Source organism: Bufo gargarizans, chromosome 4 (genome assembly GCF_014858855.1).
Source record: "Bufo gargarizans isolate SCDJY-AF-19 chromosome 4, ASM1485885v1, whole genome shotgun sequence".
Taxonomy (NCBI): Eukaryota; Metazoa; Chordata; class Amphibia; order Anura; family Bufonidae; genus Bufo; species Bufo gargarizans.
Window position 1 is genome coordinate 152,997,526 of NC_058083.1, and position 72,089 is coordinate 153,069,614.

The 72,089-nt window shown below is 44.5% G+C and overlaps 1 protein-coding gene across 1 annotated transcript; it reads left to right on the forward strand.

Moving 5' to 3' along the window:
• The first annotated feature begins 6,432 nt into the window (after positions 1 to 6,432).
• On the forward strand, positions 6,433 to 42,575 carry LOC122935111 (TCDD inducible poly(ADP-ribose) polymerase). Its single transcript, XM_044290870.1, has 6 exons — positions 6,433 to 6,601; positions 12,316 to 13,266; positions 31,604 to 31,772; positions 31,881 to 32,062; positions 40,759 to 41,034; positions 41,922 to 42,575. Exons 2-6 carry the CDS (start codon positions 12,341 to 12,343, stop codon positions 42,367 to 42,369), a joined length of 2,001 nt encoding a protein of 666 aa, XP_044146805.1. The 5' UTR covers positions 6,433 to 6,601; positions 12,316 to 12,340; the 3' UTR covers positions 42,370 to 42,575.
• The last annotated feature ends 29,514 nt before the right edge of the window (positions 42,576 to 72,089 follow it).

Genomic DNA, 72,089 nt, shown 5'->3' on the forward strand with positions numbered 1-72,089 from the left:
TGCCGTATTGCGGACAGCATTTGTGGATCCGCAAAACATGGGTGCCATTCCGTGGGCATTCCGCATCACGGAAAGCGGACCCATTGACTTTAATGGGTCCGCAAATCCGGAGATGCGGAATGGTGCGGAACAAAAGCACAGAACGGAACCCTACGGAGTGCTTCCGTGGGGTTTCGTCCCGTACTTCCTTTCCGCAAAAAGATAGAACATGTCCTATCTTTTTGCGGAACGGCCGGATCGCGGACCCGTGATCCCCTGCGGCTGCCCCACGGACTGTGTTCGTGCATTGCGGCCCACATTTTTTGGGCCGCAGCAGGACCACGGGGTGCACACGTTAGTGTGCAGGGGGCCTAAAGCAGATAATTTAAGTTTCGGCACTAATGTCAATATTTTCTGGAAAAGTATAAATGGAATTTGCATAAAAAATATATTTAAGGAATGTATAGAGTTGTTAGAAACTTGTCCGACACCTGACATACTAATTATTCATGCAGGTTCGTTTGATATGGGCAGATTGCGTACACACAAGCTAATAACAATGTAAAATATCCACATTCATATCCCACTGTCTAAGATCATCTTTTCGGAAATACTGCCAAGATGGGCCTGGAATTCTGAGACGATGAAATTCATGGGAAAAAAAATCTGAATACGAATCTGATATACGAATACGAAAAAATATATGAATTCAATTTTTGGTTCGTCTTATAGACATAAAGAATTGGAGGGATATGTTAAAGGTCTATATGACAAATCATATTGTCAGATATTGGCCTAGACATATTTAATGTTGGACTACAAAATGTGATTGAAGAAGGCTTCAGTGCATGTTAGCCATACAGCTTTGCTTTATGACGGTATGGGTTAAGTCACATCCCTTGCTACCGGGAAATAAATCTTGTGGGGGTCTCAGCTCTCTAGGATGTACTGTTCCTGAGATATTCCCAAAAAATGACCTGCATTAGCCAATACAAGCCTGCAAGTCTTTCTCTTCATAAGTGATCAGTAGTGTTGGGCGCGAATATTCGAATAGCGAATATGAATTGCGAATATCGGCACTTCGAGAATTTGCGAATATTTAGAATACAGTGATATATATTCGTAATTTCGAATATTCTAGATTTTTTTTTTCATCAGTAACCTCCCTTCTTGCTTGTGGGCCAATGAGAAGGCTGCAATATCTTTGTCTGAGCTTAGCAACATCCCTAGCAACCAATAGTATAGTTGTCTACCCCTTACTATATAAGAACCTCCCCAGCAGCCATTTTTTGCAGTATTTTGCAGATCTGAGAGAGAGAGAGAGCAGTGTCATTGCTGTGCTCTGTGCTTTCCTGAGTCATTACATTAGTTAGTGGGAGACAGTCAGTGTAGGTTATATCCTGATATAGTGGAGCTGATAGGTTCTGCTGTCCATACAGACATGCTACAGACATAGTGCTGTGATGTCACAACAATACTTAGTGCACCAGTCAGTAATATGTACTCAGACCTGCTAAAATGTGAAGTTGCATGTATTGCACAAAAATATGCGCATCATTAACTTCCGATTTTGCAATGGCGAATACATTGGAGCATTCTATCTGCATATAAAGCTATTGTAATGTTCTGCCGTGCCAACCATTTTCTCCAGTCTCAGGAAACTTCTAGCAGCTTGAAAAATGTAGCAAAAGTGACCCGCGCTTATATTGCATGTGCATTACACGAATAATACATTGTCGCTTTTTCGCAATCAAGAAAATAATCTCGAATTCGCGAATATATGACGAATATTCTACCAAATATTCGCTGCAGGGGCAATATTTGAATTTGCGATATTTCGCGAATATTCGTCATATATTCGCGAATTTGAGAATTCATGATCTCCAGTCATTATTTTCTTGATTGTGAAAATCGGCAATCGGAAATTTTGCTATAAAAATTTGCGATACAAAAATTTGCGATCAACTCTACTCCTAAAGTCAAAGACATTGCAGCCTTCTCATTGGCCCACAAGCAAGAAGCAGTGATGGATCATGGGTACTGATGAAAAAAAATCTAGAATATTTGCGATTATGAAGATATAGCACTATATTCTAGATATTCGCGAATTCTCGAAGTGCCAATATTTGCAATAAAAATTCAGGATTAGAATATTTGCGATCAACACTACTCTTCATATCCCAACTGCCATACACACGGTCACATGTCCCTTATCAGCCAATAGAAGCTCGCAGGCCCTTAGTCTCCACATACACACAGTTTTACTCCAGGTTTCCATAACAACCCAGCCATTTTTCTTCACTGCTGTAGGTCAGCTTTAGGCTAGGGTTACATGACACATAGGGCACAACTACACTACTACATGCATCCATCTTGGATGGATTTTTTGCGACTGTCGTGTCGCAGTAGCAGCATGTCGCAGTGCGACACCATAGCCTATAATTATAAAAATTAAAGGGGCAGGGCGCTGTGGAAGTCACTGTTAAGGGGACAGGGGCCACTATTAAAGGGGAAGCTGCTGTGGAGGTTACTGTTAAAGGGGCGTGCACTGTCGAGGTCACTGTTAAGGGGGCAGGGGCCACTATTAAAGGGGCAGCTGCTGTGGAGGTTACTGTTTAGGGGGCAGGGGCCTCTATTTAAGGGGAAGCTGCTGTGGAGGTCACTGTTAAAGGGGCGGGCACTGTGGTTGCTACTGTTAAGAGGGCAGGCTGCTGTGGAGGTCACTGTTAAAGGGGCAGGCAGTGGGGAGCCTGGAGGTCACTGTTAAAGAAGGCAGGGGCCACTATTAAAGGGGCAGCCACTGTGGAGGTCATTGTTAAAGGGGCAAGCACTGCGGAGGTCACTGTTAAGGGGGCAGGGGCCACTAATAAAGGGGAAGCTGCTGTGGCGGTCACTGTTAAAGGGGCAGGGCCCTCTACTAAAGGGGAAGCTGCTGTGGAGGTCACTGTTAAAGGGGCGTGCACTGTAGAAATCACTGTTAAAGGGGCGTTCACTGTGGATGTTACTGTTAAGGGGCAGGCCGCTGTGGAGGTCACTGTTAAAGGGGCGAGCACTGCGGAGGTCACTGTTAAGGGGGCAGGGGCCACTAATAAAGGGGAAGCTGCTGTGGAGGTCACTGTTAAGTCAGCAGGGTACTGTGAGGTCACTGTTAAGGGAGCGGGGTACTGTGGAGGTCACTGTTTAGGGAACGGGGTACTGTGGCAGTCACTGTTAAAGGGACGGGTGCTGTGAAACTCACTGTTAAAGGGGTGGGCTGCTGTAAAGGTCAAAGTTAAGGGGGTGGGCTGCTGTAGAGGTCTCATTTGAAGGAGGCGGGGCACAGTGGGGGGTCAGGGTTAAGGGGTGAGGGCCTGTGGAGTTCACTGTTAAAGGGGCGGGGTGCTGTAGAGGTCACTGTTATGGGGGATACTGTCGATATCTTTTAACGACACACAAAAACATTAAATAAAATAGATTAAATATACCCGTGTGAAGCCGGGTCCTTCTGCTAGTATTAATATAATAGGTAACATTAAGCACCGTGGCCAATATGTTTCCACTAATAAAAGATTTGATTGGAGGAAGAGTCAATGGTTGCCACGAGGATCAATCTATAAAAGAAGGAGAAAGACCGTTAGCTGCGCACTTCTGTAAGCGGCAGTGAAGAAACCCCCTACCCCCTGTTTTAATACATTATGTCACGGTGCTGAGAATGGGGTTAAGTCACTCTTCGAGTGGACTAGGTTGTTGGTTAAGTTATTTATGTTTATTGGATATGTTAATTGGTTAGTTATATTAATATAATAGGTAACATTAAGCACCGTGGCCAATATCTTTCCACTAATAAAAGATTTAACAAATTCAACCCCTTAAGAACCAGCGCCGTACATGTAGGAGATGCGCCCACCCGATCCGAGGCAGGGGTTCAGCAGTCACTGATAGCCAGACCCCCCATGCCGGCGCATTAACCCTTGATGTGCAGCGGTCAGAGCTGACCGTGGCACGTTCGATGTGTGGAGGGAGAGAGCAGCCATCGGGTCCCCGCGCTGCTGTGACGGGGACCTGATGGCAGGGAAGGCAACTCGATGCCTTCCTTAGGCATCGTGGCTGCTTTCCGGGAGAGCCGGTGAGATCCAGCTCCCTGGATCTCACAGGCTGTAAGTGTATTACAGTGTGTGTATAGAAGTATTGTGATGCATTGTAAAGGGGATCGGACCCCCAAAAGTTGAAGTCCCAGAGTGGGACAAAAAAGAAAGTTTAAAAAAATAAAGTTTTACAAAAAAAAATTTAGTTTTAAGTAAAAAAAAAATGTCCTTTTCCCAAAATAAAGTAGAAATAAATAGGGAAAGAAAGAAAAGTTGAAATATTAGGTATCGCCGTGTCCGTATCAACCGGCTCTATAAAAATATCACATGACCTAACCCCCTCAGGTGAACACTGTAAAAAAAAAAAAAATGATAAAAAAAAAACAACCAATCAAAAAGGTGTATGCCCCCTAAAATAGTACCAATCTAACTGTCACCTCATCCCGCAAAAAATGATACCCTACCCTAAAAAAAGTATACATATTAGTTATCTCCACGTCCGTAACAATCTGCTCTATAAAAATAACACATGACCTAACCCCTCAGGTGAACACTGTAAAATAAAAAAAATTACAAGTGTGTCAAAAAAGCCATTTACTGTCACCTTACATCACAAAAAGTGTAATAGCAAGCGATCAAAAAGTCCGCACCCCAAAATAGTGTCAAGCTAACCATCACCTCATCCCGCAAAAAATTATACCCTACTTAAGACAATCGCCCAAATGATAAAAAAAACTATGGCTCTCAGAATAGGAAGACACTAAAACATGATTTATTTTTTTGTTAAAAAATTATATTACTGTGTAAAACTTAAATAAATAAAAAAAGTTGATATATTAGATACCGTCGCGTCCGTAAGAATCTGCTGTATAAAAAGATCACATGACCAAATTTTGCGGACCGCACACAGCCGCTACTTAATATAAAATGCAATTGCGGACAAGAATAGAACATGTTCTATTTTTTCGGGAACGGAATTGCAGACCCGGAAGTGCGGGTCCGCACTTCCGGATCTGGGTAGCGCATCGTGCGGCCGCATAGAAATGAATGTGGAACAGAATTGCGGACGTGTGAATAGACCATAAAACTGAAACAAACAACCAAAAAAGGTTGTTTGCACAGCAGGGAGCAGGTGAGAGCTGCTTTTTTCTAATTTTGAACCAATAAAGGTAGTCATATTTGGTATTGTCACGTCCGTGACAGCCTGCTCTATAAAAATACCACATGATCTAACCTGTTAGATGAATTTGTAAATAACAAAAAAACGCTGCCAAAACAGCTATTTTTTGTTACCTTGCTTCACAAAAAGTGTAATATAGAGCAACCAAAAATCATATGTACCCTAAACTAGTACCAACAAAACTGCCACCTTATCCCGTAGTTTCCAAAATGGGGTCACATTTTTTAAGTTTCTACTCTAGGGGTGCATCAGGGGGGCTTCAAATGGGACATGGTGTCAAAAAAACAGTCCAGCAATCTGCCTTCCAAAAACCATGTGGCATTCCTTTCCTTCTGCGCCCTGCCGTGTGCCCATACAGCAGTTTACGACCACATATGGGGTGCTTCTGTAAACTACACAATCAGGGCAATAAATATTGAGTTTTGTTTGGCTGGTAACCCTTGCTTTGTTACTGGAAAAATTGATTAAAATGGAAAATCTGCCAAAAAAGTGAAATTCTGAAATTTCATCTCCATTTTCCATTAATTGTTGTGGAACACCTAAAGGGTTAACAAAGTTTGTAAAATCTGTTTTGATTTGGTGGTTTCTATTATGTAAGCCTCACAAAGTGACTCCAGACCTGAACTGGTCCTTAAAAATTTTCAAGATTTGTTTCTAAACCCTTCTAATGTCCCCAAAAAATAAAATGTCATTCACAAAATGATCCAAACATGAAGTAGACATATGGGGAATGTAAAGTAATAACAATTTTTAGAGGTATTACTGTCTATTATAAAAGTAGATAAATAGAAATTTGGAAATCTGCAAATTTTTCTAAATGTTTGGTAAATTTGGTATTTTTTCAGAAATAAAAATGAAATTTTTTGACTCAATTTTACCACTGCCATGAAGTACAATATATGACGAGAAAACAATCTCAGAATGGCCTGGATAAGTAAAAGCGTTTTAAAGTCACCACATAAAGTGACACATGTCAGATTGGCAAAAAATGGCCTGGTCCTGAAGGGGTTAAGGTGGTTTACTAACAGCTAATCATTTATCATCACAATTGGGCTCTATGACACCATGAGAGGAGGCATTCCGCGACACGTCCACCAGGTGGCGCTGGAAGCCTCTACTGTACGTTATGATGAGCCCAGGCTCCGCCCCGAGTCGTGCACAGCAGCGGTGGGTGGCTCTAGGGCTGTATGACTTGTGAGGACGCGGGCGGCAGCGCACACTGTACACAGCGGGGATGGGGCGCCTGTCACGTACAGAGGAGAGAGCCGGGTAGGACCTGGAAACCCCCCCAGCTCCTCATAGACAGCTTCAGCCACCGGATAGCAGGCTGCTGCTGCTGCTGGTGCTTCTCTCCAGACCAGGGGCGATCCTCGGGGAGGTAAGTGATCCTGTTCTGCACTTCTCCCTGACAACTTTATGTGACTGCGGAGCTGGAAGTGCAGCCACTGCTGGGACAGAACAAAGGACTATCCTGGGAGCACGTAGTGTGGGGCCGGGGGGTTTCCTGCTGATAGGACTGGAATGTGTCTGTGCAGATAAGTGGCCGTGTCTACGGGTGTACGTGTGTGTCTAGGTGTATTGTATGTATGTGTGTGTACATGTATATGTGTCTGTAGTATATGTGTGTGTGTGTGTGTATGTGTACATGTATATGTGTCTGTAGTATATGTGTGTGTGTATGTGTCTACGTGTGTGTGTCTATGTGTATATATGTGTGTCTGTATGTATGTGTGTACATGTATGTATATATATGTGTGTGTGTATATGTATATATATATGTGTGTATGTGTAAATGTGTCTGTAGTATATACATGTATTTGTGTCTGTAGTGTATATGTGTGTGTCTATGTGTGTGTGTATGTGTCTACGTGTGTGTGTCTATGTGTATATATGTGTGTCTGTATGTATGTGTGTACATGTATGTATATATATGTGTGTGTGTGTATATGTATATATATATGTGTGTGTATGTGTAAATGTGTCTGTAGTATATACATGTATTTGTGTCTGTAGTGTATATGTGTGTGTCTATATACATGTATATGTGTCTGTAGTGTATATGTGTGTGTCTATATACATGTATATGTGTCTGTAGTATATATATGTATGTGTGTGTTTCATAGGTATATACTGTGTGTGATATATATAAGATAGAGAGTGCAGTCCCAGGCATCATTGTGTGACAGAAGTTGCATTTGTGAGGTGGGTGAGGGGCTGGGCAGCTTTTACTAATAAATCAGTCATGTATATGTAAAAGTTGGAAGCGGTCGCTCCTTCTCGCCAGATAACCTGCAGGCGTACTTTCACTGAAATTGGCGCTTTTAGGCAAATTTATAAAAACCATGCACCACGTTCATAAATTAGGTGCTAGTTAGCATCTGAACTCCATATGTGTATACTGGGTGTCGGTATATGTGTGGACATGTAGGGGACACGCTCCGGCTTCTGGACTTGTCACAGGATCCCTTAATAAAGTCTGCACCTCGGGGGGCACAGTGAGCCCCATAGTCTCTAGCCTGTCTCCTATGTTGGTCTGCACAGGCTCTTCTATAGGGGGATCCACAACTGGTATGATGGAGCCACATAGAGCTGTGTGCTGCTTCTCTGTGGGCACTGACTGGCACCAGGTGGTGAAGCCGTAGACATGAGTGCTGCAGGCATTGTCTGCTCCAGTCTGCAGTGCTGCTAACACCTTCATGGCATTCAGCCACCCACCTACCTGCAGTACACATCCCTTATAGGGACCATACATGCTACATACCTGCAGTACACATCCCTTATAGGGACCATACATCCTACATACCTGCAGTACACATCCCTTATAGGGACCATACATGCTACATACCTTCAGTACACATGCCTTATAGGGACCATACATGCTACATACCTGCATTACACATCCCTTATAGGGACCATACCTGCAGTACACATCCCTTATAGGGACCATACATGCTACATACCTGCATTACACATCCCTTATAGGGACCATACCTGCAGTACACATCCCTTATAGGGACCATACATGCTACATACCTGCAGTACACATCCCTTATAGGGACCATACATGCTACATACCTTCAGTACACATGCCTTATAGGGACCATACATGCTACATACCTTCAGTACACATGCCTTATAGGGACCATACATGCTACATACCTGCAGTACACATCCCTTATAGGGACCATACATGCCACATACAATACCTGCAGGACACATCCTTTATAGGGACCATACATCCTACATACCTGCAGTACACGTCCCGTACAGGGACCATACAACCACGTATGCTGGATCCATACCTGCAGTACCCGTCAGTGACAGTATCCTGTATGATACTGGATAGCAGCTGTGTTACCACAATGGTCAGAAGCTTGATTTGAAGAGATCAGGAAAGTTTTCACACATTGGTTGTCGCTCTTGATCATGAGTGATGTGGTCGGGGATGGCTCCCGGTGGGATTGTAGCCTGTGTCCCTCCAGTGACTGTATACAGTATATGCGCAGAGAGGAGGTGCACAGGATGCGATTGCGGTGTGCACTCTGCCGCACATGGAGGTAGCAGGACAGTGATTCTTTATGGTCACCTTAGTCCTGGATCCTCCATGAAATGCTTCATTATTCTCCAGGATTGGAACAGCCTTCCTGCTCTACATACGTGCCGTGCTGATTTTGTAGACCTAACAGGTGTCCATGCTGGCATTTTGGGGGTTAATTTCTATTGTCAGTGGAGCTACAGAACATACACAATGGGAGCACCTACTGTAGGGGACGTCAGTAATGCTCAGGGGACCTACCTGCCATGCTTTAATGAACTCATTATGGTTTTTTTTTTATTTTTTTTTCCCTCTTGATGCAATTCCCATAAGTTGCCATGAAAACATCCCGCTGAATTGCCTCATGCCTATTTTCCTAGAAGCCCCCTTCTGTCACCCGACGGGCTCTGCTATGTCATTCTGACAGGAGTATTGCCTCATTCACGGGACACACTGATCTCTGTTTTATAATGGCGTACGATTGCTCGTGAGCGGATGTAACCTGGTGGGGGAGGGGCAATCATTGTACACATTTCACTACTTTACATAATGTCAGGAAACGGGTGAAAGAGGCAGAAGTGGTGAACTTACTAAACCCTCAGCCTCGACCTTTTTAAAGGGGCACTCCTCAACCTTGTCGGTATTGCATTGCAGTTGTTCTCTGTAAGCAGCCATGGACTCGTTGTAATGTTCTCCTCACTGATGGGAAGTACTGATCACTACATGGCGTCACATCTCCCCGGGTCTGAGAACATCCAGAAAGCCCATATACATGGAGCTCCGTGACATCATTGACTTTGACTCCTTAAAGGGAATGTGTCACCTATCATTTTTTTTCTACCAGGTAGCGACACACATCTTTCTTTTTAATCCGTTTTATTGTCTGATTGTAGATTTTTTTTCCCCCCTGAATATGATTATGAGGGCGGCCATCTTGCCTAAGCTGTAGCATTTATAGATATGCATTACGGCAGCCACATGGCCATAGAGAGTTTTCTAGGCCTGCTCTGGGCAGAGGTCATTGTCACAGCCTTATCTGCTCCTTCCTGTTATGTACATATAGGTCATATCTGTCGCTGCAATCCTGCCTGTGATGATAATGAGATGACTGCCGATCTGTACACTGACAGCTAATATTAGGCCTAGCGGCCAGTGTAAAACTGAAGGAATTTAGGTGTTTGTATTTTTTTTTATATGGATAGCGACCTGGTAAAGTAAAAACAAGATCACCAAAAATTATTTTAAAAATGTTTAACATAAAAACTTGATTTAAACAGTAGGTCATTTACTGATGACACTTTCCCTTTAAGTAGATACAATGGGTCAGCTTTGCGAATAGAGTATATGTTATATGGGAATGTGGAGCATGGCGGTGATCAGTGCCTGACTGTATCTGCAGTTGTCATGACACTTTCCTGTAGGCACTGCACTTGGCGTACCTGAGAAGACATAGTCCTTTTACCATCAGTAATGATGGGATCGAGGCTCACCTCCAGTATATGTTGTGTATACGTTTTTTATGCTTCTATATAGGCCTTTTTCTTGCACTGGAATGTACTAAAACACTACCTGCTGTGTTCACGTCTGCATTGGAGGTGCCTATAGGAGCCTTCTTCTCAGTATCTGTAAAAAAAAAAAAAATGCAAGACCAAAAAGCCCAGTATGCAGCAATCTTTTATAGTCAGTGGGGTCAGGTGCCGGATCCAGCGCTGTGATCATGACAGAGCACCACAAAGGAAAAAAAGTAGATGTGAACAAGCCCTTATTTTATGGCCGAACTGTATAGACTTGCGTTGACATGTGTAATCTAATCCTTCAGTGAACCGCTCCTGTCCTGGACGGGTTCAAAGCAAATTTCAAAGAGCAAAGCAGTTAGCTGCGGAGGAAGGAGGTAAAAAGCTGATGACACGAGAACTGGACATTTCTCTCTGAGACATATTACAAAATTTCTTATGGTCGCTTGTACTATTGATTTATGTAAAGTTGTGTGAAAAGTTAAGGCCCTGTTACACTGCATGATTTCGAGGCCAATAATCGGGAATAGGAACACTCGTTCCCGATAATCGACTCGTATAATTGAGCAGCCAATGAACTAGCAAACTCTGGGGATAAAAGATGCCGGATTGTCGGCAGCACATCTTCCTGTATAGTCAGGGGTGCGCTGCTGATAAAGAATAGAACAGAATGGGGGAGGAGCGAGAGGCAACATCTATAATGTGTCAACCTCACGTCAGGCTTTAACGTCGTTTTCAGGAAGGTGAGGCGGACTTTACGTGTCTTGATGTTGGACCACTGAGGTCCAGAAGTGTCAGCAGCTTGTTAGGTGAGAATCAACAGGATCTTTATTTTGGCCGTTGACGGGTGTCCGGACAGTCATTTGTAACTTCGATACACGGCTTTATATGACATAGTGCTAGCAGGTGGAATAACATCCAGGGGTGAGGTATAGTATAGAGAACTGGACGCTGCTGACATCTTTGAAGAAATCATAGGTATAATTTACTGTCTGTGGCTGTATAATCAGCCTGTACTGGTTCCAGACCACTGCATGTGCGGGGTGGGACACTGCCGGCAACGCTGGCCATGTTTTGGGAATCAGTATGTCAGTGTGTATTATAGGTACTTGTGAAGGTTTGCCACCACTTCCTTGAGTTGACCCAATCCTACCGTGACAGTACTCCTTGCCATCAGATGTCTCACCCAGGGTGACATGTTCTCTGTGGTGTACACTTCATAGAAGTGTCTGTGAAGGTTCTCATTTATCCAGGTCATGGTATATCTGCAAAGAATAAATCAAGGCAACTGGACGTACTGTAGATTTCTTGAAAACGTTTCACTCGTTCTTCCAACAAGCTTTCTCAATTCTGAGTGACTGTACAAAAATTCTGGGAATAAATATGTAACTGATATTCTTTGCAGATACTTCATAGAAGTGGTTTAAAAACCTTTCCAAATGTCTCCAGAGCCCCAAATAAAAAGTAAAGAGGGCATTCCTGTGCGTTACCACATCTGAGCCGTCCGTCAGGATGAATAGACTAATGGCTTCCAATGTGGTTCCTGATAAGACTCCCAGAAATGAAGCCACGTTCTTCGAGCAGATGTGTGATGTTGGGTGTGTGTGCCACCAAGTCTTGCACTTGGGAATGAAAAACTGGCTGTGTGAATGTGTCAGACTGGGTGTGTGTCAGCGCGCGAGATAGTGAGTGAGACAGGGTGTGTACGTACGCATGTGATCTCAAGGCTGCCTTGTAGTCAGCCTGTGCCTGTGTGTTTTGCTAGGCCTGTTTGTGATACATTGTGTGCTTTGTGTGCCGTAGTGTCATTATAAGGTAAGACGTGTGCAAAAATCTCGTGGAGCCATGAGCTCAAGGTATTTGTGGCTTTAAATACCAAGAAGCAAAGCTCTTCAGTGTGCAGCATGCATACCTTTATGTCTGCTTCCATATGTACGGATGACAATGGATGGTGGCGCCTTCCCCCATTGTGTACTTTAAGGAGTCTTGGTTTTAAACATACGTCTTCCCGTGTAGTTATATATATTTTTTTTCTATATGTAGGTCGGACTGGAGACTGCTGGGCAATATGGAAGGCTCCTTGCAACTATTGGATGCGGAAATGAAAAAAGACTGTACCTTAAAGATTCCAGAAGTGTCAAGTGTGGATTGTTCCAGACATACTGACAAAATTCCTCCAGTGAAGCCATGTTTCAAAAAGAAACCGGCCCAAAAAATCTTAAACCCTGAAACCCTTCAAGCTTTGCGGCCAATCTTTACTAGTTTTTTAGGATCTGGGACTCTTAATGGAATATTTGTATCCAATGATCAGGCTGGGAACGCTAGTAACTTATGTGAACCCCTTGTCAAGAAGGCACTAGACCTTGACCAACATTGCCCTCAGAACAGTGCACTAATATCTGGGGATCCCAGTCTTAGGCCGGTGGCGGAGCACACGACATCCGTTCACACAAGCCAAGATCTTGATGAAGACCAGTCCGGTGCGATAGAGAGCCCAGAGCCGACATTTCCATCCGAAAGCACTAGTGGAACTGTTCCTACCACTGCCAACAGCTCCTTCCAGGATCCTCTTATACAGACAAATTCTAGTGATTCTACCAACGCCATCTCCTTGGACAAGATGTTAGAAAGTTACTCATCCGGGTTATTCCAGGACACCAGCTGTCTGGACCAATACAATGTGAGCCAAAACAATAACGCTGGGATATTTGAGGACAAAACCGACGAGGCGTCTCTACTTCTTGTGTTTGAACTTCTAAATCAGCTCCAATACCACGTCCATCAGAAAGACGGGGTGGACATTTGTGTTGAGTTTTTACAAGGTTTGTGTTTTTATGGTAAAGATTGCCAAAAACATCACACGGTGTTGCCCTATCATTGGCAAGTGAGAAGGAGAGCCACGGGTATATGGCAAAGTGTAATGGACGATTCGCAGGAACATATGGAAAGACTGTACTGTAGCCCTGATAGCGACCGGATTAAAATGCGATATCAGTAAGTATTTCATCCTTGGAAGTTGATTTCATCTACTGTATTGGATTTCTGTTGGTTATGGACTTTCTCAAAGAGGGCCTGTCACCTCTCCTGACATGTCTGTTTTAGTAACTTGCATTTCCCATGTATTAACAATTCTGGAGCATCTTTTTAGATAATTTTATGTTGTGCCATTCATCTATAATTCTGATAAACTTTGATTGGTGTTTCATGTGTCCCTGCATAGTTTGACACTATCCACTGACTGTACGGGGACTCCCCCCCCAACGGTTAACGCCCAGTTGGACCCCTTGCAGACTGCTGAGAATTCATTCATAATCTTCTCGTACAAGAAAGGTGCAACATAACAATTCTGTAACATCTTTTCCTGTAGGATTTATTACATAAAGGGTGCAAGTAGTTAATAAAACAGACACGTCAGGAGAGGTGACTGGTGCTTTTTCACTTTTTACCCCAAAATGTAATGTTACACGTGAGATATAGCGTTGTCCTCCTCCAGAAAATTCCTTTATGTTATTATTCTAATAACTCAAGCAGCAGCATTTAAGAAGGGATCTTGGGGCTTAGATACTTAGAATACTTCAAAACACTTTATTTGATGTGATTTGCTAAATCACCTAACCCTGCTTAATTCACAGAGCCGCTATTGTGGCTCAGCAGGCGTTCTGAAAATCAGCCTTATCGCACGTAAAACAACTGTACAAAGTGTTAATGTGACGTGGACTGGTGAGTAAAGTCTTACCTGGGCGGGCGTTTTTTTTGGGGGGGGGATAATTGGTAATGACGTATTATGGAACAGTAATAGAAGTGGGCAGTGCCAGTGATGCCATCCTATTGGTTAAGGTTTCATTGACTTGAATGTAGCGGTAAATTTACTTGGTTTGTGTCTGAAGATAAGTTAGGGCATGTTCACACATTTAGATTTGCAAGTGGATGGGTCATTTCATACCCCATTCACATGCAGCGAGGATAATGACCGCTGTGCGGCTTAGGTCCGGTGACTGACAATATAAATGCACATAGTCAAATACAACACATGTGTGCCCATACACATTAGACCGTCCTGCAACGCGACAGTTTCACAAAAATCCAACTTGGATGGATTTTTGCAGCTGTCGTGTCACTGTTGACTATCATTATAAAAAATGTTGCGCATCTTTTCTGCGACAAGATTTTGCGCCGCCCTAGCCTTAATTAGAACCTGTGACCTCTCCTGACATCTGCTTGGTAACTTGCATTCCCCGTATGATAATTCTGGAGCATCTTTTCATATAGCTCTATGTTGTGCCATTCCTCTATTATTCCCACTGGATAGATGTTTCTAAATAAATTGCCAGCAGTCTGCAATAAACATCCATCTGGGTGTTACCAGTTGGGGCTGTGTCCCTGCACAGTCTGACATTATCCAGTCAGTGTTGCCAGTGGCGGAATGTGCAGGGACTTTATTGCTTGCAATTCCTTAATACAATTATGGTAGCAGTAAGAGAGGAATATACAACATATACAACATAGACTGATATGAACCGAAACAACAGCTTACACTTCAAGTAAGTTTCCTTATTTGCCAGAACCCTTTTAAACACAAGACTGGTGATTGCCAGAATCTGGAAAACTCAGGCGTGCTTTTTGACCACTGAACTTTATTCTCAGATTGACTCCTCTTACCAACTGGAAAAAGCCTATAGATCGGGATCGATGGTGTATATGCACATTGTAAGGGTACGGCCACACGGTCAGGTTCCCTGATGCAGTTTTGGAAGCCAAAACCTGGGAGTGAATGAAAAAAAAAAAGAGGAGTTGTATCTGTCCTTTATACTTTTTCTTCTTTTATGATCCACCCCTGATATTGGCTTCCAAAACTGCCTCCAGAAACCTGGCCGTGTGGCTGTCCCCAAAGATCTTTCCATGTGGCTCCATAATGCCCGGAGCTTCACAGTATAGTCTTCAGTTCTTTATGTGCTTATTACATTTCATGAGGCTTCACCTATATGTCTTTATTGGATCTGGCTGTTATTATTGCAGTCTTGACACTTTTTCTTTTACTTACTTATATCAGTTACTTGTTTGGGCCATAGTATAAATCCCTCAAGAAAAATTGATCCCAGGTGCCATCTAGAAATTTGCTTACAAGTTTCAGGTCGCTATCAGTTGAAGCTCTATTCTTGAGAAAAGGTCTTTATCAGTGCGTTTCATGGCCACCTCAGCCTCTGTCTCCGGGGTAGGTCAGGGCTATGGAAAGTTGCTTAGTAACAGGACACAAATAATTTGAGTGTTGATCCTTTCTGAGAAGCTCCCTAACAAGCCAATGTGGCCTATGATTTGCATTGTTCCCACATTACTTGGCCAGAGCTATTAATCTCTTGTGGTCGGACAGGCTCAGCAAACCTTGCAGAACCAGGGCGAGCCGGCTCAGCACTTCTCCTGGTCATGAGAGGACAAGTATGAGGAGCTTCACTGGCAACGAATGGCTAGAAGCTGTTTGTGCCTCTTGGTTTTAAACACAGTTTCCTTGGCACTGGAAGAAGGTAGTGCCCCGTCATCCATAACATTACCCATTGTTCTACGTCGGTAACTTATAGAAACAGTTTTGTCACCACATTTTTTGGGGGTTTTCATTATTATTTTTTTTGTGGCACCTGGAACTTGACCTGAGATAAACTTCTCATAGTCTGAGTACACACGACTGTACATATTGAGTTACTCAGACTTTCAAGAGCGGGTACACGAATCATGTGTGGCTTTATGGGTTGTGGTACCCACATCAGTCTGATTTCCAGTGGGAGATGTTCAGCTTTTATTGCTTGGATGTAACCGTATGTGGATAAATAATCCTTAGGCTGGATTCACACGCCAGTGTGCCGGACGTGTTATACATGGATGAGTCACTGCCCACTGACCTGAAGGCATGGGCATCATCGGGATCAGTTGGGCAGTGACACATCCGAATATGAAGGTGGTGAATCCAGTCATATACACGTGTAATACACTTATTTACACTGCAGCTATCTCTTCATTAGAATAGTACTGGGGTTGTCTGGTTTAGAAAACCCATTTTCATATATTAGGAAATTGAGTGAGTTAGTGGAAGGGGGTCCTCACTCTGTTCAGGGTCCTCATCTCTTGGCCAGAATGGAGAGCTTCTCTTTGTAATCTGCGTAAAGAGGGTTCCCCTGGTTAGTACAGCATTGTTGCCATTCACTTCAGTGGGAACAATGCTGCGGTAACCAGCTCCACCGGGTACACAACAGACGGAGCTATGTCAAACCCCGCTGATCTGTTACTGATACCTTGTCCTAGGGATAGGTCGTCAGCTGTTTAATCCTGGGGAAACCCTTCAAGGTGCCCGTACACACTTGGTGAACGTCGGACGAACCTGCTGATTTTGGAAGGACCATCTGACCCTCTATAAAGTTTTATATATTTCAGCGCTCCACTCACAGCAGATGGCATTGAAAACGAGTGTCAGGTGTGTTGGAGAAAGGCCTTATCTACACGACCGTATCTGCAAACCGCAGATCCGCAAAATAAGGGTATTGTCCATGTGCATTTTCTCACTCCCATTTGTAGAAAAATGGACAAGAATTGGACATGTTCTGTAATTTCCAGAATGGACACATGGATGTGGACAACACACTGATGACTATTGTGTGCTGTTCGCATTTAGATGAACAAGTCCACGTGCAATCTGCAAAAAAGGTCACGCGAAACTACAGTCATGTGCGTAAGGTCTAACACTTAGCAGGAGCAATATTCAACCAACAGCTGTCTAAGGTGTATGACCAGTTTCATTGTCAAGGGACCCTTCTAACCAGTAGGAATTGTCTAAAGTTGAAAACCCCCTTTAAGACATGTCCAGTTCTGTAGAGCTGTTTACATGGGCTGAGAACCGTGTGGTACTTTGGCCTTTGAGCCTGGTATCCGCCAGCTTCCCGTGCACTGTTGCTTGCAGAGACACAAGTATCAGTGGTAATTTAATTATCATCTAACACTAATATTTTTGCTTGCTATGTGGACTGTTACTTTAAAGGGGCGGTATGACAGTAGAGACAAGGATGTGCAGTTTTTCCTACACCCCCACACTTGTCCATAGGCTGGTATTGTATTCACTTGCATAGGTCTAAGGCTTCATGCAAACGTCCGTGCCCGCATTTTGGTCCGTATACAACTGATCCACGAAATACGGATACCGTCTATGTCCACGCCGCATACCTTCTATGGTCCGTGGTAGCGTAATCCATAAGGGGATGATTCTTCGATAACCCGGACTTTGGACTCCGAACTTAAAACACAAGTTCGCTCAACACTAGTCACTAATAATTCATGCTTTGAGATTTCCAGTATTTGCTGTAATTTCTGTCCTTCCCGTACACTACTGCGGTGTATAACATTCCTCAGTATTTTTACATTTAATTACCTTTACGTTACAATGCGCTGACAACCTCCATGGGATCTTACAAAGCAAACCTGTTTTTTTCCCTTTCCATCCTACTTCCAACACTAATGCAGAGAGGAGAGATGTTTATTCGCTGTAATCACAAACTGCTACTTAATTGATTATTCCCACTGGAAGGAATGCACACATGTTCAGCGCGACCTTAGAACCCTTCCGTGTGCCAGAGATCTGCAGCACTGAGTTTCTTCTTCAGTCTTAAAGGAGCAGTAGACGCACAGATTATAGTAGAAAATCCTATAAAGAGACATTATTCACACCTATGTATAGAAGTGATTCTGTATTGGCCACGGGGGCTGATCACTAATCCTATGAAGAAGCCTACAATCAGTCTTGGTAACACTGGACTACGCTGCAGACGTGTCCTATGTCAGTGTCTCTTCAATGAACTACCGTCATGATACACGCGTTAGATGGACATACCACATATATATTCCAGTCAGCTATGGACGACTTGCCTCCTGTCATCACACCACTGTATGGAAAAGAAAGATCGTATTTGTTAGGATAGACTTCTATATATCCTTCCTCTTTTTTACATTTTTTCTTTCTCCTCAGACAACATCCAAAATGAATATTTTTGTCCTATCCTTTTGTTCTCCTATTGGTGTCCTTCAGATGGGCCTGGACGGGGTCGCTAGAGATAGCTGTTGGCGGAATGATCGTTCCTCCGACAGCTGTTGAATGTGTATGGCCAGTTTTAGTAAGAAAAAGTAAGCATAATGGTGGGCCGCTCCAGGCCATTCATGGAGATAAGCGCCTGGAGGACCGCTTGTACCCTACCTGCGATGGTGACGGTGTAGGTGGGCTCAGTCTTATATGTATGGGATGGATAGGTAAGAATTGTCTCGAAAGAGTAGGGTGAGAGCTGAAATGTTGCCCGTACGTAATAGGACAGTCATGAGCGCTGCAGACTACAATATGTCGGCATGGTATGTTTAATTAACGTGATGCTTTCCAGGACTTGGCACCACCAGTGACAAAGCTGCAGCGTACTGGGAACGTCAAAGAGGCTTTAAATACATGCTGTGGGCGGCCTGGGTACCATCAGCGGCATATTTTCCCATTTCCATATGAAATGAAACAAATTGGTTTCTACGCCGACGAGCCAAGAAGTCGGGGCTCTTTGAAGTGTCGTCCTGGAGATTCCTTGCTCACAAATGTATTCACTATTTGTCTCGCCAGATAAACAGTTTAGAGTTTTGGGAGCATCTGTCGCCTGTACGTCAGCCGGGCTCGCGCTTCATGCTGCTTTAACTCTTTGCTGACCACATGTGGCATAGCATTTGGTTGTTTTTTTTGACCGCACAGCAGCCTTTTCCTTTATCCCTTCATGAACAGGTGCTAATACTTCCTACACCCATGTTTAAGTGTGCCGTAATACAGTGTTAGGGCTTATGCACACAAACGTATGTTTTTTGTGCGCTTCCGATCCGCATTTTTTGCTGGTCACTTCCATGATGTGCTATCTGCATCTGTATGTTCGTTCCGTGGCATCTGCAAAAATGTGAAACATGTCCTATTCTTGTCTGCATTGGAGACAAGGATAGGACTGTTCTATTACGTTCTATTCGCAAAATGCGGAACACGCACGGTATCCGTGATTTGTGGACTGCAAAACGGGCTACAGTGGTGTGCATGAGCCCTTAACAAGCAGAGCTGACCACCCCATACCCCTCGCTGTCTGCCCGTCTGACATTTTCTGCGCTCTATGCCTTGCCTAGAAGCTGCATTTTTTTCGTGTGGCGTTTGCTGTGAACCATGTGTTACATATTTGAATGGGATTGTCACGTTTGACCCATGCCATATGTGTAATGGCGTATACAGCAAAATAAGGAGCGCTCTGAGGTGTTTACTGAGGGTGGTGCGAGATAACATTCCTGCATTCTGCTATCCGCACACTTTATGGGCTCGCATAAAGCGGCTTAATCATTCATTCCAGCAGATTACAGAAGATGAGAGTTATCAGGCCGGTGACACATTACCTTTAATCATCTTCCATGAGCAAAATGTGAGGAAATGATGACTAGGGGGAGGACAGAACGTCTTCTTCTAACACAGGACGTTACTGAGGTGTTTTTTGGTTGTATTCAATAGAAGGTGCCCCTGTTAGTTGGGAACGAGGTGCCCCTGCCTGTTATAAATTTTGAAGACCAGAAATGACTCCCACTGGTAGTACATGGGTTGACTGGGCACAGGATCAGATACTTTATGTTCACCTGAGCATGGTACTGGTTATCTTGGAGATATAGGCCATTGTCCCTATCTCCTTACCCTATTATATTGCTGTGGTATCTGTAGAGGCTGAAGATGTCTTCAAGGCCTGGTAGCTTAGTGCATTTCACTGCAAAACCTCTGTGGCAGTTCTGTGCTTCACTCCCACGCTCTTTACAATTGACTTTTCTTGGCTTCCTATTTAATTTGCCCTGTCCATAGCAAAACGTATTTTCGGCTTCCCTTCTCAGACACAAACTGCTGAAGATTTGGAAAGTCCAGCACTTTTTGTGTCTAAGATCTGTATTCTTAAATAAGAACAAACAAAATGCTTGCGTGTTTGAAGCCAGAATGCTTTTGCTGAGTGCAGCATCGGGCACTGCCCTCGGCTATGGTGGACCACCGGAGCTCATAGGAACCTGTAGAAACGTTTTGATTTCAATGGTGTCGATGCAATGCTACAGGATGGGGCCCCTCACACTGGCCCTTTCTCCGGGAGTATTTAAACCTGAACACATTTGGTGCAGTTTTCCATGTAAAATTTGCCCAATACAGGTTTGTAGATGGAGACGGCTGGCTTCTAGGAAGATAGGTCATGCAAAAGAAACCGAAAACTGATTATTCTAATGCGTTTAGGACTCATAACTAGAGGGCGCAGATGGCATGCACTGCGGCTGACCTGCATTTTACATAAGAGTCTTACTGTATGTAGGTTACCTCTCCAGTCAAGGGCTACGTGTTGATGCGCAGTGTTGTCTTAACAAGCCCCCATGGTTTCGTTTCACAGCACATAAGCCATTTGTCTGCAGTTCCTTTAATTGATGACTTTGCTCCTTGGTCCGTTTAGCCCTTACACAAAGGTTTTTTGCAAACAATCATCTTTACTAATGGCTTTTACTTATCAAAAAGTCCTTATCAGCAAAGCAGGATGTAACACAAAAGCAACTCCACTTCATCGGAATTGCTCATTTCCCACCAAATAAACAGTTAGTGTGGTGTGGCACCTACCTATGTGACCTTTACATATTGGTATGTTGCCTGGCAGGGCACATTTCTGTATAAATCCTGCTGGTTGTCACTGTACGGAGGCATGGACTAAGCGGTTCATTCGAGGGCTGTTTACCTTCGATCAAGTATATTACTCTAATTTCTTGATTGGATTGTCTCCTATGAGATCATGAAGCTCGCATAAGCCAGTTATACCGCAGGATATAGTTTGTAGACCACTCTGCCTTGCGAGCTCTTATGGTGAAAATCACATTCGAAATATGTCAAATTGCATATCCATATGCTGCTAATATACATGAAAAAATATATATATATTGCTGTGTTGGGGGGGGGGGGGTCTATGCTTGTCTACGTTTTTTAATGCAGAGTAAGCGGGGTAAGCTGTGGCCAATCATCTCAGGCAGAGGCCTATTTTTCTTCAGCACAAAGGCCCGACCCTTCTTTCTTAACGTATCTGCTGTTGAGAAAGACTTGGGACACCATCATACACATTAGATGGTTGACCGATCTTAGGGTACGACCACACAGTCAAGTTTCTTGGTGCTTCTTTGGAAGTAAATTAAAAAAAGAGGAGAAGTCGAATCTAGCCTTTATGCTTTCTCTCCTTTTATGATCCATTCCTGATTTTGGCTTCAAAAACTGCATAAAAAAACAAAGATCTTTCCATGTGTCTCTAAACGTTCCGGCTGTTAGTGGTATATCTACACATTCCTTACTGAAGTGCCAGAATACTTGATAAAATGGCAGCAACCAGCGCAGTAGTAAACAACGGAAGTGTTTATTGTCTTGGGCTCGGAGTCTGTGATGTGCACAGAGAACAACAACTGAAAAACAGAATTCAGGAACTGAAAACCGCCACTCTGTACAAACACCTATGCACCACAAGGTAGCACAAATGACTACATTGTTTTCACATGTGCCTCCGGTCTCTACTGCTTCTAGACACCTCTAAAATATTTCGATCTTGAGCAATCCCTTTAAATACCTGCTAACTTTCTGACATCAGGTCTAATTAGGAAGAAACTAGATTGTGTTTTTTTTCACTGTTAGGATCCTTTCACACTGGAGCAGATTTACTAAAGGTGTCGCACTTTACTCTAAGAATAAATAGTCACAGACAAATGTTTCTGGCACGTGGATCTTTATAAAGTATGGTAAATCCAGTGCCAGATTTATGCTAGAGTTTGGCCCCTGTGCCAAAAATTTGTCAATACTGAAAAGGAAAAAAAAAACGGTCTAGTCTAAGTTTATGCCACCTATATGTTGGGTTATTTTCGCTTCAAAATGCGCCAACATTTTGACGAATTTCTTAGGCATTCACATCATGCCATGTTTACAACAAAGCCAGGCCGCTTTATCAAGAAGTGGGACCAATGTTGAATGAGAGATATAATGCTTAGAAAGGTGTGTAAACCAGTAACCAGTGATGCAAAGCACCCAAAAAATAAATAAATAGGAAATCTGCCCCACTGTATTTTTTCGGTGGTCATTGGCATACATCAGGAGGATTCCACAATGTATACCTCTAATAGATGCCGCTATATATACAATGGCATACGTCGCCCATCGTTTTAATGGATGCGTCTGTATGGAATAGTGCAACCTAGCCTTCTGACGAAGCCAGTGGGTTGGCGAAACGCGCATTGAGGCATCAGTATACTGGGAGCCTCGGGTCACCTGTCTGCTATGGGTAATCTACTCATGCCGTTATAGCTACCATTTTGATACTATTTGCCATGCAGTCTGTGTATTTATGCCCTGCTGTGTAGATTTGCTATTATGCATCCTTGATATGGGGCACAGGTTTCTTTTCCCCCCCAATGGTCTCTACACAATGCAGGACTGGAGGGAACCGTTGCTTCCAATGTAAAGCATTCCTCCATTTGTGTTTATACTCTGTACTTTACCAGGCTGCATATATGTGTTATTATGTTTTTGGCACCATTATTTTATTTCCCAGGGATCTGTGACCTGTAGTTGCTCTCGGGTGGTCTCTATCACCAGGGGCTCTTTGGTGGAGGGGTCCTTAGGGCTTTTCCTCCCCCATGTTTTCACTTATGTGTATGTATTTCCATAACTAATAAACATTTTTGCTATATTTTATACAATATTATTTGTATATTTATTGGGGCTATTAGATGGTTCATGTTATTCTAGGCCCCCTTGACCTATGTTTAATGATATCTGAGGTATTGGTTGGTCCAAAAGGACCCTCTTTCCCAGCACATATGGCAAATATAGACTGCAATGTAGCCTAAGGTAAAAAGTTCCCTAAAGAGCTCATCATATTTTCCAGAGTAAGATTTATTTTCATTTTTTATAAATATATATTTGTATATTCTTGTGACCGGCTCTAGTTGCCATCCTTGTGGCACTTGCTGTAATAAAATGCTGCTGGTGGATTACATTCTCTAAACTCTCTGATCATATCCTGGTTCATTCTCCTACAAACCATGGAAAAAGCACATTGCGTGTGTGTCAGGCTCCTTACACGCTGTCCTGAATAATCCCTTAATCCAGGCTGCATCTTCTCGTATTAGTCTCGTATATTTTGTTTGCCTCCACGCTCATAGTCAGATTTTGTGTTACTTCTTTTTATTACATTTTATGAATTACTTAACCTTTAGAGTTTTGTAACACTGTTATTTTCCCCACTACATGAGACGTTAAAGGGGTTGACTGGCTAATACATTTTAAATAAAAAGGGTCAAAATGGCATAAAAAATTGATACCCAACGAATAGATCCACAAGTACCACCACTCATGTTCTAGCACTTGCTAGGTCCTCTCTGGTCCCTCTGGAAGGACAGGAAATGACCACTCAGTCAGCAGACTGTGATTGGCTGAGCAGTCATTTCCTGTGTGCCGAGAGGGACGAAGATGTAAACATCAGTGGGGGATCGGTTAGTATCTCCTCTTTATTAAATTACTGGTGGCCCTGCCAAGGTGATTGGGTCTGTGTCCAAATATTTCTTGTGTCTGAAGAAGGTCTTACACTTTAGATGAATTCCGGATGAGTTTGGTGGGACCAGTTGACCATCTTGTGTGTAAAGGGGTGTTCCCCCCAAGAACAGGATTCAGGAAAGTAGGGTTGGGCATGTTGGATTTCATCATGTCCAACACAAATATTTTTAAGGGAAATACGTTTCTGACAAAGGGGTCTGTCAGCGGCTCACTCCCTCTCAGCCAAATCGAGCATGCACGTGTATGGGGGTTTTGGGAGGAATAGCCAACAGCTATGTAAACTGTAAAGGCCAGCTAAACATCCAGGACTGTTATGGAGCACTAGAGGCAGATGACAAAATATATGTCCTTATTGGCCTCACCATATGCAGCATCTCCGCCTCATGTCTTGGAATAATGTAACCTAATTACACTAGGCTTTTCTTTCTGTGAAAATCTGTAGCGCAAGTTTGGAAGTGGTACAAGGAGCATGACAACCTATTAAACTTCAATCAGTGACCCCCACTTTTCCACACCCTCGCTGCCTTTCCTGCTGCGCCTGCTTAAAATTCATCTGTCCTTTTCTAATGTCACGCAGCAGCCTGGATAATTATGGGCTGGGGATGTGAATGTGATCTGTGGGTGTAAGTGCACTGTGCCGTGATTAAAATATGCACTATAATATCAGTTTTAATTAGCCAGTCAGCTTTCCCACAGGGTAGGAGGCATGGAGCACCTCGCTAAGAAGTACAAGCCTTGCAGTACGGATAGAGCTTGAGCCAAGTGAAGTGGAATGCTAAAAAGTACAAAGGAGGGGGAACCGGGGATTAACTCGGAAGCTATAGGGGGTCGCCTACATTAACTGGAATGTTTAAAAATCCTATACCGCTGTTTTCTAGTCACGTTCTTGCAGATAACCTCATATCAGCCAAACAATCAGCTAATTTGCATGCAATTTTCCCAGGGAGCACTGCTTAAATAATAAGTCTTTATACAGCACCGTTTCTCTTCAGTCAAAAACACTACCCCCCGTCCCCAGCTTGGTCCTTTTCTTCTTTTACAACCAGTACCCATATGAACCCAGTTCCCGCTCATGTTGAAGTTACACCCTGATGTCATGTTTAAATCCAGTGTGCCCGATCCTTCTCCCTGACATCTTCAGGGATCATCACAAAATGATCTGCAGCCGGCGAGGAAAGATGTGATCACCGTATGAATGTCTGCATCGGATGATCGGAAAGTGGTTCCCGATATTTGCCCCAATTGTCAGTATGTGTAAAGCGGTCTTTATTCCTCTCTCTCTTGGCCGCACATGCTTAGAGGAGTGTGTATGGGGGGAGAATAGGTGTGTAGTCTTGCATCTCTGTAACCACTCTACCCCTGTTCAGATACAATGTTACAGGACAGTCAGAGCCACCTAGCAGGTCCTGGTGGAAACACACTGTACCAGTGTACTGTTCACTTTATTAAAGGGGTTGTGCACCCTAGGAGATCTTTCAGGAGGGTTCCCCCATGCCACTGAAGCTGCGGAGGGAAGCATACATACCTGCTCCTTTGTTCCCCCGCTGCTGCTCTTCAATCTCCATGCATCAACATCTGGTCTGACGTCACATGGCCACAGCAGTGTTGACATACCCCCATGCGTCATGTCGCAATGGGCACATGTCAGCTCTGTGGTCAGTCACTGACCCATGTCCATCTGGATGGTGACTCCACGAAACTGAGAGCGGCGGCTGGGGAGTAAAGGAGCTGGAACCCGGGAGGTAAGTATGCTGCCCTCTGCAGTTCTGGTGCCGTGGACTTGAGAAGCAAAGTATGCCATGTTACCTGTTGGGACTCTTGAAAAACAGATGACTAAACTGGAAACCAACTAAACAAGACCCAGGTGCTGATAACACGGGTGATCAAAGCCTTTGAAGCAAAGTGTCTACAGATTACCATCTCTTTTAACAGTTTTGTGACCACATCATGGGATGTCAACTTCTCAGGCTTCCTGTCACAGATCGGCCTGACGATTGTGGCAGCTTTCAGGCAGCCGTCAGTGTTTTCATAGTCACGTAACATTCCATCCGTGCACTATTGTGTAATTCATGTTACCTCTGTACGGTATGTTCTGTGCCTAGCACATGGTCCATTACAGTAAAGATTAAATTGTGGTGTGAAGTATACTGGGAAATGCTGGTAATAGCATGCATAACAGATTATAATGTCTGGATGGATATTGTAATGTAGAGTTCCACAACACATTACCTAAAGGGGGTTTCCAGACTCTTAAAATAATGACCTACCTTCAGGATAGGTCATCAGTATCCGATCAGTGGGGGCCAGGCACCCCGCACCCCCAGCGCTGGAACTAGCCCTTTGACTGGAAGAGGCAGCACAGCTCTATTCAAAGTCTCATGGCCGTGCCATGTAACTGCAGCTCATTTCCCATTAAAGTCAGCAGTAATCCAGCATGACCACGATACTTTCAGTGGCGCTGTGCTCACTGTTCCATTCAGTGTGCTTGTTCCAGTGCTGGAGTCTGCAGGGAACAGCTGATCGGTGGGGGTACGGGTTGTCTGACCCCCACTAATCGAATATTGGTGAAATCCTGACTATAAGTAATCAATATAAGGAGCCTGGCAAACCCCTTTAAGACAACATAAATGGACTTATACAGCATCAACAAATAAATTAATTAAAAAAAATAAAAAATTGGACATCCAGGACCATTAGGATATGTTCACACTTAGCAGATCCACAGCACATTGTCCATCCAGTTTTGTGGGTGGAAAGCAGCATATTACAGTAGCAGCAGAGTGATGACATTTTAAGAAATCTCATTCACAGAGAAAAAACGGAGATTGATGTGGACGGGTTTTAAATCCACTACATTCCCATTTTTTTTTATTTTCAATATGGATTTCATCCTTTGCCATGATTGTCTAACATGCAGATTTTGCACGGCGTCTCACAACAACATGTGAATGATTTGTTTCTTCATGTTCCATTGGTCCGTAACAAAATTTTCAATTCAAACAGCTCTTAGTCTGATTTAATATGAGCGTGTTCACTGTGGAAAACACTCCCCATGTGATGGCTGAATGTCCCGGAGCAAACACTGCTCCTCTGACCTGAACTCACAGCATCATAATAACTTGGTGCGTCGGTCAGCAGGAACAATCCCATTCATTCGGCCATGCTGACTGGTAGGGACGACCCTGACGATTAAAATGATACCTGCCTTGTGAAAATTGGTTGCGGCGTTCTCAAGAGAAAAAAAAGACAAGATCCACTGTATTAAACGAGGAATACTGCCTGGTAGGGATGATCCTGCTGATTAAAATGATATCTGTCATGTGAAAATCTGTTGTGGGGTTCCTGAAAAAAAGGACTTATTCTTTAGGGCTCATGGGCCCTGAGGGGCATGGCTGACCAGCACTGGGAAGCTGAGGAGATGGCCAAATCCCACCCCTTGGGGCACTGAAGCTTTCTTTTGCCTCTAGAATAAAACTCTTTTTTCTCTTGGGAATGCCACAACCAATTATCACAAGACAGGTATCATTTTAGTCAGTAGGATTGTCCCTACCAGGCAGTATGCCCCACTTATAGGGTTGTTCGTGCTGACAGATGCTCTTTAAAGGGATTCTGTCACGAGATTTGAGGCCTATAACCTAAACATATGGCCAGGTCCCTACTAATACGCTGAATCCGAAACTGACCTTATTAAATGTGCCTGTGGCTCTATTAGCACTTAAAACAGGTTTTTATAACCTGTCATTCACCTACCTAATGTGCCCAAGGGGACGTCTCTTCATGCAGGGTGTCCGGCTGCAGCCATCTCCGTCTGGTGCCCAGCGCCGCCTTCCCACTAGAAATTGCTGCCCCTCCCTTTCAGTAGATCTGTCTACCTCACCTCATCGCCACCTCCCTCACTTCAGCGCCGCCTCCGAAATCGTCCGCTCTCCTCAGCCAGATCCCGCGCGTGCGCACTAGGTATAACCTGATGCGCCCGTACGGACTCCTGGCAGCGGCCTCGTTAAGCGAAGTGCGCATGCGCTGGCCGGCGCACTTCGCTCAAACCTGCCTTGACCGCCCTATTGCAGCCATCCTCTCACAGCCGCACGGGATCTGGCTGAGGAGAGCGGACGATTTCGGAGGCGGCGCTGAGGTGAGGGAGGAGGCGCTGAGATGAGGTAAGGGAGGCGGCTCTATTGAAAGGGAGGGCGGCGATTTCTAGTGGGAAGGCGGCGCTGGGCACCAGGCGGAGATGGCTGCAGCCGGGCACCCTGCATGAAGAGACGTCCCCTTGGGCACATTAGGTACGTGAATGACAGGTTATAAAAACCTGTTTTATGTGCTAATAGAGCCACAGGCACATTTAATAAGGTCAGTTTCGGATTCAGCGTATTAGTAGGGACCTGGCCATATGTTTAGGTTATGGGCCTCAAATCTCGTGACAGAATCCCTTTAAGTTATTACGATGCTGTGACTTCAGGTCAGAGGAGTGGTGGTAATGCAGTCATCACACGGAATGTGTCTGTTTATACTGTATGACTAAAAGCCATCCAAGATGGTTGTCCCCATGGCAGTGTTCATGTGCCCCCTTTTAAGTATAGTGCCTAAAACAATTCCAGTTAGATCTGTTTAGCCTTTACATGAGCAGCGCTAGCAGTGCCCGCTTAGTCTTGGCAGTGTTCATCTGACCAGCAGGGGTGTCGGGAACATTGTGCCCCCTAGAGAAAGCTACCCATATGCCTCACTTATTAACTCAGTTACCACTGAAGCCTCCTTTCATGGATCCCTAGTGCAGAGGTCAGGAACCTCCGGCACTCCAGGTGTTGTGAAACTACATCTCCCATCATGCACACTTGCTTGGCTGTTCTCTGAACTCCCACAGAAGTGAAAGGAGCATGCTGGAAGTTGTAGTTTCAGTGCCGAAGGTTGCTGATCCCAGCCCTAGTGAAACACCTAGGACCATCCGTATTCTCAGGAGAGCACCACCAATGAGCCTCAGGCAGCATCAGGTAGGGGCAAGAGGGTGCCAGTGGAAGGGCCATGGGCAATATTAGCTTTCATTGTGGCAAAGGGGTTAGGTTACGAAATTGGCATTGAGGGGGGGGGGGGTGGCGTTTCAGTTTCCACCTTAGGCAGCAGAAAGGCGTTCGCCAACCTATCCTCCTGTAAATGACTTCTGATTTAAACTTGTCCATATAAAGTAAGAGAAACTTACAGTTTCTAGACATGGATCAGTTGAAGTCTAATCCACGGTAAGATGGTGACGTAATGCCATGAAGTAAATAGTTTTCCAGGTCATGGTCGATGATACCTTTTCTAAGAAGTCTCTGTATTGCAAAATGCTCAGCCTTAGCACGATAGCGTGAGAGAAACTGTTGCAGCCTCTGTCTTTCTCATGCAAATTATTATTTATAGTCGTGCTAAGCACATATTTAGATAGCAGTAGTCTGCCCAGTTAAGCTGAAACCAGAAATTCCTTCCTAACATGCTGACATCACGCATATACTGCGTTGTATAGGGACTAGAGCCTCCTATTACAAACAAATGGGTCGTAATATACTGTGTATTTATTTCTGCGTCCTCCCGCTGCTTTCTTTGTTTCGGCATCTTTACGTTGTGCGTGCGGTGTTTGCCTTGGAAATGTGCTTGAAGGTTAACAAGTTGGGCCGTATGTGTTAGGCTACTTTCACATTAGCGTATTCAATTCCGCTATTGAGATCAATCATAGGATCTCAATAGCGGAAGAAAACGCTTCCATTTTGTCCTCTTTCATTGTCAATGGGGACAAAACTGAACGAAACGGAATGCACCAAAAGGCATTCTGTTCCGTTTGGTTGCGCCCCCATTGCGGACAGAAAAACGCTGCTGTTTGCGATGTGGTGCGGAGCAAGACACTGACACACAATGTAAGTCAATGGGGACGGATCCGTTTTCTCTGACACAATAGAAAACGGATCCATCTCCCATTGACTTTTAATGGTGTTCAAGATGGATCCGTCATGGCTATAGAAGACATAATACAACCGGATTCGTTCATGACGGATGCATGCGGTTGTATTATTGTAACGGAAGCGTTTTTGCAGATCCATGACGGATCTGCAAAAAACACTAATGTGTAAGTAGCCTTAGACATGCACGATTAGCACACCAGAGGGCTGAACATTTTCGGTTCTCATGTTCGGGAACATTGCCCAGTTTCCTCTTTTCATTCACGTTTCTGCTTCCAGCTGTCGAACAGATCATCCGATTTCAGGCTTGTAGGGACAAATCGCAAATGAAGCTCAGATACCAGCCTAGGTTTGCCGAAGCGTTGGTTGCGAAGTGATGCAGTGATTCATTTATGGTAGTTGGGTAAAACTAGGATGAGGCAATCTGGAATCATATGATCCCTGCAGGGTTACCTAAACACTATGGATACAGCATTTATAGGGTATATTCACAGTTGCGGTACAGTCACATGCACTCTGTGGATTGTCCGCAGAAGAATTGCGTGCTGAAAATCTGTAGAGACACATGCTGTGCAGAACATCCGCCGTTGAAAATGACTGGTGGTGTCGGTTTCACATCCACAGTATGTAAATATCCTCCACCACGGATTTCACCCTTTGCAGTGCTTTTTATTGAAATCTGCAACAAAATTGATAGCGAAAATTCCAGTAAATCTGCCCCATGTGGGATATGTTAAAACAGGACAGATACCTTTGTAGAGAACCGCATAGTCTACTACGCTTTTCCATACCACAGATAAAAAGGTATACTTGCCGAGCACATGGCAAAAAAGACACTCTGATGGATAAGCTGTGTCAGTGGGGGCGTCAATGAGATGTCAATGGAGATGTTATTGCCTGCGGCTTTCCTGGTGCATACTCTGAACCTAGTGCTAAAATGAGATGTGAACAGGCCCTTAACACTTGTAGGATGTCCTCTGAAAACTGTATGGTGCATTTTACATAGTGGACCTCGGTTATAAAGCAGTTTCCAGAAATGAATAGTGCAGGTGAATATGAGAAACTTTGTGATATATCTTATTAAAGAATTATGCTTGCTTCTGGGCTTCTTTACTCCACCTTCCCTTCACTCAGCCTCTTATCTCTAGTAGTTCCTGTCTGTCTCCAGGGTCACACATAAGTCTATGGAGAGAGGAGGAGGGATGAGAAGGCTGCTGCCAGCTAGTACCGTAAGTGATTTATTACCGAACTGAACAGTGGTAGAGCCTTATCCTACCAGATATTGTAGAGTCAGAAGTGCTAAGTGTAGCAGTTCTAAGAAACTGCAGGTCATGAGTTCCTCATCCAGAAGCCTCCTCTCTCCATAGACATCAATTTTAAAAGCAGGAAAGAGCAAATAAGCGTGATACAAGCATTTTTCTTTAATAAGATATATTACAAAGTTTTTTATATACTACTTATGAAAAGTTGTTTTTATAACTGGAGGTACACTTTAATCCTTATTAATGCCCTGTGTATGCAAGGGGACAAGTTTTAGAATGTGATTAATGAGTGACATTTACTGTTTTAGTGGGAATTGGGCCCCCTGACTCATGTACCATTTTGTCCATACGTCACTGGGGGTGTCTTATTTTATGCCCGCTCTGCATGTGACTAGTGTATACATGACATTATCATACCTGCAGATATGTAATACTTTCTTTATAGTCTGTAATCTTACATGGCTACTATGGTGAACTGCCATTTAACAATGCATTTTTACTTTTGTTTTTAGGGGACATGATTTTTTAGTAAATTTGGACTCCATGACCATTTATGAAAGTCATGAATTTGACCAAATCCGACGACTGTCTACTCCTTCTACCTCTGGCGCTGCCTCAAATTACCACACAGTTTGGAAATACTATTGCAGAGATCACTTTGGGTGGCGCGAGTATTCAGAGGTAAACGTCTCACGTGCACGCAGTCTAATAATGCAGGGTACACTATATAGTGACCCATCTGAAATGACTTGTCTCTCACTTGTGGTGACCATCTGTTCTGTATGACAGCCTGTTGTGAAGCTGATAGAGGAAGCCAACTGCCGTGGCCTGAAGGAAGTCCGATTTGTTACGTGGCACAACCAGTATATACTGAACATAAAAGATGGCTTCCAGCAGAACGCCTGTTTCAGGAAAGAAATCAAGAGAAGGCCCTTGTTCCGGTCCTCTGTCATTTTATTGCCACATCTCCAGTAAGTAGAAACCATTTCAACATCTGTCCGCTACCACTAAATATGCTAAGTGCTCAGCAGACGGAACAGCCGTGCTGCACATCTCTTCACTTTACCTCGGTGAGGTGTACTGCTGTCCCTGCACATTACCCAGGTGTACTGCTGTCCCTGCACATTACCCAGGTGTACTGCTGTCCCTGCACATTACCCTGGTGTACTGCTGTCCCTGCACATTACCCAGGTGTACTGCTATCCCTGGACATTACCCAGGTGTACTGCTGTCCCTGCACATTACCCAGGTGTACTGCTATCCCTGGACATTACCCAGGTGTACTGCTGTCCCTGCACATTACCCTGGTGTACTGCTGTCCCTGGACATTACCCAGGTGTACTGCTATCCCTGGACATTACCCTGGTGTACTGCTGTCCCTGGACATTACCCTGGTGTACTGCTATCCCTGGACATTACCCTGGTGTACTGCTGTCCCTGGACATTACCCAGGTGTACTGCTATCCCTGGACATTACCCAGGTGTACTGCTGTCCCTGCACATTACCCTGGTGTACTGCTGTCCCTGGACATTACCCAGGTGTACTGCTATCCCTGCACATTACCCAGGTGTACTGCTGTCCCTGCACATTACCCAGGTGTACTGCTGTCCCTGGACATTACCCAGGTGTACTGCTATCCCTGCACATTACCCAGGTGTACTGCTGTCCCTGCACATTACCCAGGTGTACTGCTGTCCCTGGACATTACCCAGGTGTACTGCTGTCCCTGCACATTACCCAGGTGTACTGCTGTCCCTGGACATTACCCAGGTGTACTGCTATCCCTGCACATTACCCAGGTGTACTGCTGTCCCTGCACATTACCCAGGTGTACTGCTGTCCCTGGACATTACCCAGGTGTACTGCTATCCCTGCACATTACACAGGTGTACTTCTGTCCCTGCACATTACCCAGGTGTACTGCTGCCCCTGCACATTACCCAGGTGTACTGCTGTCCCTGGACATTACCCAGGTGTACTGCTATCCCTGCACATTACCCAGGTGTACTGCTATCCCTGCACATTACCCAGGTGTACTGCTGTCCCTGGACATTACCCAGGTGTACTGCTATCCCTGCACATTACCCAGGTGTACTGCTGTCCCTGCACATTACCCAGGTTTACTGCTGTCCCTGGACATTACCAAGGTGTACTGCTATCCCTGCACAATACCCAGGTGTACTTCTGTCCCTGCACATTACCCAGGTGTACTGCTGTCCCTGCACATTACCCAGGTGTACTGCTATCCCTGCACATTACCCAGGTGTACTGCTGTCCCTGCACATTACCCAGGTGTACTGCTGTCCCTGGACATTACCCAGGTGTACTGCTGTCCCTGGACATTACCCAGGTGTACTGCTGTCCCTGCACATTACCCAGGTGTACTGCTATCCCTGCACATTACCCAGGTGTACTGCTATCTCTGCACATTACCCAGGTGTACTGCTGTCCCTGCACATTACCCAGGTGTACTGCTGTCCCTGGACATTACCCAGGTGTACTGCTATCCCTGGACATTACCCAGGTGTACTGCTGTCCCTGCACATTACCCAGGTGGACTGCTATCCCTGCACATTACCCAGGTGTACTTCTGTCCCTGCACATTACCCAGGTGTACTGCTGTCCCTGCACATTACCCAGGTGTACTGCTATCCCTGCACATTACCCAGGTGTACTGTTATCCCTGCACATTACCCAGGTGTACTGCTGTCCCTGCACATTACCCAGGTGTACTGCTATCTCTGCACATTACCCAGGTGTACTGCTGTCCCTGCACATTACTCAGGTGTACTTCTATCCCTGCACATTATCCAAGTGTACTGCTATTCCTGCACATTATCCAGGTGTACTGCTATCCCTGCACATTAGCCAGGTGTACTGCTGTCCCTGCACATTACCCAGGTGTACTGCTATCTCTGCACATTACCCAGGTGTACTGCTATCCCTGCACATTATCCAAGTGTACTGCTATCCCTGCACATTATCCAGGTGTACTGCTATCCCTGCACATTACTCAGGTGTACTGCTATCCCTGCACATTATCCAGGTGTACTGCTATCCCTGCACATTACTCAGGTGTACTGCTATCCCTGCACATTACCCAGGTGTACTTCTATCCCTGCACATTAGCCAGGTGTACTGCTGTCCCTGCACATTACCCAGGTGTACTGCTATCTCTGCACATTACCCAGGTGTACTGCTATCCCTGCACATTATCCAAGTGTACTGCTATCCCTGCACATTATCCAGGTGTACTGCTATCCCTGCACATTACTCAGGTGTACTGCTATCCCTGCACATTATCCAGGTGTACTGCTATCCCTGCACATTATCCAGGTGTACTGCTATCCCTGCATATTAGCCAGGTGTACTGCTATCCCTGCACATTAGCCAGGTGTACTGCTATCCCTGCACATTATCCAGGTGTACTGCTATCTCTGCTCATTACTTAGGTGTACTGCTGTCTCTGCATATTACATAGGTGTAAAGTTATCTCTGCTCATTACCTATGTGTACTGCTATCTCTGCTCATTACCTACGTGGACTGCTATCTCTGCTCATTACCTATGTGTACGGCTATCTCTGCATATTATCCAGGTGTTCTGCTGTCTCTGCACATTATCCAGGTGTACTGCTATCTCTGCTTATTATTTATATATTCCGCTATCTCTGCTCATTACTTAGGTGTACTGTTGTCTCTGCCCATTACATAGGTGTACTGCTGTCTCTTCTCATTATATAGGTGTACACCTATCAATTCAAATTACCTAGGTGTACTGCTATCTCTGCACATTACCTAGATGTGCTGCTGTGTCTGCTCATTACCTGGGTGTACTGCTATCTCTGCACATTACCTAGGTGTACTCCTATCTATTCAAATTACCTAGGTGTACTCCTCTGCCTGTTCACATTACCTAGGTGTACTTCTCTGCCTGTTCACATACCTAGGTGTGCTCCTTTGCCTGTTAACATAACCTAGGTGTACTCCTCTACCTGTTCACATTACCTCAGTGTACTTTTCTACCTGTTCACATTACCTAGGTGTGCTCCTCTGCCTGTTCACGTACCTAGGTGTGCTCCTTTGCCTGTTCACATTACCTAGGTGTACTCCTCTGCCTGTTCACATTACTTCGATGTACTCCTCTACCTGTTCACATTACCTAGTTGTGCTCCTCTGCCTGTTCACATTACCTAGGTGTACTCTTCTACCTGTTCACATTACCTAGGTGTACTCCTGTGCCTGATCACATTACCTATGTGTACTCCTCTGCCTGTTCACATTACCTAGGTGTACTCCTCTGCCTGTTCACATTACCTAGGTGTACTCCTCTGCCTGTTCAAATTACCTCGGTGTACTCCTCTACCTGTTCACATTATATAGGTGTGCTCCTCTGCCTGTTTACATTACCTAGGTGTACTCCTCTACCTGTTCACATTACCTAGGTGTACTCCTCTGCCTGTTCACATTACATAGGTGTGCTCCTCTGCCTGTTCATATTACCTAGGTGTACTCCTCTGCCTGTTCACATTACCTAGGTGTACTCTTCTACCTGTTCACATTATATAGGTGTGCTCCTCTGCCTGTTCACAGTACTTAGGTGTACTCCTCTGCCTGTTCATATTACCTTGGTGTACTCCTCTGCCTGTTCACATTACATAGGTGTGCTCCTCTGCCTGTTCACATTACCTAGGTGTACTCTTCTACCTGTTCACATTATATAGGTGTGCTCCTCTGCCTGTTCACATTACTTAGGTGTACTCCTCTGCCTGTTCACATTACCTTGGTGTACTTCTCTGCCTGTTCACATTATCTCGGTGTACTCCTCTACCTGTTTACATTACATAGGTATGCTCCTCTGCCTGTTCACATTACCTAGGTGTACTCTTCTACCTGTTCACATTATATAGGTGTGCTCCTCTGCCTGTTCACATTACTTAGGTGTACTCCTCTGCCTGTTCACATTACCTTGGTGTACTTCTCTGCCTGTTCACATTATCTCGGTGTACTCCTCTACCTGTTTACATTACATAGGTATGCTCCTCTGCCTGTTCACATTACCTAGGTGTACTCTTCTACCTGTTCACATTACCTAGGTGTACTGATCTGCCTGTTCACATTACATAGCTGTGTTCCTGTGCCTGTTCATATTACCTAGGTGTACTCTTCTACTTTTTTTCTAAATTTTATGGTAGTATACAGTAGTATGACTGGATAACTCCTTTGCTCTTAGGCCGAGTTTACATGACTGTATAGCTTTCCATTCTTCCGATCTTTTAGAAGAACAGAAAATATTAGTTTGAACTTAAAATAACTGATCCGTCTTTTTTGAGCATCAGTTATGATCAGTTTGTGTCTCTTATATCAGAGATCCGTTATTTTTGACGGGAGAAAAAGTCCTACATGCAGAACTTCTCCGTTCAAAAATAACTGATCTGACGGAAGTGACACAAACTGATGCTCAAAGTAACAGATACTTTTGTTTTCATCTTTCTGTTCTTCTGATGGATCAGAAGAATGGAAAGGTAAATAGTGATGTGAACTTGGTCTTAGCTTGTCACACCACAAAGGTTTTGCACAAACACAGCTGGGTCTGGACCAGAGTAGTCCTCAGTAACATTCTGCCCTGTGAACCTTGTCAGAATATTTGTCGTGATGACTTGAGCGGATGTCTGCGTTTATCTGGCAAGCCCTGAAGCCTAATCTGTTTTGATCTGAAGCCGTATAAAAGCTGTTCGTGGCATCTCGTGCACAGCTGGAGGCCGGATTGCACAGTCCTGTATTTAGGAACACATTGTCCTCTCAGGCATGGCGGGAAGCTGTTATCCTGGAGGGCTGACATTCATGGTCTAGCTAGCGTGAGCCCCACGTTATAGAAGAAGGCTGTATGAGCAGATACACACTGTCACAGAGTTCACACACTCGCCATGGATGTAGCACCAAGCCGCACGTAGGAGCTGAATGAAAGGCCAAAAAATGTGAAATGTTTTGTCTGCTATTTTTAGCGTTTGGGGGTATATTCCATAGCCCGACATGTTTAGGCTTGAGCACCTCCAGCTATGAAGAGGTAATGGAGTGGAAGCAGCAGAGCCAAGAACTCTTCTCCGTCAATATTTGCAGCTAACTTCAGGAATTTATGTTCTCAACAAACCATCTGTTGGAGGTTGAAGAACTTCAGTTTTTTACTGTATAAATCAATAAATTCATTGTGCGTTGGGCTGAGGTGGCTGATCACATGCAGTGTAGAAGTGGCGATCACTCCTCTCTGTGCCGTATGATGTGGCACTGTGTTTGTATTGACAACTTGGCACCCTGCTAGGAGGGAACGAATGATTCATTACACTGGGTCGTAAATGGCACTGTTTGTTGTGTTGCTTATGGAGAACTTTGCTTTTATCTTCCTGCTTATGCTCTTTTACGTATCTTTGTGTGGTTTCTAAGGCCTTTGTTGGCAGCTGCGTTATACTCATACACTCCTGACCATTTACTGTTTTTTTTTCGTAGTATGGGTGATATGATACATTTTTAACTAGGAAATGTCTGTTCCCCACTGCTCAATGTCAGAAGCGCTGCTGTATAACAATGGCTAAATATTAGTCACCAGTGGCTTTTTTTTTTTTAGCAAAATAACCTGCTATCCTCATGACCTCCAGCTCAGTCCTGAAAAGTCCCAGCAAATGTATGGAGACTTATTTTCCAGGCAGTGCTTCATGGGAAAGGCTTATATGAATTAGCTTATGTCAACCATACCAGGGACACCTCCAAAAGGAAGAGTGGTCCATCTGTAAACCGCTATTTACAGCTTCTTGCCCCTCGTCAGTGCAGAGCAGGGTACTGCCTGGGTGAATGACATGCCGTAGATGTAGCTTGGGGTGAGGGTACTGGTTTTCATTAAAGAGTCCCAGTATAAGAGGTAAATCATACCTTCAGACTTACCAACTAGATATATCTTAGGCCACCATACACATAAGAATACTGTGGACTTACAGCATCAAGTGACATCTGCCATACACATGCTGTTCAACCCAACTGAGCATGCATGTGTGAGAGGTGAGAAAGCCACTGCCAAACAAAAGGATCATGCAGTTGAAATTCAACTGCCCGATCTTTATCACCCCAACATCTGCCATTAAAGGGGTTCTCTAGGAATTAAAAAAATGAAAATACTTAAATATTATTTTATAATAAATATATTCACAAATACCTTTCATCGCTTAGAATGGCTTTGTTTTGTCTAGAGAGCAATTATTAGGAGAAATAATATGGCCACCGTTCTATTAGTACACACAAAACCTGTCCTAATCACACAGGAGGGCAAGTTACTTTACCACAATCAGCCACAGTGCTGCCTCATCTTCCTCTTTGCTCTTCTTGTCAGGAATCATGATCCTGAATACAGGTGAATCTCTGTGGGAATGGAGATGACGAGGAGACATGAGCGGAGGTGGGGTGTGGATAATGAGCAGCTTTTTATCACCTCACTGACTAATTATTTTCATAAAACATACATTTTAATGGTTAATTTTAAAATATTTATTTCCACTCTAAATTTAAAATTCCTCAAGAGTTGGAGAGATGGGAATTGTGTATAATGCTGACATATGGACTTATTCCCTATTGGGGTGCCTGATATCTTCTCAGGGCTGTCCCCCTTCTTTTCATGTGTCCTACTCCTTTCTGTCAGACTATTTTGTATCCCAGCTGTTATTTTGCTGTATGTACTATCTCCCCTGTTGGGGTTCCCTTCTCTCCAATTCTGAACTCAGTGGTAAATGAAATAAATATTTTAAAATTAACCATTAAAATGTATGTTTTATGAAAATAATTAGTCAGTGAGGTGATAAAAAGCCACACTTCGGTCCCAGTGACCACTGAATTGCATATATAAAGAAATATAGTGTGACCACCTCCTGAAGGACCCAAAAGTCTGTTGAATAGATAATGAGCAGCAGCTCTTGTATGCAGTCTCCATTACCACAGCCCCACATTACCACAGCCTGTCCTGTCCGTCCTCTCTGTACTTCATGTCTCCTCATGAACTCTATTCCCACACAGATTCAGCTAAAGTTCTTATCACCTGTATTCCGGATCATAATCCCTGTTAAGTAGAGAGGAGGAGGAGGCAGCTTTTTACCTCAGTGTTGTAAAGTAACTTGTCCTCATGTGTGATCAGGACAGGTTTTGTGTGAACTAATAAGACAGCGGCCATTTTGTTTCCCCTGATGATTGCTCCCCAGACAAAACGAGTCATTATAAATAATGAAAGGTATTTGAGAATATATTTATAATAAAGTAATATTTAAGTATTTTCATTTTCTTAATTCCCAGAGAACCCCTTTAAGGGAGAGTCAGGAGGCCTCCATACCTGTTAGATCGTCAGCCGTTCCAGCCAGAATCTTGTATGGCCAGCTTTATATTTCACATTGTACATTTACTTAGTACATTCAATCAGCTGATGAGCCATAAAAAAAAGAATCCACCATTCATATGGTTTAAGTTGATTGTACGCCGAAGCCTATCAGAAAATACATCCTAATCTCCCCATAGAGGGCTCTGTCATTTTGCGGTGCATGTTGTGTATGTGGGGCTCTCTTGGTATAAATGAGATGAATGGGTTACATTAAAACTTGTGCTGGAAAAGCTTTTATTGGTCCGGCACTTAGTAATTTTGTTTTGTGAGGACTCAGTGTCGCGCAAATCTTGCTTCCATACCCATAGCACTAAGGAGACATTTCGGAATGAGTGGTTTTACAATTATAGTGTTGGCTCAGCTTGAAATCAATTCCTCTCCAAAATGTATTTTGTCTGCTCTTACAGAACAAACTAAAAGGGTCCATTTATGATGCTTTTAGTTTCTTGTGATTTTCGTTACAGCTTGCCGTTTATTTAATGCCGTGCTTTAATCAGTTTGCAGAATTTTTGGATTACGTAAAAGAACATTTTCCCCCATACATAAGTCTTTGAGTTTCCCCTGATATGTCAGCTTCTTAATTCTGTGGTTCTAGCAAGATGACTGGTAGATGCCACAGAGTTTTCCACCCAGCTTTTCTCCTGACTGGCAGGTCTGTCTAGTGATGCCATACCACATTCTTCACTGCCATTCAGGACTGTAGGGAAGCTGGGTGACATTTACTACAGATGCCATGTTACTTGTTGCGCCTTGCCATGAACATATTTAAAGGGATTATCCAATAGCACCCCCCCTTCCACAATGCCCGGGCCCCTCCTATAGATAATACTTACCTGGTCCCCAGCACCCACGTCCCTCCAGATCCTTGCACGGCTGCCACTGCATCTCCCCGTCACGGGAGGGAGCAGCCAATAGTAGGCCATGACAGTGACCAGCCTCCCTAGCTTCACCCGCGGCCTACTATTGGCTGTTACCTCGTTGCTGAATGTTTTAATCTGTGCAACAGGGAAATGCAGTGGCGGCCATGCAGCGATGCGGGTGCCAGGGACCAGGTAAGTATTGTCCATAAGAGGGGCCCAGGCATTGTGGGGGGTATTTCTACTATTGAATAACCCCTTTAAGTCCATGATGCTGGATAGAATGACTGACATCTTGACTTGCAGAGGATTTTCCTTTTTAGGGATAAGTGCACTATAATATGCTTTTCATCATCCCATAAAATGCCATATTAAATATTTCTGTTTTTTTCGAATCTTAGGACACTGAGTGGAGTATCCCCAGCTGCCCCTGCAATGGTCGACTCAGCATCTCTGCAAGTCTTGTCTCCTGTTGCTATCACAACCCCAAATTTCTACCCTGAAACCTGGATTCCCATGGACTCATCTCAGGAGTTTGTCCAAGTGCCTATGCCAAAGGAAGATAAAAGTTACAGAACAGTTTATACCTTATTTCACAAAACCGTTCCCGAGACCAAGTTCAAAATTTTAAAAATAATGCGAGTTCAGAACCTCTTCCTGTGGGAGAAATACAAAAGGTAAATGTCTGCTTTTATGTTGCCAAGTAGACTGTACTATGCAGTTTGCATGGATCCGACTCACTTCTATGAGAGCTATGGAGTGTAGCACAGCCCACCCAACCTGGCCCCTACATGCTGTGCCACAAAAATAAAATAAAAATATATTTATTTTTTTCAACCCTGCATCTGGCTCTGAACAGTTTTGTAACTGGATGCAATTAAAAATTTTGTATAGCCACTGAGTTATTCAATAAAATGTATCTCTGTAGCACCACCTGCTTGTTCTTTTCCCTTATTTTCCTGTCCACCTCACTGAGGTGGACATATGTGCTCAGTTCCATTCTTCAACTGCCACCAGCCATGTGTACCGTTAGAAGTTGTGACAGTTACAGGGAGAGAGCCGCAGCAGAAAGGACATGGCCCTAAAAAAAGGACCCCCCCTTTCCCACAAGCTGCAGCAAAAAGGACACACTGTAATCTGCCAGATTAAAAGAAATATTGGGGGGGGGGGGGGCAGGTCATCGATATCAGAACTCTCCTGCTCTTAAGAATTACCCGTGCATCGTCTCCTTTGTAGAGGCAGCACAGTGTAAGTTTTGAAGAGGAAGCCGGGCTTGCACAAGGGCGGGTGTATTGGTAGTCGGATCACCGCCGATCTGATATTGAAGACCTATTCAGAGGATAGGTCATCAATATTAAGCCACCGCACAATCACATTAAGCTTTATTTCCCTAAACCAGAGAACCTCTTTAAGGCCATCACGTCTCTTTAAGGCCATCACGTCAGGTGTTGTATATAACAGTGGTGGTCACTTTTGTCAGGGTGCTCACATTCCTCATCTTTTGTGATGTGATCTGGTTCTCCTTGAGCCATAATTGTAACTTGTGTTATCACCTTTCTCCTAGGAAAAAAGAATTCATGGCCAGGAAGATGACTGGACTGGACAGGATCATGAATGAGAGACATCTGTTTCACGGGACCTCCCAGGATGTCGTCGATGGGATTTGCAAACATAACTTTGACCCCCGTGTTTGTGGGAAACATGCCACCATGTTTGGACAGGGTAGTTACTTTGCCAGGAAATCAAGTTATTCTCACAATTTCTCCAAGAGGTCACCAAAAGGAGTTCACTACATGTTCCTGGCAAAAGTATTAACCGGAAGATACGTTGTAGGGAATCATACCATGAGGAGGCCTCCTCCACTCAACACAGGAGACATAACCAGCGACCTTTATGATTCCTGTGTGGACAATTTCTTTGAACCTCAGATTTTTGTTATATTTAACGATGACCAGAGCTACCCCTATTTTATTATCCAGTATGAAGAAGTTAGTAACACAGTTTCCATCTAAATGAAAGGATGCTGCTACAGTCAGGCCTCAGAGTCCTTATTTAATACGACAAAGAGACTAATAATAAAGCCCTGAAACTTCCAAGCTCTGTGACAATGACCAACAGTGCACTTGTTAATAATGTATGTGCATATTGTAAATAGTTTCCATTGTTAACAGTTTGTGTGCCTTTTTGTTAATAAAAATGTTTTATTTATGTCAGTAAATATCCATGAGTTGAAATAGAAATTTGTACTAAAAGCGTTCATTTCAGTTAATTATCACACATTTAAGTCAAGGCGAGGATAAGGGTCCTTTTACACGGGCAAATTTTATGCCCATACGACAAGCAGTGAAATGATATACAAGTCAGTTGCACTCCTTATTATTTTCATTTTCATTGTGCAACAGTTGGAGAGGGGTTAAAGGGGGATCATTAATACGATCGTTCGTCCACCCACCTCTCATTCATTTTACATTCTGCTGGCAGCATATCTACAATCAGCAAGCAGTTTTATGCCCACATAATGCAATACGTTAACAAATGTTTGCTGGCTGGTCTCTGCCATGTTTATACCAGGCATAGATTGGTAACGAATGTTCAAATGGGCGCTCATTGCACCTATCATAGACCTATGGGCTCTACAGCTTGTGACAGACATAGGGTGGGTTCACATCACGTTTTATGCCTCCATTTGACCTATATGTTAGAAAAAAAAGGATGCAAAAACACAGCACACCACATTTTTGTATCCTGCAGAGGATGGTAAAAAAAACGTATATGTTTTTTTTTTTAAGAATAGAACTCTATGGTGAACGGATGCCACTATATGGCATTAGTCTGAGGCATCCGTTTAACGTATATGTTTTTGTGTACGTTAAATGGATGGGAAAAACGTGATGTGAACCCGCCCATAACCACTTTGATTTCAGCTAGCTAAAGAGGAAATAGTGTCCTGACCATTTAACTATTAGCAATCATCCCATAAACAGGCAGTCAAGGGAATAGGGCTGGCTGCAGGCAATGGGCAAGAGTAGCACGCAACCTCTTTAATGGCTCCCAAATGTACAAGGTACTTAAAGGGCTTGTCCAAGAGTAGCAAATATTGTAAAACTAAGGGAAAAAAACCTTCAACCCCTGCCAATCTAGCACAGATACTCTGGTGCCCCCTCCCCCTGCTGGTTTTTGGTTACAGGCTGCCAGCCATGCCCCGCTCATTGGTGAAGCCAGTAGTACGGCATGTGACTGGCATTCTTATTGATTGGCAGAGTGTAACAAAGGCCAGCGAGGGATCCGCAGGGGATTGAAGAGGTGATTACTATTTTCTTTTTTGTAAAGGACATATATTGTTTGTTTTTGACCTCTTGGACCCTTTAAATAATAACCATCAACTATCGGTAGTAAAAGAGTAACAAAACAGTTACAGTAAAAATGGACTGGAGTTTTGATTGACCCATGAATGTAACACTCATGAAAATAAAGGGTTTGTTTTATCCTGAGCAGCCCCTTTAAATGTGCCCTGTTACCACCATAGAAGGGAGGTCCTCAGAGCGTCTTTTAGTCGGACTGAGAAGCCGCTAACCAGCAGTCCACGTCCATCCATGTATATCAGCAGCATTTATAGAGGTTGATTCAGTTATTTACTAGATGAGTAAGCTTGTATGGAAATAATTGTTCATCTTGAATATGCAAAAATGAAGGTTCTCCAGGGCCGGAAGCTCGGCATCTGTTCCTTAAATAAATAGCCTTTATGTGTCTGCAGCAGGAGATGAATGAAAATAAGCTGGTAAGTGATTGCAGCGTGATGTACAGTATAGGGCTCAGAATAGGGCCTGCACTTTCAGCATTGTGGTGCATGGCACATCTGCTCCAAAAAAATCTGATTTTATTTTATTTTTTTGCTATTTTTCTGTGGTTTTCTAAAATATTCTTAGAGCTGCTGCTATGGTTATGTGACTGCAGTTTTTAGTGTAGGTTACAGGGGCTTTCCAGTCATTAACAGTCATCACTAGGGATGAGCAAACTTCGAGTGGTGAATTGCATTATGGATTCCGTTACCACGGACCCATAACGGAATGCCTTTAGAGGAATTCCGTTATACATTCCGTCATAATAGAAGTCTACGGATCCGTCCATGCAGGAGTCCTCTCAATGCATTTCGTCATCCCTAGTTATCACTAGTTATCACCTATCCATGGGATAAATGATAGTTTTTGCTTTGGTAGAGTCCCCCACTGATCACTAGAACTGCTCCTGATCATGTGATGGACCACGTGATGACCGGAGTGACGTCACCACAGGTCCTTTTCCTGCACACAGCAAAAAAGAAGACAGAAGAGAAGCCGGGCTGCGCGAGCAAGTGGATTAAGGTGAGTTAAATTTTTATTTTATTTTTTTAACCCCTCCAGCGCTATTGTACTATGCATTCTGTATTAAGAATGCTATTATAAGCTCGCAGGCTCTTAGTCTCCACATACACACAGTTTTACTCCAGGTTTCCATAACAACCCAGCCATTTTTCTTCACTGCTGTAGGTCAGCTTTCGGCTAGTGCTATAGGACAACAATAAGTCGCATGACACATAAGGCACAACTACACTGCCTTATGTGTCGCAGTCGCAGCATGTCACATGTCACAGTGCAACACCATGGCCTATCATTTTAAAAATTGTTGCGCGACATTGGTACAACAAAATGTCGTGTGACACATACTGTCATGTAGCCCGGCACCCAGCCTTAAAGCGGCAGGTGCTGTGGAGGTCACTGTTAAGGGGGCGAGGCCACTTTTAAAGGGACAGGGCGCTGTGGAGGACACTGTTAAGTTGGCAGGGGCCACAATTAAAGGGGCAACTGCTGTGGAGGTCACTGTTAATGGGGCAAGGGCCACTATTAAAGGGGCACTGTGGAGGTCACTGTTAAAGGGGCGGGCACTGTTGAGGTCACTGTTAAAGGAGAGGCACTGTGGAGGTCACTGTTAAGGGGGCAGGCACTGTGGAGGTCACTGTTAAAGGGGCGGGCACTGTGGAGGTCACTGTTAAAGGGGCGTCCACTGTGGAGGTCACGGTTAAAGGGGGGTACTGTGGGGGGCAGTGTTAAGGGGTGAGGGGCTGTGGAGTTCACTGTTAAAGGGGCAGGGTGCTGTAGATGTCACTGTTATGGGGATACTGTTGATATCTTTTAATGACACACACAAACATTAAATAAAATAGATGAAATATACCCGTGTGAAGCCGGGTCCTTCTGCTAGTGCATACTGTACATAAAAATGGAGATGTGTCCCTCAAATTGCATACATTTGTATAGCTTTTTTCATGTGCACTTTAAGGTATATGCTAGACCAGTGGTGGCGAACCTATGGCATGGGTGCCAAAGGTGGCACTCAGTACCCTCTCTGTGGGCACCTGCACCCTTGAAAAAGTCTATGTTGTACCAATATGCCTTAGGCTTTTCCTGCCATTCATCAGCACAGGGCGGACTATGAACGGCACAGGCGGCGCACTGAATGTAGACAGGCTATTATAGCTAAATGGTAAAGTACATGGAAGATATTGGTATTCAGGTTAACTTGTCGCGTTGGCACTTTGCGATAAATAAGTAGCTTATGGGTTGCGGTTTCGGCACTTGGTCTCTAAAAGGTTTGCCATCACTGTGCTAGACGTACATTTCAAATGAGCTGTGAGCAGCGTCTTAGTGTGGTATTTAAAGGGACACTAAATCCCGAATACAAACAGAAAAAAGGAACAACCATCAGACTGTAAACACTATTCAGGGCAAACACAGCGAGGAGGTGAAGAGTTTCTTAGGAGCTGTCACTCTTGTTGTCGTTTACTCCATTAGATAGAAACAGATAGTGAGGGTACAAAAGAAATGTGGACAGACATAACATCACAGGGATAATCTAGGTGGCAAAGCAAGGCGACAGAATTTACCGGATCGTGTTCTACACCAATGTAGATGTCAGCACCGCAACTTTACCTTTTGTCAACATAAAAAATATTGTCTCTTTATGATCTGGTTGTATTTTCTGTAACAGTCAAGGTTCCAATATCACCAATATCCGCCATGAGATATTCAGTTAATTTAAAAGGGATCAGATAAGGCGTTATCTCGTCTCCACAGCAGTGCAGGGCTTTTTGCACAGTAGAAATTTCCTCTTTTATGTTCAACCTCAGAGCGAGAATTAACCCCCGGTGTCCTGGAAACATGAAAAAAAAAAAAAAACATTTGCAACCAGTAAACCAAAGTAGTACTTGCCAACTTTTGAAAAAGGAACATCAGGAGGATTCTGAAGAATTTTTCGCTTTATCCCCGTCCCTTTGATATTGGATATACGGCATGTCCCCAAATTACAGAATTTGAATCACAAATAGTACTGTACTTATTTCCCCTTCATTGCACACCTAAATGACCACAGACCCTCTAATAAATATAAACACCCAGACCTACCAAAATATAGACCCCCAAACAAGACCCCCTAAAGAAAGGCAGACAACCCTTGAAGAGTGACCCCAGATCAGACTCCCTTTGTACAGATTTCAGACTAGACCCTCTGTTTATTCAGACTCCAGACCCCTTGATTTATACAGACCCCAGAAACTGCATGTCCCTGGGGAAATCCTGAACTAGCTGCTAGAGCAAGACATAAGCGACAAATAACCATATGAACTCAAAGAACTGCCGCCACAAAAACCATAGGGAGATGGGAAATGTAGCAATAAGCATATGGTTTTATTGTATTTGAAGGTCATGTTCTTCACCCTCTGTAACAGCGAGTGTTGGGAACGTACAGCACATCTAACAGTCAATAGTAATGATGACAATATGGCATGATATGAATCACGATAATCAGCAAATATGAATCATTAACTAATATAGAATACATCAGGATGTAGGGCTAACGTGCACATTGCAATCAGTGCCGTCCTTTTGTAAAATCAGATAAAAATATATACCATGAGTATGCTGTATGCAGTGTGCACTGCTCAGATCCACCGAACCTAACGTTCAGGGAAAATGTATCCATGCCGTTTTAATTAATTTTGTTTAGCCAAAGCCAGGAATGGATCATAAAGGGTCTCTCACGTGTGGCTAACTGTCCTATTAACCTGAACGGAATTTGCAAAAACCCATGTGCTTGATGCCCGTCGAACCGCGTTCAGCTGAATGAAACTATTCTCCATAGTCGCACAGATTTCTGCCATGTGTGAACTTACACTTAAAGGGACACTGCCATCAAAATGTTTATTTTCTCACATACTAACAGCCTATGGGTGAAAATGTATTTATTTGTACAAAAACAGGCGGATCTGTATTCTACATCAAACATTGAACATTAGGGCTCGTTCACAAGAACGTATGCTGCCCGTTTCCGTATTGCGGACCGCATTACACGGGCACCGTTCCGTGGCCATTCTGCTTTACAGATGTGGACCCATTCATTTCAATGGGTCTGCAAATCTGGAGATGCGGAACGGAAGAACGGACACTACGGAAGGACTACGGAGTGCAAAAAGATAGAACTTGCTCTATCTTTTTGCGGAACAGAAGGATCGTGGACCTATTCAAGTGAATGGGTCCGCGATCCCCATGCGCCTGCCCCACAGATGGTGCCCGTGCACTGCGGTCCACAGCACGGGCACGGGCTTCACTCCGCTTGTGAGTTCCGTTTGAAGGCTCTCACAAGCGGCCCCGAACGGATCCGTACTGCCCTAATGCATTCTGAGTGGATGCGGATCCGCTCAGAATGCATCAGTCTGGCAGCATTTGTCCTCCGCTCAGCAGGCAAACACCTGAACGCTGCTTGCAGCGTTCGGATGTCCGCCTGGCCGTGGGGAGGCAAACGGATCCGTCCAGACTTACAATGTAAGTCAATAGGGACGGATCCGTCTGAAGTTGACACAATATGGCTAAATTTTTAAACGGATCCGTCCCCTATTGACTTTCAATGTAAGTCAAAACGGATCCGTTTGCATTATCATGAACAAACAAAAAAATAATAATATATATATTTTTTTGTTTTTGTTCATGGTAATGCAGACTGATCCGTTCTGAACGGATCTAAGCATTTGCATTATAGGTGCGGATCCGTCTGTGCAGATACCAGACGGATCCGCACCTAAACGCAGTACACTGATAAGTACTACGTTCTTCTGTGGACAGCTTTATCTAGGCCTATCAAGAGAACAGTAGAACTGTCCATCTGTTATTCCAATTCTACAGTCTACTAATTTACTAACAAATAACATCTCTCCCTCACAGCAGCAGTAAACTAACAATGGGTTACCTATATATATATATAGTATAGTAGATTTATTTCTGTGCTGACAGATGGGAAATATTTTGTATTTCATTTTCAGTGGCAGAGTGCTGATGAAACGAAAAAGAAAAACAGACAAAATGTTCTCTATGAATATTAAGTTTAAAAAAATATCCATGTCTGACGGAAGTGTCCCTGTAAGATGGCTACTGTTGGCTGAACCTTCCAACTTCAGCAGGACTTGTGACTCTTCCCAGCAGTAGATGTGGGGGAAGAGAAGGATTGGGTTGTTGGATTTCTACATACCTGATCCTTTTATTTTTGGGAGAGAAAAGCTGATGCCAGAGTTGTCCGACAGCAGGTTACTCCCCTTTCTTTATTGAACATATACACACTTGGGGGCTCATTTAGTAAGCTGAAATATGCCTATATCCTGCGTATTTCAGTCGCAACAGTTAGTCACACGCAATCTGTACCCTTTCCCCTTTCACGCCAGGTCTAAAAAAAGTGGGCGGGAAAGGGACACCTATTTCAGAAGCGGCGCTGGATACGCCGAAGTTAAGAAGAGGCTTGAGCCTTCTTATAACTTCGGCGGAACCACTGCCAGCTTAGAGGTTTATTAAGACCGGCGTCTAAAACGACGTCGGTCTTAATAAATGTGCCCCTCGGTGTATGGGGTCAGAACAGGAGAGATGGTCTTCCAGTGTTAGGGCTCATGTAAAAATACGGATGTCGTCCGTGTGCATTCTGTATTTTGCGGAACAGAACAGCTGGCCCCTAATAGAACAGTCCTATCCTTGTCCGTAATGCGGACAATAACAGGACATGTTCTATCTTTTTGCAGAACGGAAATACGGACATACAGAAACGGAATGCACACGTTTTTTGCGGACCCATTGAAGTGAATGGTTCAGCATACAGTCCGCAAAAAAAAAACGGAACGGACACAGAAAAAAAATACGTTCATGTGTGTGAGCCCTTAGATTGGTCTCACACATAGGGAAGATTTATCAAAATTGGTGCAAAGGAAAATTGGCTTAGTTGCCCATAGCAACCAATGGATTCCACTTTTCATTTTTCAGAGCTCCTTTGGAAAATGAAAGGACCAATTTGATTGGTTTCTACTGACAACTAAGGGTGCATGCACATCACCGTATAGGGTACTTTCACACTTGCGGCAGAGGATTTGGCAGGCAGTTCAGTCTGCCTGAAGCAAATGGATGGCATTTGTCAGACGGATCCGGATGCGGATCCGTCTGACAAATGCATTGAAATACTGGACCCGTCTCTCCGGTGTCATCCGGAAAAACGAATCGGGTATTTATTTATTTTTGCATTTTTAAAGGTCAGCACATGCGCAGACCGGAAAACTGGATCCGTTTTGCCGAACACTTAATGCCGGATCCGGCACCAATACATTATGCCAGATACGGCATTCCGGCAAGTGTTCAGGATTTCTGGCCGGAGATAAAACTGCAGCATGCAGCTGTATTTTCTCCGGCCAAAAAACGTAAGAGGGACTGAACTGATGCATCCTGAACGGAATGCTCTCTATTCCGAATGCAAATGGATCCTGTTGCATTAGTTATGCCTAGGATTGCATAGGATCTGTTTTTTTACAGGATCCAGTAAAAAAAAAAACGGATCCTGTTGCATCTGTTGTCATCCGTTTGAGCCATTTCCATCTGAGATCCGTTTTTTTTAGATGGAAACAAAAGTACGGCTTGCAGTTTTTCCAGTGTAAAAAACTGTAAAAAACGGTGATGTGAATGCACCCTTAGGGTGGGTTCATACTAGCGTTAGGGATTCTGTTATAGCTTTCCCGTTAACATGGTTATAACGGAAAATAACAGAATCCATAGGATGGAATTAAAAACGGAAGCCTTTAAGAGGCATTCCGTTTTGCTCCGTCCTAATAGAAGTCTATGGGAAAACATAACGGAACCGTCTGGGTCCCGTTATGCAGGACGGAAAACAAAGTCCTTGCGACAGGTCCCAGACGGATCCGTTATGCTTTCCCATAGACTTCTATTAGGATGGAGAGCAAACGGAATGCCTTTTAAAGGCATAATGGATCTGTCCTTCCGTCTTATGGATTCTGTTATTTTTCGTTATAACCATTTTATAACGGAAAGCCATAACCGAATCCAGAACGCTGATGTGAACCCACCCTAACACTGGGTTCACACCTGAGCGTTCCGAAAGGAGCGCTCTGTATGCGCGATTGTACCGGCGTTTACAATCGCGCACACAGAGACAAGCGAACGCTCATTGTTGCGCGTTCCCGAATGTCTATGTACGGGAACTCGCGACAAAACGCCCCAAAGAAGCTCATGTACTTTTTTGAGCGTAGGGCGTTTTACAGCGCGATCGTATGCGCTGTAAAACGCCCAGGGGTGAACCAGGGCCATAGGGAAGCATTGGTTTTCATGTGTTGAGCGTTTTACAGCGCGTTTGAACGCGCTGTAAAACGCTCAGGTGTGAACCCAGCGTAAGTTATGAAATTCTTCACTGAGGCCTCTTGCACACAAACGTTTCTTTTTTCCGTTTATGTTCCGCTTTTTGTGTTCCCTATACGAAAGCATTCTTTTCAATGGATCTGCAAAAAAAACTGAAGGTACACTCCGTATGCCTTCCGTTTCCGTATTTCCGTTTTTTCCGTTCCGTTCAAAGATAGAACATGTCCGCATAACGAACAAGGATAGTACTGTTCTATCAGAGGCCAGCTGTTCCGTTCTGCAAGAAATGGAATGCACACGGACGTCATCCGTATTTATTGCGGATCCATTGTTTGCAGACTGCAAAATACTGAAAAAGCCATACGGTCGTGTGCAAAGAGGCCTTACAGTGTGTTTTTAGGTCCATGGCATTTTTTTTAAATAACAGCATGCCCTGAGGACAGATAATCAAAATAAAAACCCTGGACAAACCCTTTACATATTACAAAATAAAGAAAAAATATCAAAATGCTTAAAATTCATGGCACTTTTTACAAACACTTAAAGGGAACCTGTCACCAGGATTTTGTGTATAGAGCTGAGGACATGGGTTGCTAGATGGCTGCTAGCACATCCGCAATACCCAGTCCCCATAGCTCTGTGTGCTTTTATTGTGTAAAAAAACTGATTTGATACATATGCAAATTAACCTGAGAGGAGTCCTGTATGTCAGATGAGTCAGGGACAGGACTCCTCTCAGGTTAATTTGCATATGAATCAAATCGGTTTTTTTAACATAATAAAAGCACACAGAGCTATGGGGACTGGGTATTGCAGATGTGCTAGTGGCCATCTAGCAAGCCATGTCCTCAGCTCTATACACAAAATCCCAGTGACAGGTTCCCTTTAAATCACTGACAAAGTGGCGTGTGTTTGAATCTGCCTAGTCCTGTAAGAACACATGAGCTGGTTCCAGGTGCATCAAGGTGCTGCGAAGGTGGTTACGTCCAGCGCCGACTTGGAATATCTTTATGACTGCCGTTTGCAACCTGAATCCAGTTCCACAAGTGTGTCACAGAACAAACTGTTCTGATCCATGAGTCACGTGTTGTGCTGAGTTTTCATTGGTGAGGCTGGTACAATGCCCGGGCAGGAGCCCTGACTGGTGAGTGCCTCATCTAGAAGAATGTTTTAGGAAAGCAAGTAGAACAAATTGTGTTCATTTGTATTCATGTTCCAACACCATTGCAGCTGCTCTGAGCACCGCATTGTTCATCGCAGAAAGACATCCTGCTGAATTGTGTTCCACCCAGCTGAACTATGCTTCACTAAAAAGGGATCAAACCGTACAAGTCTGGGTTTAAAGCTTCGCCCAAGACAGCGGGTAATATCCTGCCTACTTTTTAATCACAGTCTGGAGAAATGTCTTATTGACTCTTTGACTTACCTAAATTTGAAAGTGTTTAAGGGAATGTATTAGGAATAAAAGCAAGTCATGGAAGAAACAATAATTATGTAAGAAAAAGTACAAAGTAGGTAAAAAATACAGGAAAATACTTAATAAAAAATCCTGCAACAATTATCTATTCTGCCAACAACTGTGCAGTGAAAACATCTCCAATTTGCTTTCTTTTGGGCACAAAAGACTAAGAAATTTTCCGGGAGCTTTAATGGAGTATTAGGCCGAGAATGGCAGCCATTGTGTATTGCAGTGATTGATGTAGATGATGTCTTTGGTAAGCACAAAATTTATAGAAATGGCTAAATGAAAGCTGATTTTTGCTAATGTTATGTTCATGAACGGAAACTAGATTTGAAAAAATAAATAAAATCCAGGACACCTTATAATACAAGCAAATGGATGAGAACAAAATTGCAGCATAAAATAACCTGGGGTGTGGGTTTGAATTTCCCCAACGGTGCAGAGGGTGAAAACTGCAACGAAGCCACAGCAAAATCTGTGACTAATCACTACCTTAGGGCTCATTCACATAACAATATGAATTTTGCGGAATGGGTGCGGACCCATTCATTTCAATGGGCCGCAAAAGTCTGCCCAATATACTGAATACTATGGATAGCCCCTGGCCCTATCTTATATGAAGGATGGCCTTATGCCTATCCCATGCATGCGTAAACTCCTTCACTGTATTTGCAGCTACCACTTCTGCTGTCCGCACCCGTAGTTCCGTTCTGCGGCCCCACAGAAAATATAGAGCATGTCCTATTCTAGGTATAGGTATTTTCTATGATAGCGGTGGGCATGTGCATTCAGCAAATTGGGGAACGCACACGTGACAGGCTGATATCTGTGTTTTGCGGATCCACAAAACACTACGGTCGTGTGAATGTAGCCTTTAAAGAGGTTCCCCACGAATGATTAAACATGGCAGCCAACAACCTGACAGGTTGCCTCCACTTGCAGAGCTGCCTAAGGTGGTGAGGCCTCACTAGACACTAGGTTCTGGCACTTGCATATACTACACATTGGTGTGCATTCCTGTCAGGCTGCTCAGCCATGATGCTATATCATAGGCAGGACTGCACCAATTCCATCTACTGTAGAGCAATGTGGTGTGCAGGGAGGCCCCGCTCTTTAAGCTATTTAGGGGCTACACCGCTCTGGTAAAAACCACAGCCCCTTCCTAGGCCATTGAAGTTCCATTCACTGGTTACATGTCCTGGTTGCAGCTCATTTCCATTCAAGAGCATGGGCCCGAGCTGCAATACCAAGCACAGGTGCTATATAAGGCCTCATGCACACGACCGTTCCGTTTTTTGCGGTCCGCAAACTGCGGATCCGCAAAAAACGGATGCGGACCCGAACTGGGGTCGTGTGCATGACTCCTAATAGTGAGGACCTATACCAGCTGTGAGGAGGCACCAGTGCTTTCCGGGGGGCCATGGCCTCTTCAGATAGGCGGGAGTACTGGTTGTCATATCCACATTGATCAGATACTGATGATATATCTTGAGGATACGCCATCAATTTCAAGCTCAGCATAAACCATCCTTTGGCTTAGTGGGGAAGGGAGCCAATGGTTCTCTGCTCAATCATGGCAAGCAAGTGCGGATGCGATGTGATTTTTTTACGGATGGTTGCTAAGAGATGTTCATCACGCGCGTACAAAACGCTGTAAATCGCACCCGCGTGATAAAAACGGAATAACTGAACGCAATTGCAAACAAAACTGAATGGCTTTGTTTGCGAAATCACGCATTTTTCACTGAACACATCCGCAAAGCATCCAGACCTAATCCGGACACACTCGTCTGCAAGGGGCCTACGAGTTGTGGAATATTGTCAGAGCAGAAGAAACCAAGGGGGTCATTTACTATCAGAAATACGCCTATATTAGACATATTTCTGGTGCAGATTCTGGCTCAAAGGTTATTTGTGCTGCAATCTGCTACTTTTCCCCACTCACTCCTGGTCTAAAAAAAAGTGGGTGTGATGTGGGTGGGGAGGCGGAGGGGCTGGTTTAAATACGACCGTATGGCTTTTTCAATATTTTGCTGTCTGCAAAAAAACGGATTCGCAAAAAATACGGATGACGTCCGTGTGCATTCTGTTTTTTGTGGAACGGAACAGCTGGCCCCTGATAGAAAAGTACTATTATTGTCCGTTATGCGGACAATAATAAGACATGTTCTATCTTTGAACGGAAAGGAAAAATGGAAATACGGAAACTGAAGGCATACGGAAAGAAAAAAGGTTTGTGTGCAAGATGCCTATATAAGCCAGCAAGGAAGCTGGCTTACATTTAGACTGGCGCTGGATACACTAAAGTTATGTAGGGGATTGCGCCTCTACATAACTTCGGCTGATCCACCTCCAGATAAAAGGCTTATTAAGACTTGAGTCTAAAACGTCGGTCCTAATAAATTACCTCCTAAGTCTTCTTTCTTCTAGGATAACTTTGTACATGGCTTTATTCATGTGTCCAAATAAATCTATCCAATTCCAGCCTTGCTAAAACACCCCAACATCATCACCAATCCTGCACCAAATTTCACAGTGAGCGCGAGACACTGTGGCTTGTAGGCCTCTCCAAGTCTCCTTCAAACCATTACACAACCTTGTGTTGGCCAAAGCTGAAAATTGGGCTCATCAGAGAAGATGATCTTTCTCCAGTCCTCTATGGTCCAATTGTTTTGCAAACTTCAGCAGGGCTCTCCTTTGCTTCTTATTGATAAAGGTTTATTTTCTAACTTTTCATGACTTTAGCCCTGCCTCTAAAAGCCTGTCTTCAACTGTCCTCGCCATGCGTTTCATCCCAGCTCTGCTTTCCATCCTTTTTATAGGTCACTTGATGTCATCTTACGGTTGTTAAGTGAGATTTAAATGAGGTGACGGTCATCACAGGCAGTAGAAAGTCTGTGGCTTTGTTGTCTCCAATGTTTTCTGCCTAACCTTGTTCTTATGAACCGCTGTCTTTGACATTTTAATGACCCCATTTTGCAACTTTTTTAACGCCCATGCGTCAATATTTTGTTGCACAGGCGTTTTTACTCCGTCCTCACCACTTGGGATGCACGCCTCCTCATAAATTAGCCAAATTCTCCAGCAGCTTAGACGGGAAACAAAGACTGGTGTAAACCAGATGTGACACCACCCTAAATCAGATTTCTATCAAGTGTACCTTCCCTTCATATACAACCCCTCCCTTCCCTTGGCTGAATCTGATGGACAAGTGTTATTTTTCAGGCCTACCATATATCTCCAGATACAGAAAAAACTTGCATTGTTGGGTTCTTTGCTCTAATATTCCTGTCGTTTGATATATGAAGGTGCATAACTATAGGAGTTGCAGAAGACCCAAGAAGGCCCACAATCCCTTAGCCACATAGAGGTCTCCAGTTCTATTAACAGCTGGTGTTGGTGGGCCTTGGTAGAGATTTCACATAACAGACACCCAAGATTTGATTTCTGCACTGAAAAAAATAAAAATAAAAATCTAAGACACATGCAATTTACAAAGCATTATGCTACTGAAGTCTTAAAACACTGCTGGAAAAGGAGGCTTTATTGAAATAAATTCCCCCGCACAGTCAAGAACAGATATGCCGCAGTGTTGGGGTTTGCATCATTACTCTCAAAGTACCTTTGTGCCCAATTATGACTGCATGACAGCACTTATTTTTGCCAAGCCTTGCTATTTTGAGGGGGAAGCCTTGGTATGGCTGAAAGTTAGTTCATTCAGCTCACCCGTGGTGTGCCCTGTTCCCGGCAGTCACCAGAACATTCACAGCGTGTCCTGTGAGGATGCTAATCTTGTGTGAGGCAGTGATCTGTCCATAATGTGATTATGTTAGTGAGGAGAGGGCTACATGTGACGGGGCAATGTCACAATGGGAGAAAAGGAGAGATAAACACAGTCACAGTATACTCTGCGATAGAAAGAAGTAAGTGGGTTGATTATTTGAGGTAAAGCTCTTTCCCAGCACTTTAATATGGATAGCCTATGCTCAGGATAGGCTACCAACGTCTCATCGGTGGAGGTCTGACGACCCGCACCCCTGACAATCAGCTGTCCTGCAGTAGCTCCATTGGAAATACACAGCTCCTTCCATTTCTGTAGTGGGTGGAGCCAGTCACTGAAGCACTGCCCCCACTGATGTGAGAGGTAGCAGGGCTGCAATAGCTAGCTCCGCCCACTACAGAAACGGCCGCAGCTGTGTAGTTGTGGCGCTAACTGCCCGAGCAACTACAGCTATTGCAGAACGCCAAATCGGCAGGGTCAACAGGGAAAGGCCAAGTGTTCTGCTTCTCTGCTGCCTGACCCTGTCAGCGAGGGAGGGGTTGACTGCAGAAGTGTGGACTTTAGGTACAGCAAGAGCAGTAGTGATGCCCTCATTGCACCAAAGGTATATTTACAGGGGCGTAGCTAAAAGCTCATGGGCCCTGGTGCAAGAGTTTAGCTTGGGCCCCCGTCCCTCAGTGCTTGTTGGCAAGGGGCAGGTGAGCACGTAGCCTTCCTGCTGCCTGAGGCAAATATTGAAAGGGCACCCCCTCATGCCAAATTCTTAACCTAACCCCTTCCCTCCCGCCAGAGGTGTAAATTGACCAGTATGCACTTTCTATAATACCAGTGTCTTCTTATGTGGCACCAGGGTCTTTGGGCCCCCTCAGGCTCCTGGGCCTGGTAGCGACTGCTACCTCTGCACCCCGTATAGCTACGCCCCTGCATATTTGTATATTAAGAAAAAGTGTCATAACTCGGGAATGGAGACTGAGATCAACAAAAATTAAAAAAAATGCATTTTAATCAGGTGAACCAAAGCTTTGTGTCTGTGCAAACAGCTGGATAGGGAGGTCTCTGGTGACAGATTTCCTTTAACTGCACCTGGGACCCAGGAGCTTCAAGTTATGCCTCTCATGGCTCAGTATGGTGAAAATAAAAATGTAAATCATGCATTTTTGAGCCTAAACAACCACTGTTTTGTTAGTCAGTCCATTTTTTTGTTTTTTTTAGCGGTTGCGGACCCATAGAAAGAAATGGGTCTTTGTGGAATGTGCAAACAATGCCTGTCAATATGGATCCAAAATACGGCTGTGTGCATGAGGCTTAAAACAGCAGTATCCCCCTCATAGGCAAGAACAAGGGCACCTTAGGAGGTCAATGGACAAACTGGACAAACAGCTTCCCATATCTCAATTTCCTGGTGACCTGGGGATTATGTTATGTGATAACAACAGTCAGACCTGAATTTTCAGGTCACGGGGTTATGGGAAACCAGAAAGACCCCATTATCAGATGCCCTGGAGTGTAAAATAGCGGATGCAATAATCTCCCTCAAATAACCTCCTACTTTATTCCAGCTAGTAGGGGGCCGGGATAAAGTGTGTCAACTATGCTAACGAGGGCATACGACCTTTCTATGTTCTCAGTGACTGTTTGCGGCCAGTCAGTATGTCTGATAGTGATTATGTGAGATTGTTTATGACTGGTCATCAGCACTGATAGTGGTCACATGAAATTGTTTGTCACCAGCCATCAGCACTAATACTATTTGCATTATATTGTTTGTGGCCTGTCAACAGCACTAATAGCAGTTCTGCGAGCGGCCAGTCAGTAGCACTGATAGTGATCACATGAAATAGTTTTCTGTCAGTCAGCAGCACTGATAGTGGTCACATGAAATAGTTTTCTGTCAGTCAGCAGCACTGATCGTGATCACGTGAGATTGCCGACTGTCAGCAGCACTGATAGTGGTCACATGAAATAGTTTTCTATCAGTCAGCAGCACTGATAGTGATCACGTGAGATTGCCGACCGTCAGCAGCACTGATAGTGGTCACATGAAATAGTTTTCTGTCAGTCAGCAGCACTGATAGTGATCACGTGACATTGCCACCAGTCAGCAGCACTGATAGTGGTCACATGAAATAGTTTTCTGTCAGTCAGCAGCACTGATAGTGATCACGTGACATTGCCACCAGTCAGCAGCACTGATAGTGGTCACATGAAATAGTTTTCTGTCAGTCAGCAGCACTGATAGTGATCACGTGACATTGCCACCAGTCAGCAGCACTGATAGTGGTCACATGAAATAGTTTTCTGTCAGTCAGCAGCACTGATCGTGATCACGTGACATTGCCACCAGTCAGCAGCACTGATAGTGGTCACATGAAATAGTTTTCTGTCAGTCAGCAGCACTGATAGTGATCACGTGAAATTGCCGCCAGTCAGCAGCACTGATAGTGGTCACATGAAATAGTTTTCTGTCAGTCAGCAGCACTGATAGTGATCACGTGACATTGCCACCAGTCAGCAGCACTGATAGTGGTCACATGAATTAGTTTTCTGTCAGTCAGCAGCACTGATAGTGATCACGTGACATTGCCACCAGTCAGCAGCACTGATAGTGGTCACATGAAATAGTTTTCTGTCAGTCAGCAGCACTGATCGTGATCACGTGACATTGCCACCAGTCAGCAGCACTGATAGTGGTCACATGAAATAGTTTTCTGTCAGTCAGCAGCACTGATAGTGATCACGTGAAATTGCCGCCAGTCAGCAGCACTGATAGTGGTCACATGAATTAGTTTTCTGTCAGTCAGCAGCACTGATAGTGATCACGTGACATTGCCACCAGTCAGCAGCACTGATAGTGGTCACATGAAATAGTTTTCTGTCAGTCAGCAGCACTGATAGTGATCACGTGACATTGCCACCAGTCAGCAGCACTGATAGTGGTCACATGAAATTGTTTTCTGTCAGTCAGCAGCACTGATCGTGATCACGTGAGATTGCCGCCAGTCAGCAGCACTAAAAGTGATCACATGAGATTGTTCGCAGCCCTTCAGCAGCACTGATAGTGATTACATGACACTTGCTCAGACTTAGGGCTCATGCACATAAATGTGTGCTGGCCGGGCCTGTGCTGCGGACCGCAAATTGTGGTCCGCAAAGGACGGGCACCGACTGTGGGGCTGCCGCATGCAGATCGCTGACCCATTCACTTGAATGGGGTCCGCGATCCGCATCCGACGGTCCGCACCACAAAAACGTAGTGCATGCACTACTTTTTTTGCGGTGCTGAGTCACTAACAGAAAACCCACGGAAGCACTCCGTAGTGCATCTGTGGGCTTCCGATCCGTGCCTCTGTTCCGCATTGCACTGCATCTCCCGGATTGCGGTCCCATTCAAGTTAAAGGGTTCCTATCCGTGATGCGGGGTGCACACGATCGGTGCCCACGTATAGCGGACTGGCTGTATGCGGGCAGCAATACGTCCACGGCCGGACAATGGCCTTGTGCATGAGCCCTTAATATAAGCAAAAAGTGCTATAATATCTGATAATTCCTTCTGAAACCTATTTAGACATTCTATAAATTCAAAGAAATCTCTAATATATAAAGCTGAGTGTATGTATGTATGTCCACTAAAGGAACTCACACCATCGCATTTACAATCACAGGTACATCAGGTGCGCAGGAAGGTTTTAGACCGAGTCTCAGCTCTCTAGCATGTACTGTTCCTGAGATCTTCCCCAAAAATGCAAATATGACACATCACATGACCTACATTAGCCAATAGAAGCCTGCAGGTGTTTCTCCTCATATCCCAACTGCCATACACACGGTCACATGACCCTTATCAGCCAATAAAAGCTCACAGGCCCTTTGTCTCCACATACACACCGTTTTACACCAGGTTTTCCATAACAACCCAGCCATTTTTCTTCACTGCTGTAGGTAAGCTTTAAAGGGGCAGGGTGCTGTGGATGACATTGTTAAGCGAGCGGAGTGCTCTGGAGGTCACAGTTTAGGGGGCAGGCTGCTGTGGAGGTCTCAGTTAAGGGGACGGTTCGCTATGGAGGTCAGTGTTAAGGGGCAGATTGCTGCAGAGGCCACTGTTAAGGGGGCGGGGTGTTGTGGAAATCACTGTTAAGGAGATGGGGTACTGTGGAGGTCACTAAGAAAGGGGCGGATGTCACTGTTAAGGGGGCAGGGAACGGTGAAGGTCACAGTTAACCTCCTCCCGTCACACTAACGCCGAAAGGCGTCAATGCTGCGGCGCTCCCAGGTCACACTAACGCCGATTGGCGTCATCTCGCGTGAGCCGAGATTTCCTGTGAACGCGCGCTCACAGGAGCGCGCGTTCACAGGATTGCGCAGTTCACAAGTTCATCTGCAGCCTGCCGGCCGCGATCATTGGCTGGCAGGCTGTGGATTTTTGAATCGTCCAATGAAATGGTTATGTCAGACGCTATTTTGAAAATAGCGTCTGATATAACTCCTGCCTGGTCCTCTGGTGGTCCCTTTTGCTTGGATCGACCACCAGAGGACACAGGCAGCTCTGTAAGTAGCATCAAATCACCACACTACACATTAGATATTACCCTGTCATTTATTTAACCCCTTATTTAGCTCCTGATCACCCATATTAGACACCCTGATTACCCCCTTATCCACCCCCCTGTCATTGATCACCCCCCCCTGTTAGGGTCCCTTATCACCGCCAGGTAGTTAGCTACTTGTTAGGTAGTTAGCGCCCACCGCACCGCACCGCAGTCACCGATTAGTCGCTGATTAGCGTCATCGCTGTCGCTAATCAGCACTAGTACTATATAGTATCTGTAAGTGATCAATACTGATCGCAATCAGATCTATATAAGTACATTAGGGTCACCTTAGGTTCTACAAAAAACGCAGTGTTCGCCCGATCAGGCCTGATCTTGTGCGCACACTTGCGTTCAGTCCGCCCCACCGCAGTGACAGAATTTTTTTTTTCTGATCACTGCAAAAACCGTAAAATCGCTGCGCCGCTATAAAAGATCACTTTTGAGCTTTTTGGATCTTTATTAGCGATCGCAGCTTTACTTCGCAAGCACTCCTTTTTACTAAGCAGGTTTGCTCTTTTTCCTGGGTAGTCTCAGAGGAATACCCCCTAAATTTAGTGAACCCAAAATGTCAAACAAGGGGTATTCCGCTGAAGAGGCCTACAGGATTCTGACCGTGATGGATGAAAGCGATGGGGACGCCTTATCCGCTGAATCCAGTGGTTCAGAATATGAACCTGTAGACAGCAGTGGCACTCTAACGGCTAGTGAGGATGACGAGGTAGAGGTCCCTGCTACGGCCAGACGTACCCGATCCCATGTAAGAGTTCTGCCTACCCTGCATGATGATCCTCATTTGCAGCAGAGTGGTGCTAGCGCTGATCTTGTTTATGGTGCGGCATACACCAGCAGCGCAGCACAGCCTGGACCTTCTACCAGCACTGCCGTAGTCCCTGGTGAAGTGGCGAGCACCAGAAGGGCAGTTCCAGCTGGTACGGTGGCACGTGCAATAACTCCCCCGTCACAGCCACCGCGTTCACAGGTCCGTAGAACCCTTAGTCTCCCAGAGGTGCTGGCAAATCCTAATTGGCAATCCCCTGATTCCGCCGCACCCGTATTGCCCCCTTTCACCGCCCAGTCTGGAGTTCGCGTGGAGACGGCTCATTTAGGATCGGCCCTTCAGTTTTTTGAGCTGTTTTTCACCGCGGATCTCTATGACCTAGTTGTGGCTGAAACCAACCGCTACGCCACACAGTTTATTACCGCCAATCCGGAAAGCTACTATGCCCAGCCTTTCCGGTGGAAACCAGTCACTGTTTCCGTGTTTAAAAATTTTTTGGGCCTTATCCTCAGCATGGGTCTAACAAAAAAAAATGTATTGCGGTCATATTGGTCTAAAGACCCAATACATTTCATGCCCATGTTCTCTGCTGCAATGTCTAGGGCACGTTTTGAGGTCATCATGTGCTTTATGCATTTCGCGGACAATAGCACCTGTCATCCAAGAGGCCACCCTGCTTATGACCGGCTCCACAAAATTCGGCCCCTCATAGACCATTTGTCATCCAGATTTGCAGATGCGTATACCCCTAATCAAAACATCTGCATAGACGAGTCCCTAGTACATTTTACCGGGCGCCTTGGCATAAAACAGTACATCCCCAGCAAGCGCGCCCGGTATGGGGTCAAACTGTATAAGCTCTGTGAAAGGGCCACAGGCTATACATATGGTTTTAGGGTCTATGTGCGAAAAGACTCAAAACTGGAGCCGATCGGATGTCCTGACTACCTGGGGAGCAGTGGCAAGATTGTCTGGGACTTGGTGTCACCCTTATTCCACAAGGGGTACCACTTATACGTGGACAATTTTTACTCAAGCGTGGCCCTCTTTCGGCACTTACATATAGTCGGAATTCAATGCTGTGGTACCGCGCGACCTAGTCGCCGGGGCTTCCCCCAACGGCTCGTTAGTACCCGACTTGCACGGGGGGAGAGGGCTGCCTTGTGTGACCAAGAACTGCTTGTGGTGAAGTGGAGGGACAAGAGGGACGTTTACCTTCTGTCCACCATTCACGCAGACACGACTGTCCAAATTGAACGGGCAACTGGAGTCATTGTGAAACCCCTCTCTGTCCACGACTATAACCTTCACATGGGAGGGGTGGACTTCAATGACCAGATGTTGGCTCCCTATTTAGTTTCCCGCAGAACCAGACGCTGGTATAAGAAGGTGTCTGTTTATTTGATCCAATTGGCGATGTACAATAGTTTTGTTCTCTACAGTAAGGCTGGGAGAACTGGATCCTTCCTAAAATTCCAGGAAGAGATCATTTCGGAAATCCTGTATCCAGAAGGGTCCGTGCCCCAAGGCCCTGATGTAGTGAGCCGGCTACATGGCAGACACTTCCCGTCTGTCTATCCTGGTACCCCAACTCAACGTTCCACAAGAAAAAGATGTCGTGTCTGTAGCAGGGGTGGAATAAGGCGTGACACCACCTTTTTTTTGTCCTGACTGTCCTGACCAGCCTGCCCTATGCATAGGGGAGTGTTTCCGCAAGTTCCACACTCAGGTACACTATTAGCATAGGGATTGCGTACACAGGACAGGCACACAGGTGTCTTAGGGCCCTTTCACACAGAGCTGCCACAAACCTCTCCTTTCACCTGGGACAAAGTGCATAATGCACTTCGCCACATGTTTGGGCGATTTGCGCTTTGCACATTGTCCCATGGGGAAGGAGAGGTTTGTCCAATAAAGGTAAAAAAAAAAAAAAAAAAAAAATCACCGGTAAGCAAAAAAGTTATTGTTCTGTTTCAAAAGTTTAGAAAAGTTAATGTTCTCTAAAGTTAATGTTAATAAAATTATTGCGTTGCGGCCTGGTTTTTTCTTTTTTGTTTTTTTGTTTTTTTACCTTCCAGGTGGACCAAGCGATCAAGCAGCTGCAGCACTGATGTGCATTCTGACAGAAGCATTGCGCTGCTGTCAGATTACACGCAAGTCGGTGTATGCGGCGCTGCAAGACGAGATTTCTACTCTGCAGTAACAGATACGTTTGCCGAAGCATACGAGCTGAGGAGGAGGCGGCGTTCCTATGCTTTGGCAAACACTTTGTATGTAAAAAAATAATAATCCCGGCAATGATTTATTCATCCACATCGATTGATGCGAATGGAGAAATCTGGTTTGCCAGGGCATACGAGCTAAGTGGGTATGGATGTAGGGCGGAGCTCCTATGTCCTGGCAGACGCCTTTCCCCTCCTTTTTTTTTTTGGGCAGAGATTTTTTCATCCACATTGATCGATGCGAATGAAGAAATCTGTGCCGTTCATTTTTTTCTTTCAGCCCAGAGGCTGAACGGAAAAAAAAATCTCATTACCTGTATGCTCAATATAAGGAGAATAGCAGAAACTCCTAATGCTGGCCATACATGTAATGATTGCGGAGACCCTCAAATGCCAGGGCAGTACAAACACCCCACAAATGACCCCAGAAAAGTTGTCTTTTGCCAAGATATTTCACTCACCCAGCATGGGTATATGTAAAATGACACCCCAAAACACATTCCCCAACTTCTCCTGAGTACGGCGATACCAGATGTGTGACATTTTTTTGCAGCCTAGGTGGGCAAAGGGACCCACATTCCAAAGTGCACCTTTCGGATTTCACCGGTCATTTTTTACAGCTTTTGATTGCAAAGTACTTCTCACACATTTGGGCCCCTAAATTGCCAGGGCAGTATAACTACCCCACAAGTGACCCCATTTTGGAAATAAGACACCCCAAGGTATTCCGTGAGGGGCATGGCGAGTTCCTAGAATTTTTTATTTTTTGTCGCAAGTTAGTGGAATATGAGACATAGTAAGAAAAAAAAAAAATTAAAAAAAATTCATCATTTTCTGCTAACTTGTGACAAAAAATAAAAAGTTCTATGAACTCACTATGCCCATCAGCGAATAACTTAGGGTGTCTACTTTCCGAAATGGGGTCATTTGTGGGGTTTTTCTACTGTTTGGGCATTGTAGAACCTCAGGAAACATGACAGGTGCTCAGAAAGTCAGAGCTGCTTCAAAAAGCGGAAATTCACATTTTTGTACCATAGTTTGTAAACGCTATAACTTTGACCCAAACCATTTTTTTTTTTTTACCCAAACATTTTTTTTTTATCAAAGACATGTAGAACAATAAATTTAGTGAAAAATGGATATATGGATATTGTTTTTTTTGCAAAATTTTACAACTGAAAGTGAAAAATGTCATTTTTTTGCAAAAAAATCGTTAAATTTCGATTAATAACAAAAAAAGTAAAAATGTCAGCAGCAATGAAATACCACCAAATGAAAGCTCTATTAGTGAGAAGAAAAGGAGGTAAAATTCATTTGGGTGGTAAGTTGCATGACCGAGCAATAAACCGCTAAAGTTGTGGAGTGCCGATTTGTAAAAAAGGGCCTGGTCACTAGGGGGGTATAAACCTGTGGTCCTTAAGTGGTTAAGGGGTGGTCCGCTATGGAGGTCAGTGTTAAGGGGCGGCCGCTGTGGAGGTTACTGTTAAAAGGGGCAGGCCGCTGTGGAGGTCACTGTTAAAGGGGCGGGCACTGTGGAGATCACTGTTAAAGGGTCGGGCACTGTGGAGGTTACTGTTAAGGGATGAGGGGACTGTGGAGGCCACTATTAAAGGGGCAGCGGGGTACTGTGAGGTCATTATTAAGGCAGCAGGGTACTGTGAGGTCACTGTTAACGGAGCAGGGTACAGTGGCAGTCACTGTTAAAGGGGCAGTCGCTGTGGAAGTCTCTGTTCAGGGGGCCAGGAATGGTGGAGGTCACATTTAAGGGGACTGTAACCTATGGTAAGGGACGGGTGCTGTAGAGGTCACTGTTAAGGGGACGGGCCCCTGTGGAGGTCACTGTCAAGGGGTTAGGTGCTGTGGAACTCACTGTTAAAGGGACATGCTGCTGTGAAGGTCAAAGTTAAGGGGGTGGGCAGCTGTGAAGGTCCCATTTCAAGGAGGCGGGGCACTGTGGGGGGGGGGGGGGGTCAGTATTAAGGGTTAGGGGGTTGTGGATGTCACTGTTAAAGGGGCAGGGTACTGTAGATGTCACTGTTATAGTGGATGCGATCAATATCTTTTAATGACACACAAACATTAAATGAAATAGATGAAATATACCCGAGCAAAGCCGAGTCCTTCTGCTAGTCTTGTAATAAGGAAGGATTCAGTTTCATTCATTTGTATCTACATGAACACAGCAGTTTCCCCAACAATATAATTTCACTAAAATACATGATAGAAGATGGGTGCCCCGAGCAGAGACACTATCTCTATTCCTCATTACATGTATCCTGTTTCATTGTGGAAGAACAACTTGTCCTCATCTGGTTCTGTCTTGCATCTCACCAGGTTCATTCGGACAGCTCTGGTGAGATAATAACCAGGCTACTGTTTCCTTAAGTAACCAGAGCTTTGCTGTGTCACAATTAATCCTTTCATTCGTGTTTCTATTACATGTACAAGGCAGGGGCGAGCGAGGAGATCGCAGTGATGTAATGTATATGGGGGGAAGCATGATACAGGCAGCTCCTATGGAAAAGGAATCTTCCTGCAGCTTGTTCAGACTTGCCACATAACACAACGTGGCTGTATCCACCATAGCTAAGGCAGGGGAAACAAACGACGGGCCTGAGATTACGTCCCATGGTTACGATTCATCTACAAGAACTGATGCCACCACTGCCCTAATGATGCATTCGCCCTTTTTCAGCTATAGAACCTGGAAAATTCACAGTGCAGAAATAGCAGTGGCTTGTCAGAAATATGGACCACCAGTACTTCTAATGGCCACCACTGTGGAATTTGTGGATTTTCCAAGTTTGCCTTATCTGTTGTGGTCAGCTGCTGGAGTTAGGGGGTTCTCCCATGATTAATGTAAGAAATAAAAATCAGACATCATATAGTACATGACAACCTCTTTCTAAGGGCTCATTCACATAAAACTTTTTTTTTCTTCCTTTTTTTTATGCGGAACTATTCATTTCAATGGATCCACAAAAAGTTACTCCGTGTGCATTCTGTCTCCGTATGTCCGTTCTGCAAAATAATATTATTGTCCTATTATTGTCCGCATTGTGGACAAGGATAGGACTGTTCTATTAGGGGCCAGCTGTTCCGTTCCGCAAAATACGGAATGCACACGGATGTCATCCGTATTTTTTGCGGACCGCAAAATACATACGGTCGTGTGCATGAGCCCTTACAGAGCTAGAACCAGACCTGTAAGTCACATGGACCCGGAGATCTCCCCATTCATTGCCTTTTTTGCTCTGCTAGATTATTCTTCAGGTTGGGCGTTCAGATGACGTGTCCCTTATCAGGGGGCATGTCTTTTCTCAGCTGGTGTGTGCTTCCCTGTAACTGTCACAGCTTCTAATAGTAGGTACAGCGGGTAGCAGTTGAAAGACTGAACTGAGCATGTGCAAACATGCTCATCCAGCTCAGTCGGTGGACATGCACATTTTTATACAGATTCAATACCAGGGGGCGCCGTTATGATGAACTGGAGAGCTTATCTCACAACGGGAAAATTTTTGTAACAGAAAGTAAAGTGCAAAAGCAACTACTTTTTCATGCTGAATTATATTAAAATATCATTTAATATGGACATAACCTCTTTAACTCCCTGTCAGGTCTCCTGAGGTCTGTTTTAGTTGATGCCTGTATTCCCTATGAAATAACGAGCATCTCTCTTTCAGCTTGCCATTCCTCTATTATTCCTCCTATAATTGAATGAATGCATAGACAACTGTGTGTTCCATTCTGCTTGTCAAGGGGGCATGTCCTTACACCCTCGGATGCTATCTAATCCATGCTGACAGTGTCAGGCGGTGTAGTGGCACACTCCATTGTCAAGGAGAACCCAGTTGTCTATGTCAAAGATGAATAGAGGACCAGTACAATGCAAGTGTTAAGAAAGCATGCTGCTGAAGTATTATTTATGGGAGCTACAAGTATTTCCTAAAACAGACTAGCGAGCAGAACTGATGAGTCCTCTTTTATTCTCCCTGGTCCATAAGAAAAGTGAGAGTGATATTTCAATAAGTTTGGAGGACAATGGAGTATTCCCAAATGTAGGTCCCATCAGCAGAATACAAGCAGTCTCCGTTCTGACAGAGCAGACTATTGAGAGAATATATGCTGTTGTAAGTAATGCCTGTATATTAATGCAGGAGTGAAACTTCCCCTTAGGCCTCTTGCACACGAACGTGTGCTGAGGACCAAAATTTGCGGTCCGCAATGCACGGGCACCGACCATGGGCCAGCCGCATGCGGATCGCGAGTGAAGGGGGTCCGCGATCCGTCCGTTCCGCAAAAAGATAGGACAAGTTCTATCTTTTTGCGGAAACGGAAGCATGGAATGGAACCCCACAGAAGCACTCCGTGGTGCTTCCATAGGGTTCCGTTTCCTGCTTCCGTTCCGCATCTCCGTGATTTTGGACCCATTCAAGTGAATGGGTCCGCAACATGCGATGCGGTATGCACACGTCCGGTGTCCCGTGTATTGCGAAGCCGCCGTATACGGCCACGGGGGACACACGTTCGTGTGCAAGAGGCCTTAGTCTGAGTTCACACCACCGCTATAGATTTCCATTGTTCTACTCCGTTATAGGAGCAGAACAACAAAAATAATGGAAATGCTGGATTTGGAACATAACTGACCAGAATGGAGCCTAACAGATCTCAGTGACTATAATGAGGTCAGTTCGGTTTCCGAAAATTCTGCATACAGGACTTTTCTTTTTGCAGTTTTTGACGGAATTTGCGACGGAGGCCCCAAATGAATCAAGCCCTTACCCTATAGGGCAGTGATGGCTAACCTTGGCACTCCAGCTGTGGTAAAACTACAACTCCCAAGATGCCCCCCTTGCTTGGCTGCTCTCAGAACTCTATAGAAATAAATGGAGCATGCTGGGAGTCGTAGTTTCACCACAGCCGGAGTGTCAAGGTTAGCCATCACTGCTTAGGGTCTTACGAAATTGTTCTTATTTTTCCAATAATAGGATGCTATTATAAGGTTATGCACATGGGAAGGAATAATACAAGTCACCTGTACATACTAAATGGTAAAACACTGGGTAACACCGTCATGGAAAAGGATGTAGGAATTTTAGTGAACAGCAAACTAAGCTGTAGTAACCAGTGTCAGGCAGCTGCTGCCAAGGCCAATAAGATAATGGGTTGCATCAAAAGGGGCATAGATGCCCGTGATGAGAACATAGTCCTACCACTTTACACATCACTAGTCAGATCACACATGGAGTACTGTGTACAGTTCTGTGCTCCTGTGAACAAGGCAAACATAGCAGAGCTGGAGAGGGTCCAGAGGAGGGCAACTAAAGTAATAACTGGAATGGGGCAACTACAGTACCCTGAAAGATTATCAACATTAGGGTTATTCACTTTAGAAAAAAGACGACTGAGGGGAGATCTAATTACTATGTATAAATATATCAGGGGTCAGTACAGAGATCTCTCCCATCATCTATTTATGCCCCAGGACTGTGACGAGGGGACATCCTCTGTGTCTGGAGGAAAGAAGGTTTGTACACAAACATAGAAGAGGATTCTTTACGGTAAGAGCAGTGAGACTATGGAACTCTCTGCCTGAGGAGGTGATGATGGTGAGTACAATAAAGGAATTCAAGAGGGGCCTGGATGTATTTCTGGAGTGTAATAATATTACAGGCTATAGCTACTAGAGAGAGATCGTTGATCCAGGGAGTTATCTGATTGCCTGATTGGAGTCGGGAAGGAATTTTTTCCCTCTTAAGGCTTGTTCACATGACCATGCAGTTTTTTTGCGGTCCGCAAATTGCGAATCCACAAAAAACTGATGCACTTTGCGGAACGGAACAGGAGGCCCATTATAGAAATGCCTATTCTTGTCCGCAAAATGGACAAGAATAGGACAGGACTCATAATTTTTTTTTTTTGCGGGGCCACGGGACAGAGCAACGGATGCGGACAGCACACAGAGTTCTGTCTGCATTCGCATTCCGTATACGGAACACAAAATACGTTTGTATGAACGAGCCCTTAAGTGGGGAAAATTGGCCTCTACCTCACAGTTTTTTTTTTGCCTTCCTCTGGATCAACTTGCAGGATGACAGGCCGAACTGGATGGACAAATGTCTTTTTTCGTCCTTATATACTATGTTACTATGTTATTAGGAAATTACTAATAACACAATTCCCTATTGTAATGTTCATGCAGTGACAGCTGTAATCCTGTAATTTGACTGCTTTCTTCACCTATTTTTGCACAATTTCCTTTAAAGTCTGGATCCTGCAAGTGAGGTTATTGTATACAGATCATACTTTTTTATACTCTCAGGGCAAAGGGCCTACAGGTGAGCACAATAGAGACATCTGCTTGTAGTGTTTCATCTCCCTGGAAGATTCTGTTCATTTTATTACCCACGTCTGTGCTTTGGAAACAATACCATAAAGGTAAAAAATTACCAGCGCTATTTGTAAAGTAATGTAAGGTAACGCTAGGTAAAGGTGGACTCCCCCTGCCCTGCAGCAGCTGTTCTTCATATATTGCATGGTATCACAAGTCCTGAGAACAGGGGATGTATTCTTCATTTTAGGGCACAGCCATGATTGCTGTTTACCCATGTGGCTAACTGCTGTATGCATGCACTACGGCTGGTATCATAGCACACAGAAAAATGAGGACCAATAGCCTGAAACAGCTACCGGTAAATGCGAGTTTGGACAAAAAAACAGTTCTACATTTGTAGGCTAGGGCTACATGATGATCTTGGCAGCGACAGGCGTTGTACGACCAAGGATCGAAGTGTAGCAGGGCATCTATAGAAATGAATGGGGTCACAACACGATTTTTTTATGATTTTTTTTTGTCAAAGCCAGAAATGGATTCAAAACGAATGGAAAATACTGTCTAATGAATGTCTTACACTTGTACTTTCCGCTTAATCGACTTCTGGCTTTGGCTTAAAAGGGTTGTCCCACGAAAAATATTTTACAAATATTATTTTTCAAACCAGCAACTGGATCTGAACACTTTTGTAATTACAGGTAATTATGTATAGTCAGCGAGTTGTTCAATAAAATGTATCTGCATAGCACCCCCTGCTCTGTTCTTTTTCTTTGTCCAACTGAGAAGGCCGCACATGCTCAGTTTCATCTTTCAACTGGCTCCTGAGCTGTGATAGGTAGAGCATGAACACGCCCCCTTAGCTGCAGCAGAAAGGACACTCCCCTTGAGCTGTCAGCTGGATATAAATCTATCAGAGCAATGAATGGGGAGATTTCTGGCTCCCTGTGAGGCCCATTTCACATCTGTGTTAAGCAGATCTGGCAGGCTGTTCTGGCGGGGAACAGCCTGATGAATCTGTGAATACAGGGCGCTACTGTGCGCTGCTGAGATACCATCCGGCCCCATTCACTGTAATGGAGACAGGAGGAGATTTGGCCGCAACCCAGCAAGTATGCTGAGAGGCGATCGAACAAAAACTGCTGTGAGAAGCGGTATTTGTCACGCCCCCCTCCTTGGCATATTTGCCGGTTTGCGTCCAGATGTCCGCCTGTCCCCATTATAGTGAATAGGGCTGGACGGAACCTCAGTAGCGCCCTGTATTCAGCCTGCTTAGCACAAATGTGAAACAAGCCTGAGGTACAGGGCTGGTTCTAGCTTTGTTAGAGATTGTCATGCACTATATCAGTGGTGCCCAACCATTTTTCGTCTGAGGGCCACACTAGACTTATATATATGGTATAAATTTTGCGGGCCGGAACCAGGTAGCTTTGCCAGAAAGAATTGCAAATGCTGTGAGGGGTGCACGTGTGAGCATTACTACTGTGAGGGGGCACATATCTGGGCATAACTACTGTGAGGTCGCACATATCAGGGTATAACTACTGTGAGGAGGGCACATATCAGGGCATAACTACTGTGAGGGGGCACATATCTGGGCATAATGTCACCGCCAGTCCTGTGAGAAGGTCTGGCAGATGTTCTTCTCTACCTCTTGTATGATGGTCTTTGTTTTGGTTTCACTTATTCATCTCCTTTCCTTCTGCCAGGTGCCACTTATTCAGACTAATGCTTTTCCTTTATGTTCCCTCCCATACTGCCTCACTTTGCGGTTTATATTACTTCCTGGATGAAGTGGTCATTGCTGGAGGCTGTGTCTGCTGTTTGTTCAGATAAGTCCTTTACTTTATTGTGTTTCCTTGC

Coding starts and splice junctions, on each gene's coding strand:
- LOC122935111 (XM_044290870.1), top strand. CDS start 12,341: ATGGAAGGCTCCTTGCAACTATTGGATGCGGAAATGAAAAAAGACTGT. Junction 13,267..31,603: donor CGGATTAAAATGCGATATCA/GTAAGTATTTCA, acceptor TTTTGTTTTTAG/GGGACATGATTTTTTAGTAA. Junction 41,035..41,921: donor CTGTGGGAGAAATACAAAAG/GTAAATGTCTGC, acceptor CCTTTCTCCTAG/GAAAAAAGAATTCATGGCCA.